Source organism: Silene latifolia, chromosome 8 (genome assembly GCF_048544455.1).
Source record: "Silene latifolia isolate original U9 population chromosome 8, ASM4854445v1, whole genome shotgun sequence".
NCBI lineage: Eukaryota > Viridiplantae > Streptophyta > Magnoliopsida > Caryophyllales > Caryophyllaceae > Silene > Silene latifolia.
Genome location: NC_133533.1, coordinates 80064631 through 80136719, shown reverse-complemented (window position 1 = coordinate 80136719; position 72089 = coordinate 80064631). Strand labels below are relative to the sequence as shown.

At 40.5% G+C, this 72089-nt stretch overlaps 2 protein-coding genes across 2 annotated transcripts; one reads left to right on the top strand and one right to left on the bottom strand.

Annotated features, from left to right (window-relative positions):
* Positions 1 to 55093: 55093 nt before the first annotated feature.
* On the top strand, positions 55094 to 58645 carry LOC141596994 (pentatricopeptide repeat-containing protein At4g14850-like). Its single transcript, XM_074417278.1, has 2 exons — positions 55094 to 55318; positions 56289 to 58645. The coding sequence occupies exons 1-2, from the start codon at positions 55238 to 55240 to the stop codon at positions 58485 to 58487; spliced, it is 2280 nt and encodes a 759-aa protein (XP_074273379.1). The 5' UTR covers positions 55094 to 55237; the 3' UTR covers positions 58488 to 58645.
* A 620-nt stretch (positions 58646 to 59265) lies between these two features.
* LOC141596993 (bZIP transcription factor 29-like) lies at positions 59266 to 63327 on the bottom strand. The gene is made up of 4 exons (XM_074417277.1): positions 61932 to 63327; positions 61577 to 61709; positions 61379 to 61463; positions 59266 to 59798 (listed from the first exon to the last, which is right to left on the bottom strand). Exons 1-4 carry the CDS (start codon positions 62897 to 62899, stop codon positions 59617 to 59619), a joined length of 1368 nt encoding a protein of 455 aa, XP_074273378.1. The 5' UTR covers positions 62900 to 63327; the 3' UTR covers positions 59266 to 59616.
* Between the last annotated feature and the right edge of the window lie 8762 nt (positions 63328 to 72089).

Genomic DNA, 72089 nt, shown 5'->3' with positions numbered 1-72089 from the left:
AGCGTAAATAAATGAAGAAAATGGTAAATAAAAGAAATGGATAGTCAAATACCCACTAATTTGTAATTAACCAACAATATCATCGTCACAGGGGATAAACCCGTCATGGTATAAGTAACCAAGGATAATTTTGGCAATGGTAAAAAATATTTATCATAAACACGAATTAAAGTGGTAAAAACCAAAAGAAGAAAGAAAGAAAATAAAAGGAAATTGTTGAGGAGTGATGAACTCAAACACGTTTGAGTTCTGACCTGAGTAGCCCATTCGGGCGCGGTCTCCCTACGTGACAAAGAGCCTATGTCTAAGGCCAAAACTCGGTTTTGGCTAGAAGATGGGGAGGGGGAGTGAATAGAGTATGTAACATTTTAAAATTTTATGCAACTCGTTATACGCTTTTATTTTCATGACTTATAAATTAATTTCGAATATATGAAGTGTATGATGAACTTTATAAACAAATGAGATATAAAACAAAGGTACAAAAAACAACAATGAACTCACGAGATTTTTAACGTGGTTCGGCCTAATTGAAAAGCCTGCGTCCACCCTTTTTATTAAATGTTTATCACGAGCACCTAATTCGGACTAGCGTACAACTGTAGACACGGGTCCACCCACCCGTCATCCTGCGGACGTGCGGCGGTCGAAGAGCCACATTCGGTGACGTATGAAAAATGCTTTCGGCCAGATCGTTTCAGATCGGTCGATTTCGTCTCGATGAAGGTCTCGAAACGATGAAGAGATGTTCGCAGTTGCCACCAAGCAATTACGAACCATTAAGCGGTGCTTGACATAGATACTAAAGATAGGGACTCGTCCATCTTTACCATCCTATGGTAGAATGGCTCCCTTATTGCCCTGGACAAGGCCATCCACTATGAAGAAATTCGAGTAAGGGGCGAGAGTACGTATTGGGAAGCTCTTTAATCAAACACTCGATCCCGCCCACATAGTGGCCTCTATTGATCGATCGTTGTTGTTAAGTGCAAGAGTTGATAAAACGGGTGAAATGCATGAATGCGCATCCAATATTTTAACCTAACATGTTAATTTTGCTAAGTCGGTTGTTTATGCAATTACCAACAAATTGGAGTCAAAGTTACATTTAAATTGATTTGCATGCGAGACCGAAATTAAATATCCTTTACCGAGTTAGGTTTACGGTGCTTCATACGACAATTTTTTTGAAAAAGGAGTGTAAAATGATATAGTGCAAAATGTAAATCCGTCAATCTGATCTGTATGCATTTCGTATGCATGGCGTTAACCGTAATCGGGATCGTATTAGACATGTGCTAAAAGGAAGCAGATCAGTACGAGGTAGGCCAGTTGGGGCGCGAGCCATATGGCGTGACAATGGGCTTTCCCCAGATTTGTGAAAATTGGAAAACAGATGGTATATGGGGGCGCGAGTTAAGCTCTGGACCAAGTGAGCCTTATGGGTTTTCAAGAGTTTGTCAAAACTGTCTTAAAATGTTATTAAAAGCCGCTTTTGTTGAAAAGGTTGTTAAAACCGCTTTTGTGCTAACATTTTGAATATGATTTGCATGAGTCAGGATATTTACCGTTATGTTGGTGATATTCTGTGTCGAGGGCTCGGGTTTGCAAGCTAGACATGAATAGTTTGTAAATAAAATGCGTAAAATGTGTGCTTAACCGTTTTGTCATCAAATTTGAGTTAAATCTACATGGCATGTATTTTTACCAAGGATGACATGAAATATGGTCAAGATAAGAATAAAATGAAAAATGAAACAAAAAATAGTAAAATTAAAAAAAAAAAAAAAAAAAAAACAGGCTTGATATGAACTAGTTATATTAAGTTCATTGTTGGGTAATTAGTCAACACTTATCATCATACTCAGGATTAAACCGACATGGTATGTATAAACCAAGGATGATTATTGAGAAAATATGAAGACGTATGTTTTAGGTTAAAGGATATTTCTCATACATCCATCAATGATAATTACAAGTATATATATAGCTACAAGAATTAATAAACCTCCTAACTTTCCTAAGCTAGACCTAATATTTAGGTAACTAAATATCTACTTTACATATAATAATTATCTTCCATATTACAATATTTACCAAATCATAACTGATATCTTCTGGAACCGTCTAGCTAATTCTAACACTCCCCCTCAAGTTGGATCACTTGGTAGTCCGAGTCCCAACTTGAACTGCAGATGATCAAATGTCTCTCCTCCTAATGCCTTCGTAAAAAGGTCAGCGATTTGTTCTTTACTCCTCACATGAAACATATTGATATTACTCGTGACCAAATGTTGTCGCACAAAATGACAATCCACTTCTATATGCTTAGTGCGATCATGAAACACGGGATTCTTTGCTATATGGATAGCGGCTTGATTGTCACAATACAAATGCATAGGCCTTTCATGAAATACACCTAACGACGCAAGGAATGCTTTCACCCATATCAATTCACTTGTCACCACGCTCATAGCCCGGTATTCGGCCTCCGTCGTAGACTTGGCCACCGTCACCTGCTTTTTCGCCCTCCACGATATAGGCGACGTTCCCAAAGATACATAATATCCACTCAAGGACCTTCTCGTTATCGGACAGCTAGCATAATCCGAATCACAAAATCCCTTCCGCTGAAATGTCGAGTTCCTCTTGTATGATATTCCTTTACTCGGATTTCGCTTAATGTAACGCACAACTCGAAGCCTTGCCTCCCAATGCTCTTTCCTCGGTTCGCTCACAAATTGCGAAAGTATGTGTACTGCATACACAAGGTCTGGCCGTGTTATCATCAAATATACCAACCTGCCAACCAAGCGCCTGTACTTCATAATATCCTTCAAGACGTAACCCTTCGCTAAAGCCAAATTATGGCGCTGTTGGATCGGTGTGTATGCTGTCTTTGCTCCACTCATTCCCGACTCCTCAATGATGCTCAATGCATATTTTCTTTGATTCAAAAATAAACCATCTTTGCAATGTTCCACTTCTATCCCAAGAAAATACTTAAGCTTACCCAAGTCTTTAATGCCAAAGCTATTATCAAGAAATCGCTTAAATTGTGCACAAGCCTTTTTATCGTTACTCACCAAGACCATATCATCGACATAGACTAATACTCCAATAAAAACACCATCTCGGTTCAAAGTGAATAATGAATAATCCGCAAGTGATTGAATAAAGCCATAACTCTTCAATGAATCATTCAATTTTGCAAACCAATTTCTCGACGCTTGCTTTAAACCATAAATCGATTTAATTAACTTACATACCTTATTGACGCCACTCTTATCAAATCCTTGCGGTATTTTCACAAACACCTCTTCACTCAAATCTCCATGTAAGAAAGCATTGTTGACATCTAACTGCTCAATGTGCCAACCTATAATTACAGCTACTGCCAACATACAACGAACGCTAGTCATTTTTGCCACCGGGGCATACGTCTCATGAAAATCAACGCCTTCTACTTGAGTGAAACCTTGTGCTACAAGCCTTGCCTTGTACCGTTCCACCGTCCCATCTGCTTTGTACTTAACTTTGTATACCCGCTTGCATCCTATAGTTTTCTTTCCTTGTGGCAAAACAACTAGTTTCCAAGTACCATTCTTCTCCAAGGCCTCAATTTCTTTCGCCATTGCTTCTTGCCATTTCAAACCTTTAGTTGCTTCATAATAATTACGTGGCTCATGATTGTCATCAATGCTTGCTTGAAATGCCCTGTGTGCCTTGGAAAAACAATTGGTAATAACATAATTAACTAATGGATATCGAGTACCTGAATTTGAAGACGGTGCTTGTACGCGATGAGCTTCACTTTGGGAGTCTATTATCTTTGTTGATGTGCAATAATAATCTTTTTTCCAAGCAGGTTCAAATTTCTCCCTTGCACCTCTTCCATAATCTCTCCCCGACATCAATAGCTTCCTCATTTCGTGCTGGGCTACTGGCAGCAGCCTCTTCACCATTCCCGTTCTCCTCTCTCTGTTCTCTCATCGCATCAGAGGCGTTTTCTGCCTCTGTTTCATCATGCCGATCAACTTCTCCAAACTCATCACTCCCCCTCACAACTTGGGGTTTGTCATCTACCATTGTGGAGTCGAATAACTGCTGGGAATCGATTGGATCCCCATGGTATGAAGGCTCTTTGGTATTTGATGTCAAATAAGGATATACATGCTCATAAAAAATTACATCTCGAGAAACAAAAACTCGTCTTTCCTTTAAGTCATACATTTTCCATCCTTTCTTACTATGAGGATAACCAATGAATATACATCGTTTACCCCGTTAGCCAAATTTATCTCGAGTTTTATCTTTATTATGAGCATAACATAAACAACCAAAAATTTTCAAATTATCAAAATTGGGTTTCTTCCGATACAAAATTTCATAAGGTGTTTTACCATCCAATAAAGGTGTTGGATTTCGATTTATTAAATACGCAGCGGTCATAATACACTCCCCCCAAAATTGCAATGGTAAATTCCCTTGAAAACGCAGAGCTCTCGCTTTTTCCAAAATATGACGGTGTTTTCTCTCAACTAGACCATTTTGTTGCGGTGTGTCGACATTACTTGTTTGAAATAAAATACCATTCACTTTATAATAATCAATCATAACTCCAGATAATAATTTCGTCCCATTGTCACTCTGAATTATCTTAACACATTTATCAAATTGCGTTTTAACCATTTGACAAAAGGTCTTGAGATAATCTCCAGCCTCACTTTTTTCTTTCATAAGATATACCCACACCCCTCGACTATGGTCATCTACTATAGTTAGAAAATAGCGTGCGCGTGTTAAACTTGCAATTCGATAAGGCCCCCAAATATCACAATGTATCAAACCAAATAATTCAACACACCTCTTATTATTAAGCTTAAATAAAGTGCGAGATTGTTTTGCCCTACAACACGAATCATAAACCTCATCGGAAGTCCAATGTAAATTGCAACAAATTAAATCCGAAAAACGAGAAAAAATACTCTTGGAAGGATGTCCTAATCGCCTATGCCACAACCTTGACTCCTTCGAAACCGTGACATGCTCGGCTAAAACCTGACCCGAACTTTGAAGATAATAGACTCCTTCCCGATGCTCACCTCGTCCAATCATCGTCCTCATATTCCGGTCCTGCAATTCACAATAGTCATTAAAAAATGTTACTACACAATTGTTTTCATAGATTAATTGCTTGACGGAGATCAAATCGCAAGTAAGAGAAGGAACAAACAACACGTCTTTCAAAATAAAATCTTTATTTAATTTTACTTCCCCATGAATACTTGCTGCAACCTGTCTCCCGTCTGCCATGGTGACCGTGGACACACCTCCTGTCCACGTTTTGTCTAATAATTCCCTCCGTCCAGTCATATGATGGGATGTGCCGCTGTCTATCAACCATTCTATATTAATATTAACATTCATACCTTTCAATTTCTCAGCCCCATCGGGACTAGCCATGATCAGACTTCTAATTCTTTCAATTTCTTCTGTCGAGAACGGCAGATTCTGCTTTGCTGCTTCTCCTTCCTTTGCTCCCGAGCTGGTTCCTACAGCGTTGGCCTGGTAATTATTTCTGCCACGACTTCTACCACATCCAGCCGTGCCTCGACCTTGGCTTCCTCCACGCCTTCCTCGTCCTCTATTTCGAGCCCGTACCTCTTCATAGCCATGTTTTCCGTAGCAATCTTCCTCCTTGTGATAGTAACGTCCACAATATGTGCATTGTGGTGACTTTTCATCACCACCTTCAGCCTTGGAATAGCTGTTGGGAAATGTGTCCTCAACAATAGTGCGATCATATGATTTAAAATCATTATTAAATCTCATTTTAAAGAATACAATTAGGAAGTAATATTGTTACTGTCAACTGGTCAACATATATCGGTAATGATTGGCTGACTAGAGTTTGACATTACTGTCGTGTGACGATGGTGATCAGTTGACCCCCTAGGTCATACCTAAAGGGCAATACTCTTAATTGATTATTTAATTAATCGTATAATGTTGCGAGTTAATTAAATTACTTGAAAATTGACGGACGATTTTGGAAGTAAAATTTACGTATCAAATTGAAATGTGATTAAATGAGATACGGTCTGAGTAATTGAATTGTATCATTACTCGGATGAAATTATTGTTTAAAGAAACAATCGGATTTGAATGAATTGTTATAAATACAATCTGTTGTGATTTATAATTGGTAAAAATTTTGGTACAAGTAATTATGAAATTACTAAGTCGATTTTTGTACATGGCGTATTTTTATTAATACGTTGAATTTTAATATGTTAAAATTACATAACAAATATATGTGACATGTGACATGTAACATATAGACAATTGACAAAAATAATATGGACTCCATATTAAGTAAAAGTGCCGAAATAATGGAGGAGGATTAGGCTTAAATTATGTTTGTATTTTAAATAGAAAACATAATGATTAAAAGCCATTAGTAGCCATGCAACCCTATTATCTTGTGAAGACAAATATGGGCATGCATTGGCTCCCTAAAAGTCCCTCCCACCACCGGTTTTCCTAGAGCTTTTTAGAGAGTTTTCTCCTCTAAAATTATTCATTCATTCACTTATTATTTTCTAGTGTAAGAAACAAATACATTACTCTCTACTTTCAATGCTAAATTAGAGAGATAAAATACTCCCAAAATTCCTTCTCCTCTACACGGTTTTAGGAGCTTAAAACCAAAATATTTTTGGTTCAATTTTCACTACATTAATATTATACTAGTATTTATAATATTAATTAGATTAAGTGTTAAGCCTTGGGTATAAAGCTTGGGGAGAGATCTTATTCTTAGATCTTGTTCATCCATTGGAATAGCTCAAGAACAAGAAGAGAAAGGTGATCTCTCTTGTGCCCAATATAGCCGAAATATTGAATGTAAGGACATTATTTCTCTTATTTTATATTATTGTTTGCATGCATAAAATCCGTTTTAATTTTATGACAAATTATTTTAGACATATATGAGTATGTTATAGTGTATATGAATCTACATTTCCTTCAATCGGTATCAAGAGCCACGGTTGTTTGCATGCAAATTGGTTAAAAGTTTTTCCGAGTTATAAGAATAACAAAATAAAACTTGTAAATTTTGTGTTATTATGATATATCACGAAATCATTACATGCATGTTAATATTTCTGGTCCTAAAATGTTTTAGGATATTTTGGTTAATTTTTCGGATTTTTATTGTTCATAATTTACAATAATGGCATTTAAATGTGATTTTATGAGTAAAAATGTCATTTTTGGTCTAAAAATAGCTATACTTCGAATTTTCACTTGGTTTTTGGATATGTTGTCACATATATTATTTTGAGATAACCTGTAAATTTTCATAATTTTTGGACTTGTTATGCTCGAAAAATGAATTTATCATTATTAAATTCGGATTTAAGTGAAAAATAGGTTAATATGAGTTAAATTTCGAATCTGGTCATAGAAAATTAATATGTTGTCACATGTAATTTTACAAGATGTGTGTAAAATAATTGGCTATAAAGAAGTCTTTTTGCATGATTTATGAATTTTTGAAGAAAAATGGCATAAATAGTGACATTATTAGTGAAAATTAATAAAAACATAATCTATGACTTAGGAAAAACGTCTAATGTTGCATTTTATTATCTTTTTCAGATCTAAAATTGAAAAGTTAATGAAAATAATTTTTCCATGTTTTTATGATTATTTTATTAAAATCGATAAACCGAACATTGTTTTTCCTAAAAATTTCAAATTTTTAACCTAAGATTTTGAACATTATGAGTGTCATGGAATTTTTCCAGAATGTTCATGAGTTTAAATTTCAAATTTTGAATTTATTTGAAATTTTGTGGTTTATTTGAAGTTTAATAGCTTATTTTTGAAATTTTGGACCATTTATGAACAATTTTATAAAATATGGGTTAATTATGGTCAAATTATTATTGAAGACTAAATTTTGAGTCCTAAGAGGTTAGGGTAATTAACTTATGCATAAATATGAGTTTATGTATTTTTGTGATTATAAAATGTTGAAATCACGCAAATCCGTAAAAACCGAGTAATATACGATATTGGCTAATTAAAAGGCGATTTAGCATAAAAAATTGAGCATGTTCATACATATTATAATGCTGCATTTTCTTTATGATTGTCATAATTTTAATTTATGTAATTTTGAATTATGTAAGTTTACTTAGTATGGCCTTAGATTTAATTGGTATTTCCCGAAATGTATGGGAATATCGATTCGGTTGTAATTTTATTGTGATCTCGTATCACCGTTTTGTAATTTAATAGATTTATTTTATTTTAGTTACAAATGTATAATAGGAAATTATGTAATTTATTATGTAATTTAAATTCATTCCGGAGTTTCCAAAAGACGGATTTCTTCAAGAATGGCGATACATAAAGACGGTGTTACCTCGAGATGCGTGCCACAACCGAAGTTCAAGGGACCAATAGAGTTGGTTTCCGAATATGTAATAGTTAAATAGTTTTTCTATTTTAGGAAAGGCCATACTAGGATTTATTTATTTATTTTTATGCTTGCATTTTATTTTATGTCACATGCATCGCTAAATCGCCATAACTAAACATGCATTGTCTCATCGAGTTTATCGACCGTGTCAAATATAATTATCGTAGTTCACCGCTTTAGTTCACTTAAAACGTGATAGATAATAATTTGACATGACCTCTCGCTAAAATAATTAATTGAGACATAGCCTTACCAAAGAGTAGAAACCATGAAAACCTATTTCGTGAGGAGTGCACTGCACACCACACCGGTACAAACCTTGTTACGTAGGGGAAGTGGGTGATAAATGTCTATCCACCGAATTCATATTGATAAGGGTTTCATCGGCCACACCGTGCCCAAGTTAATGTGGGTTTGGATCATGGACACATTTATTCGAAATTTGGATTGAACTCAACAAAAGTTTTTCGATAAGGGTTTTATCGGCCACACCGTCCCCTTGTTGAATGTGTTTTGGGCTAAAGATATATGTTAATGTAATATTATCGACCAAGAGTTCTAAAAGTAGAATCGATTAAAGCGTTAATCCACCGAGTTATATTGATAAGGGTTTCATCGGCCACACCGTGCCCAAGTTAATATGAATTTGGGTCTTGGAATCATTTATCATAGTTGGGTAGAGGTCACTATGTAAATGCCTTACTTGTTATTTACAAGCATTAATAAAACGATGAATGTTAAGTTTTCCACTATTCCGTTATTATTGTTCTATTTCTTTACCACAATTCATATACGATATCATTTCGATTTTGATACAAATCTCCATTAAAACATCGTAACTAAAGACAAAATTTGAATTTTCTTCTAAAACCTCAAATGAACCATTGTTAAGGATCTCTTGTAAAGAGTATAGATTAAAAGTTGTTCATTATCAAACAGGTTTTTGATACTTGACTAACACATCTACTTACAATGGATTATTATTCATATACTTAATTGAATTAAGTACCTTGAAGCGATTTGGTAATTAGTTTTGTCAAGAATTCATAATTGACCAAAATAACGCAACCACCTCAATGAAAGTTTTATGATTAAAACGAACAAATGAAGAGTGATCTTCGTGAATTCATTTTTGCTTCTCAAAGCAAAGACTCATTGAATTAAGTGGGAGCGTTCTCTTAAACTATAAGATGAGGAAGAGGTTCAAGAAGTAAATGGAATTGATACAAGGTAATGTTAAAAGTAAAGTCATTGAGGAATGACGATACTAAACCTATCAATCCCGACCGATAAAGTTTCCATTGTCTTAAATGTTGGACACGAGAATGGAAACTACCCCAAATTTTTGAAGAATTATCAAGTTAGTTGTGGGACATCTAATGGGACCTTCTTCTTTAAATTGTTTATTTGATTAAACATGAAATTTTGCTAGTACTACTTCGTCAATATTAGAAACCAAGGGAGGTTTTCATCATTGTACTTGATACATAGGATGATTAGAATATGACGACTAGCAACAATAATATCGAGAGATAGAGTAATTGTGTACTCAATCTAGTTTTTGGATTTAAAGTTGTACTTAATTATGACTATTAAGTGCATAAAATCTAAATAAGAATATAAACTTGTTAAGATACAAAAGAGGTTTTCACCTTTGTGACCCTTTACACCATGATTTGATGTATGGCTAGCCCATCATCAAGGTGATTATATTCTAAACCAAACTAGGATGATATATCATGAAGATGATGTAAGACTCAAATTGGTAACCCAAGATTAAACCTTAAATTTTGGAATGATGAACGCAAAGAGTTATCAAGTACTCTTGAAACCATTAGATTATTAATGGTATATGCGTATCTTGTATTCAAAGCAAGATGTCTCGTGCCTTTTGGTTAAAAAGGAGATCGAGGTTGTAAATCATCGATCCAAAATAGGTTGATCATTTTCTTTTACCAACGATTTAAGTTGACGCTAATATGTTCACTTAATAAGGTAAATAGAGAAATCTTTGAAGAATTTCAAAGAGTTCAAGGAATCACGACTTCTCTTTGAAGAATTTCAAAGAGTTCAAGGAATCACGATTTAAGTCGTGATGGGATTATCAAAGTGAAGACTTTGATATAAGCCAAAGGAAATGTGATATAGTATCACAAGTTAATCTCTCTTAGCATGCATTATGGAATAATGTGTGATTAGATAAGAAATCAAACGCTATTCGATATGGTTTGGATTTCAATCAAGTTACTTTGAGTTACTTGATCCTTTTGGGGATTTTGTCATTTTTGTCTAAATTATTTTTCCACTAAATCGAATCATATGAGATATGAAATGGTAAAAGTACCATGTTTGTAAGTTTTCACAAGAAACAAATGCTCATTTTTCCTTTTCCATAATCACGAGTACACCGGGTTTGTGGCTCGTGAAGCTGTCTTTCTGAAATACAAGTTTATTTCTAGAAGACAGAGTGGGAAAAAATTATACAAGAGCCACAAAGAATGTTATGTCGCAAGAAACTGGTCTTTCTTGGCTACATAAAACGTTTTGTGTAAGACGTTGTTTCTTTAAAACCTAGGAGGTTAAATTTGTCACTTGTTAAAGATGATGAATTCATGCTACTTTTAAGAAAGTAAAGAGCTTATAACTTACAAAAGAAATTGTTTGATTCAAGTTGATTACTTCTAGAAAGTAATAAACAAGTGACTTACATAAGAGTGTTTAAGTCACAACTCAATAACAAGGCTTAGAGCCATGAGAATCCGAATAAAAGGCTTGATTAGTGACAAAGGGTTTTGCACTAATAAAGACAAATTTCAAAGCAAGATTGGTTGCAAAGGGTTTTGCACTAATTGAAATACTTAAGTCTACTTGGATCTTCTTAGTGATTGTGTTTCATTATGAAATACATAGCAAGTGAATCTAAAACCCACTTCTTCAAAAGAAGGAATGTATTCAATACATGTCATGAGTTTTGTAGATTCTTGCAATCCTAAGATAGTGTGAAACTTAAGAGAGAGTCTTAAGTAGGACATCAATGAGTTAGAATCAACATTTTGATCATGTGGTAAAACATTTCTCGATAAGTCGAGAAGTTGTGTTTACACATGGAGTTTAGTGGGAGTTACGGAAGTTTTAATTAGTCTTATATGTGGATGACATATTGATCATTGCGAATGATTTAAGACTTTTGGAGTATTATAATACATCTTTAATATACGGATTTATGAAGATAAATCCACGTGATATTAGCGTCAATAAGAAGTCTTATGTTGATAAGATTCATGACCAGTTCAATTAAATTGAACATATTTGATTGGTTTCATTTACTTCATTGCCGAATCAATTAAAAGGAAATGATGTATAACACTTCATATGCTTTGAGCATGATGAGTTGTTTTCAAAAATCGAATTTAAGTAATCTTTACCAAGTAAGCTATAAAGATTACCCTTAAGTGCTTGCAGAAGCATTAAGGAAGTAAAGCAAAGTGTTTATGATGCAATTTTGTGTAAAGGGTGTTACACAAGTGACAATTGACAATTGAGATTGCGCATGGTTTCCGACAAAACCATAATCAAAACACATTAGGATGGTTAAGATACCATTGTGGCTATGATAATTAAGAAGTAGATTTTCTAGAATCGTTCTAGGCAATAAAGAACAATGAGAGATTTTTATAAAGGAAATTGAGTACACTTGCAATCATGAGATGTGCAAGAATGATGAGTCTCGCACACTGTGAAAACAGTGGGAGCTATTCTAAGGCTAGAGGGCCTATGTCTTGATTAGATCTCGACACGTACTCAGAAAGTTTTGTAATGCAAATGTATACATTACAAAGGAAAACGAGTATGTAGTAAGGTTGAGTAAGGTACAAGAAGTTGATAAAACCTACTAACCAAAGCCTTCTCAAAGGCTAAACATGATGAGTCATGTCATTTCAATTGAGTTGAAATGAACAAACTAAATACAAAGATCAAATTAGATTATAGAATATGAAATAGTAATCAGGCATTGACTATTCATATGTGATAATCGCATTTGTCGTTTGAGTTTTACTTTAAAACTCTTATATTATACTTTGTTACATCCAAACGGGTTGTAAAGACAATTGAACCCCGTTAAAGTGAACGCGGATTAGCATTGTATTCGCCCATAGTCACTTGTATGAGGTGACGTCTCGAAGTGACTAGAGTGTGATGCGATTGATGGCAAGTTCAAGTGCCATACAGTCATGTGAGATGACTAGTCGATCACATAGGCAGATTGTTAGGAACATTTTGTCGGGCCTTATGACCGCTTATAGAGTTCTGGCAAATTTATATAGCCTGGTCGTGGCGAGAGCTGCTATAGTATTCTAATGGGTCGATTCTTTTGACTAAAGACTATTCACCTAAGATGGCACAGTTTCAGATTAACTTTGATTTGTGTTACTACGACCTTCGTAAATGGGGTCAAATGGGCATATTTTGGGTTATGATGGCTGTGGCTAGTCGAAGGGAATGAGTGCGATAGAATCGGCTCCATCCCCTTGTCGGGGTTAAAACAATATCTCAGGGCCACTCGAGGAGTAATGAACTGTAAATGCGTGGCCACGCTCGGAAGGTATCCAGAGTGGATAAATCCGGTCAATCAGTTATTCTCCAGATCCAGGAAACCACTCTCGATATGATCACTTGCTAGTACGACCCGAAAGACACCTTGCATTGAGTGGGAGATAGTAATAGGACAAGAGAATTGGTGACGCACACTTGTCGAGGACAAGTGGGAGATTGTTGGGAAATGTGTCCTCAACAATAGTGCGATCATATGATTTAAAATCATTATTAAATCTCATTTTAAAGAATACAATTGGGAAGTAATATTATTATCACAACTGGTCAACATATATCGGTAATGATTGGTGACTAGAGTTTGACATTACTTGTCGTGTGACGGTGGTGATCGATTGACCCCTAGGTTATACCTAAAGGGCAATACTCTTAATTGATTATTTAATTAATCGTATAATGTTGCGAGTTAATTAAATTACTTGAAAATTGACGGACGATTTTGGAAGTAAAATTTACGTATCAAATTGAAATGTGATTAAATGAGATACGGTCTGAGTAATTGAATTGTATCATTACTCGGATGAAATTATTGTTTAAAGAAACAATCGGATTTGAATGAATTGTTATAAATACAATCTGTTGTGATTTATAATTGGTAAAAATTTTGGTACAAGTAATTATGAAATTACTAAGTCGATTTTTGTACATGGCGTATTTTTATTAATACGTTGAATTTTAATATGTTAAAATTACATAACAAATATATGTGACATGTGACATGTAACATATAGACAATTGACAAAAATAATATGGACTCCATATTAAGTAAAAGTGCCGAAATAATGGAGGAGGATTAGGCTTAAATTATGTTTGTATTTTAAATAGAAAACATAATGATTAAAAGCCATTAGTAGCCATGCAACCCTATTATCTTGTGAAGACAAATATGGGCATGCATTGGCTCCCTAAAAGTCCCTCCCACCACCGGTTTTCCTAGAGCTTTTTAGAGAGTTTTCTCCTCTAAAATTATTCATTCATTAACTTATTATTTTCTAGTGTAAGAAACAAATACATTACTCTCTACTTTCAATGCTAAATTAGAGAGATAAAATACTCCCAAAATTCCTTCTCCTCTACACGGTTTTAGGAGCTTAAAACCAAAATATTTTTGGTTCAATTTTCACTACATTAATATTATACTAGTATTTATAATATTAATTAGATTAAGTGTTAAGCCTTGGGTATAAAGCTTGGGGAGAGATCTTATTCTTAGATCTTGTTCATCCATTGGAATAGCTCAAGAAAAAGAAGAGAAAGGTGATCTCTCTTGTGCCCAATATAGCCGAAATATTGAATGTAAGGACATTATTTCTCTTATTTTATATTATTGTTTGCATGCATAAAATCCGTTTTAATTTTATGACAAATTATTTTAGACATATATGAGTATGTTATAGTGTATATGAATCTACATTTCCTTCAATAGCCTCCTCTACCACCGAATTCTTTCACCACCATGGCCGCATCATTCCTCTCTTCTTTAACTAAAAGTTAAAGAAGCATGTCTTTCTTCTCTTAAAATCAAAGCGTATGCACGAGTAAGCGTAGTGATCGGATCTTCCATGAGGAGATTACACCGATTGTTTCCATAAAGTCTCGAGTCTAACTCTATCAAAAATTGATGGACTTTTTCTTCCTCCTTTTCTTTTAGCAATGAAGCCGCCGCTCCACAAGTGCATTCTTTAACTTTGCTATATTTGCCTAATTCATCCCATATCGTCTTTAGACGAGTATAGTATTCCACAACAGTGTCTCCTCCTTGCTTGCATTCATTCAACTCGTTTTTGAGTTGATGAACATGTGGCGCGTTTCCCGCTGAATATCTAGTTGGAAGTTCTTTCCAAATCTCATCAATGGTATGAGAAAAGGAAATACTAGGGTGTAACTTCGGATCGATCACATTCTGAAGCCATGCTATTAACATTGCGTTGCATTGCCTCCATGCCACGACTTCAATCGTGTCTTCTTCACTGTTGATCTCTGGCTTCTCGACCTTACCTTCAAGAAAAGCTAATTTGTTCTTGGCATCAAATCCGTTTTTGACGGCCTCTGCCCATATATCATAATTGCTTCCATCAAAATTTATTTGTGTGAGGTTTAAACTGGGACTGTCAGAAGGATGATGGTAAAGAGGGGAAGACATGAGTATGGTCTTTGGTCTGGTGCCCTTTTGGTTGTTATCTACTGTCATCGCTCAAAGAGAAAAGAAAATTCTGATTTCGAAAAAACATTGGATCGTTAATGCTCACGATACCATGAGAAAATATGAAGACGTATGTTTTAGGTTAAAGGTTATTTCTCATACATCCATCAATGATAATTACAAGTATATATATAGCTACAAGAATTAACAAACCTCCTAACTTTCCTAAGCTAGACCCAATATTTAGGTATAATATCTACTTTACCTATAATAATTATCTTCCATATTACAATATTTACCAAATCATAACTAATATCTTCGGAACCGTCTAGCTAATTCTAACAATTATGTATATGACTAAAATGCTTGCAAGCGTAAATAAGTGAAGAAAATGGTAAATAAAATAAATGGATAGTCAAATACCCATTAATTTGTAATTAACCAAAAATATCATCGTCACAGGGGATAAACCTGTCATGGTATAAGTAACCAAGGATAATTTTGGCAATGGTAAAAAATATTTATCATAAAATGAATTAAAGTGGTAAAAACCGTAAGAAGAAAGAAATAAAATAAAAGGAAATTGTTGAGGAGTGATGAACTCAAACACGTTTGAGTTCTGACATGAGTAGCCTATTGGGGCGCGGGTTTCCCTGCGTGACAAAGAGCCTCTGTCTATGGCCAAAACTTAGTTTTGGCTCAACTATCCCATATTTTGAATCATGTTATGCATGGTTTATGTATATAAAGTCATGAAAATATAAAAAACATGAACTGGAAGAGATTGTTGCACCCTCATACTTACATGTTCGGTTGCTTGACGAGAATCGATAGTGTTAAACTCATGAGTCGGAAAACTCGATTTAAAACCAAATTGTAAGAAAGAGTGTTGCTATTAGTAGTTGGTTAGGTGTAGTTGGTCGAAGTGTTCAGTCAAGTGTTTTTGATGCACGATGACGGTACCAAAAAAATTGTGTAAGGCTCCTATTTTGGATCAGTAGGTCCAAAACACGTGTCGGTTTTTGACTTATGAAGTTGAGTCAAGAATTTTAAGGGAGAAGAGAAGGGGCGGACTCTCGCGTGAATGTAAAATGGTGGTGCAAGGGGGTTATTTATAGTCGATTGTGTGGTGTTGGTTGTTATAGTTGACATGGTCTGGGAGATGCTGGAAGAGACGCGAGCCTTGCTTCCTTTTCGCAACTTGGATTTTCTTCTTTGTTCCTTCTTTTATTTTGGTAGCTTGTGACTTGTGGTCTATACTAATGTACGTTGTAAATTAGTATGTGGGTGTTATCTGAGGTGGGTTTTTGTGTGCTTGACTCAGGTTTAACCGTGTTGAGTCGGGATTTGAATTTTGAGTCGATTTTGACTCTAATTAGTGTCGTTTCGACGCCGCCGACGTGCTTAAAACATTCTAGGTATTTTCAAAATGTTTTAAAATGTTTTTCATTTTTAAAATCGGTTTTTTGAGCTTTTCGACGCACTGTCATACAAACTGTCAATTAAACGCAATGATTTCCGACACATGTTATAGTCCGATAATCATCGGGTGTTTGATGGAATTTCGCAGAGAGTGGTATCTATAAAGCTCCTAATTTGACCAAGGCTTAGACAAGGCGAAAGTCAAAGTATAAGCCTACAGTTCAATCGAAGATTACAACTGTGACACCCCCATACTCCAAGTGCCTTACCAGGACCACCCAGGTATAGGAACATCACCATCTCGGTTACCCGAGGCAATAAAAATCATAAGACAATAAAGAAACGTACTTTAAAAGTAAATATAATTTAAATGTTTACATGTTCAAAGCCAAACTGATAAATCAAATACAATTTCCAAAACCAAATGTCTACTAGCCGAAACTGAATACTAATGACATCGTCTGACACAGCGGAAGACTCTTCCAATCCAAGTGATAACTCCTCCCAGCTAGCCCAAAAGCGTCATATCAAACCTGCTCAACAACTGTTCACCATCCCCGAATGGATCACCACAGTTTTACAAAACAAACAATGGGGTCAGTACTAATTACACGATATAAATCAAACACGAAGCAACTGCTAAACAACTCAATCAACACATCAAACCCCAATCTCCAATATCAATCTCCACACAACTGACTACACACTAAAGTGTGTAGTCCTGCCAGAGTACCCATCGCCACAGATACTCCACACCGCCAGTGGGGGACCGCAGCCGTTCCCACCTAAGCCCCGCTCATCTCATCGAGCGATAAACCCATGGTCCTTAATGTGCACATCCCTTCTATGGCGGGTTCCACAGAAGGCGAATCAAGGGCGTGAAGACACTCCCGCAAGTGACTCCACTCAGCCAGGGACGCACCCCGAAGAACACAGACAGTTAAAAAGTAACCACAATACAACATCAACAACCGTCTGAAACAATCAACAATATGAAATCATAACCGTCTGAATCAATCAACAATCACTAACTACAGCACAATCACCACAAATCATGTAACTAATACTGAGTAGGGAAACCCTACTTGGAATGCAATCACAAATCAGACGATCAAGCAGCTGTCTTAAAATCTCTCCTCCACGAACCCTCCTCCTATACACATATTCATACAATTACTACCACAACAAAACAATCATAAAAACCCCCAATTCCCAAATTAGGGTTTAACTAACATTAACCAATTGCTATAAAAATGGTACGTAGAACTTAGCCTTGACGCAAAGATCACAATGATATCAAGAACAAATAAAACCGACTCCTCTAGCTCCGGGATTTGCCAATAATGCAAATGAATCGAACAACGTAGTTTGCAATCTCTCTTTTTGTGTATTAGGTTTGTAAAAGTGTTTAAGGAAGATGAAGAAAAGTATTACATATTAATCCGCATTATTAACAAAACCCGTCAAATATCACCCGATAACCGACTTACTCGATCGAGTAACTCACGTACTGGATCGAGTGCCACTTACTCGATCGAGTGCCAAGGCTACTCGATCGAGTACCCTACATGAAGACTACTGTTTCGTATACCAAAACATACTTACTCGACAGAGTAAGCCCCACTCGATACAGTACCCAGAGACTCATAAAACCGTAGTGTTACAATAACCTAAAGACTATTGCGACATCAAGGCGACAAAAAGGGTTTGAGTCAAGGACCTGCCACCGGGAATGGCGATGCCAAGGCGAATTAAAAGGGTTTGAGTCAAGACCTGTTGTCGGGAACAGTTAAGAGTCTGTCGACTGTCGATGTGGGTAGTTTAAAGTCCATTAGATCACGTATAAAGGCTCGCCAGCCTTAAGAGGAGCCATACTTGAGGTGTCGTCGGGATTCGTCCTTCGAAGGGGATTGAGTTGCTTGGTTATTGTTGCTCATGCATATGGACTCGCCAGCTGTTAAAGGTGTAACACCCCAACTATCCGGCCAAGATAATTGGAGCGTTACCATCTCGGTTTCACGAGGTAGTGTTTCAAATCTTCGATAAAAGAACATTTTATAAATAAACATATTGTTTAGTGAATTACATAAACGTAAACAAATGAATAAATAAAATACAACTCGTGACATCTATACTCTTTTAGCCAACTAGACTCGTCTCGTGATATCATCAAGCTCGTCCCGTCTCCCGCGTACTATCCAAACAACCTGAACATAATCTACTCCCCATATGACCAAAGGATATCATATGGATCGATAGAGGCCACCCCAAATGAGATAGGTGACAAACACAGACTCAAAAACGTCAGTAACGATAAAAGAAGGTGTGACACGACTCAAGTGCGTGAGTAAACAATATGACCATGATATGAATGACATACAATTATCCAACCGTCACGCCGATATCGGGACACGCCCAGACGTACCCACAACCATTGGTGCCAGGAACACGTCCACGACACCATACTCACACAAGGTACTCCGAACACGTCAGTGGTACCGGGCCCAAGAGCGACTCGGGTCCCCTGCCAGACGTCATGCCTCACCCACATGCGTTCCTCCAAGACTCAAGTCATTAATGTGCACATTCCGATTGGGGTGGGAAACCCCAATAGGCGACTCAAGCGGAAGACGGTCTCCCAACCGCCTTCCGTCTCCATAGAACAAGTAACCAAACAACACCGCAATATCCTCCAATATACATGACAAACACAATAAATGCAAGATACAGTATAACATGACAAATTCCGACTCATTAAATGCAATTAACGACAAACAACTCATTTAACAAATGGACACATTATTGAAACTGAGTAGAATAAACCTACCTTTTCGCAAGCTCCATAAGCAAACCCGATCCAATAATAACTCCACTTCATAAAACCGTCACCTAATTAAAGTAATTAAATATATTTAATTACTAACTGATCTAATTAAATTAAATACGAATTAATTAAGTAAATATAAACCTGTCTTAATTAAGCTATTCAAATCCCGACTTATAACCCATAATTTAATTATTAAATCCCGTCTTAACTCTAGCTAAATTAAGTATATAATTAATTAAACAAAACAACATCTTAAAGCTATACAAAAACCCTTCTTAAGACTCGGTCAACACCCAATCACCACCAAAACAGCCACCACTGGCCGCCGCCTCCGTGGGCCACCATCATCAGCCATGGTGGTCCACGGCCAACACCCAAAACCGCAGCAACAGCCGCCACAACTAAACACAGCCGCCACGACACACATACACATTCACACAATCAACAACCTCACCAAATGCAACCATAATCGCCAACGGTCACCACCATTGTCAGCGCCGGCCACCACCGTGGCCTCCCCTGACCACGGTAAACCTAGCTTCCACCCTTTGCTCTCACCACAGAAACCACAACTCCAAACACGACAACAACAACAACAACAACAACAACAACAACAACAACAACAACAACAACAACCACAAAACAGCCCGTACAACCCTCCTTTACCACCCGTTTTCGACACCTACAGCCACCCAATCCACCACCTAAGACCACCACTAGCTTTTCCTCACTACCCTCGACAAAACCCACCAAATACCACCCCAAGTCAGTTACGGTTTATGGGTCAAAAACCCGTCTTAAGGCGGTCACACAAAACGGCTATAAACATGTGTATATACTCGGTCAAACCTCTAATTGGGTGGTCAACGGGGTCAATGGGTGGTCAACGGTAGTTTGTGGCGGGTCAAGGTCGAGTCGGGTTAAATAAAATAATATAAAAACTAGTGTAAGACGGTTTTACCTTACGATCCTGAGGCGGAGGGAAAAATCTCCACTTTCTCTTCCTTTTTCTCTCTTCCTCTCATCTCTCATGTTTGAGGATTTTGTGGGATTACAATAGGATAGGGTGGGATGGATAAGGTAGGATGGAGTATATATATGGTGAGTGCGGTATACGTATACATGTATCGTATCTCGTATCTCTCTTATTATTATTATTATTATTATTACAAATTATTATTATTGTTATTATTATTATTATTATTATTATTATTATTATTATTATTATTATTATTATTATTATTATTATTATTATTATTATTATTATTATTATTATTATTATTATTATTATTATTATTATTATTATTATTATTATTCTGTCTCATACATAATTCGTATAAAATACAATATAATATTATTTATATAATTGTAAAATACGGAGTATTACAATCTTCCCTCCTTAAAAATAACTTCGTCCCCGAAGTTCACCTCACTCTCTCCTTTTCACAAATCTCATGCATTCTCTCGCACGTCACATGTGTATCAACCGTATACGCTCTTTCTAAACATCACACTCATCCCAAAGTTCTTCACTCAATTCTCACTACTTTCTCACATTCTGTACTTTCTCTTTTCTTAATTTCCGAATTGTTACATTCACTCCCTCTAAAAGAGAACTTCGTCCCGAAGTTCAACTGTCAAACAGCATAATGTGTTCTCATACGCTCATTACTAAATTCCACAATTGCTTATGTTTCAGGTTCAACACTCTCTCTTACCTATTGCAAATCCATAATCAGATCTCGTATAGTTATAATTCCATCGATATAAACCCCCCATCTACAAGCCTCCCAAAAGCCAAGCGTCAGATCAAACCACAATCTAAGTCCTATAAACAACTCCCAATTCATGTTGGTTATATCTAAGCATATCTATCACGGGTATAATTGATTATTACTATATATCTATATCCCGTCAATCCTCATACATAAACATGTACGCACATCAAAACACCAATACGCGGACTCTAGGAAACAATAAATTGACCATGTTCAACCTTCCCATTTCCGGACATCAAGCCACGCATATACCGTGTCAAATCTACCACATGATCACACATGTGTTTCTATATTCGTTCTCATTCATTGACAACACTTCTGCTCATATGAAAGGCCACAATCACTATCATGCAATGACCACTATGTGACACATAATTTGCTTGTTTCATCTTACTTTCACACAACCAAAACAAAACCACGTCAACTAACACACATCAAAAAAAACCATCACATCATTATTGTCGTCCAATTACACATGTCAATTGACAACTTTCATTTAAATTTCACTCAAAAGTCACATAATATAAACAATTCACAAGGTCTCATCTATATGGGATCAACATGTTCATCCGACATAAACCAACCATTATACATTGTGAAAATAAGGGTATACACTCAATATTAGGTCGAGTATCGACCAAACAGGGGTCAAAGTAGACCACTCGGTCGAGTGTAGGAGGCCACTCGTCCGAGTAGGAGACCACTCGGTCGAGTACATGGTGCACTCGGCCGAGTGTCACCTGGGCATGAGGTTTTCATTCTCAAACTCGATTCCAAACTTTCTTATTTCATCACACCAATGCTAATAAACTCCGATGGTGATTAATACACCGTCAAATAACTAAATTCAAACACAAACTCTTGGTCTTATAACCGTCATTATTACACAACTAAGATGAAATATCCGAGACATACTACCAACACAATACACTATTTCATGGATACAGCCTAACCACTCAAATGGACATTACAACAAGATCACGATGCATACCCCTGACGCTTTACTTGATGATTGGGAGGTAACTTTGCAAACAACATCTATACTATCACCGCTAGGCCAAAATCTCACTAACTACTTTCACTCGTCGTGCATGCATACTTAAATTTATCGGTTACCCTATATATCATCAAGGATCAACTAGCTAACATCCCCATTTAACCCACATGCTCGCTCTCAAACTTATACCCATAATCAACTTGGTGATGCTACATCTACAACTTCACTCTCACATGTCCTTTAATTTCCGTTTGCTAATTATGAGCCACAAACAATCGCTAAATATCCACCCTTGGTCGCATCCCACTTATCATTTATAGGTTGTCTCTCATAATCAACTCACTTACTCAAAACGTTGCATAGGCTAGTATACCTTCCTATGTTTCCCAAACTCTTAAACTGGATGACTATACATAATTCCGCACTTCAAACCTTCACCTAAATCCTTTAAATGTATCAATACCTCTAGGAAACGAGACATACACTCACATGTGACTCACTTCCATTCAATGTTCTTTTACCCATAATACTTACAATACTACTTAACCATCATTCAAGATTTAAACCAATAGTATTTATTCCATGACTTACCACTCATAACCTTATACATGTACCTCTCTACTTGACTCAAATCCACATTACTTACTCAATTTTACCTCAATTCAAATAAAACAATTGTTTTCCATTCATAACCCTCAAGATGCCACAGTCACTCATCGCACATTATTACCATTTTGCTCCTTATCCTAATGAGCTTGCTGATTCACTCCCGCCTCACATCCCATCAATCACAAGTCTATACGTCTTCACTCATCAAAATCATATAATCCGCAAGGTAAGCTAACATTAAGACCCATATCTGAGCAAAGCACTACATTATTAACAAAGAAACAACACTATGAAGCAAAGGAACTATGTTTTAAATACAAACTTTCAAATTTAACCATATACACTATGGTATTTGGGCAAAATTCTTAGGTAGATTCTCGATTTAGGGCAATACATAGTATTATTAACAAAATTGAAGTCTTATTATTACTCAATTAAATCAAGAAAAGCTTTGACAAATTTTTCAAATTTTAAAATCATGCCTAACATCATTTAGATAAGATTTGCAGTTTTATGACACAATTAGATAAGAATGGAATATAAAATCAATAATTTTGGTATAAATAACATACTTGTCAAAATTTAAGGCAATTTGCAAGGTAAGGCTCCTAGGTTAATGTAATACATTGCAACATCAATAAGGACTATGGGATTTCAAAAATTTTGAGTGCCAAAAATCAAAAATCATTCATATGTACTATGGGAATTCAAAAATTTTGGGCAACGTTCTAAGATGGAATTTTGATTCAAAGCAATAAATGCCATTACTAGAAAATGAAATAGAAAATCTACTCTTAAGTATGAACATCAAAGTTTTAAAATTTCGTAGTCAAGTTTTCAAGACAAAATTTCAAATGTGCGACAAAATTAGCAATAACAACTAAACCTTGGTCCTTGTTAGACAATTAACCAAGTAACAAAATACAAAATCAAATTATTGACTCCGAAACATATATTTTCGAGATCATAAAAATAAATTTGGGTAAAATTCAACATGAAATTTCATATTTGACATCATAATTGACGTAAAAATAAGATCGATATTATAAATCAAACAAAACATGCCATTAATTGACATAATTTGAAGTAATTAGCGTAGATTTAAGTACAATCAAATTGTAAAGATAATGGGAAAGAAAACGTCACTTGCATGGTGAAACTCGTCAAATTAAGGGACTAAAAATAGAGTAAAAGCTTTAGTTCGAGCAACAAATAATCAACAATGATGTTTACAAGCAATATGATTTTAAATGAATGAATAAACTGATAAAATAAAGCAATAATGCAAAAAAAAAATTATTATTATTTTTTTGCGAAATTTACAACCCAGACAGTGGCACTCGGTCAAGTGCTGAGTCCACTCGGTGGAGTGACAGTCTACTCGGTTGAGTGCCTTCTCCACTCGGTCGAGTGACCCACTTCCAGAAATTTCTAAGTTTTTCGAAATTGGTCCACTTGGTCGAGTGGTACGGTTCACTCGGTCGAGTGACTGGTACTCGGTCGAGTGACTGGTACTCGGTCGAGTGACTGGTACTCGGTCGAGTACTAGCTCGTACTCCGCTGGGTGCCTCTCTTATGGTTTGCAATTCCCGACTCACAAACATTACTTTTATACTAACGACTAATCTACTAATCAATCATTACTAATCACATTCTAACACGTAATAATCATTCATTAAGGCCCTTTATACATATAAATATTCACATCCAACTTTCACACGATAGATGCACCACATCATAAATAACGATAGCATGCAAAACTTTTCGACTTCTTATAGCAAACATGTAATCACGCCAACTTTCACATATCATCATGCATCAAATAAGCCCATATAAAAGGCAAGGAACTAAACTATGATCACAACTATATGTAATCAAGCAACATTTCATTTCAGTAAATAAATCATGTCAGATGCTAAGCAAAATTCATATCACGCATACAATCATGCAACATATCACGTTACGTTTCCCGACTCGTAACCACCCACGTAGTGACCAGCCGAAACAATCGGATCTAGTTTTGAAATGAGGGTTCCTTCTCACCCAAAACTGACCTCCTATTGCATTCAAGTCGGGTTCATTTTATTAGACACTCCTAGATTCGATTTATTTCATTAGTTTAGGTTCCAAAATCGTTGCTTTGATACCACTTTGTAACACCCCAACTATCCGGCCAAGATAATTGGAGCGTTACCATCTCGGTTTCCCGAGGTAGTGTTTCAAATCTTCGATAAAGAACATTTTATAAATAAACATAATGTTTAGTGAATTACATAAACGTAAACAAATGAATAAATAAAATACAACTCGTGACATCTATACTCTTCTAGCCAACTAGACTTGTCTCGTGATATCATCAAGCTCGTCCCGTCTCCCGCGTACTATCCAAACAACCTGAACATAATCTGCTCTCCATATGACCAAAGGATATCATATGGATCGACACAGGCCACCCCAAAAGAGATAGGTGACAAACACAGACACACAAACGTCAGTATCGATTAAAGAAGGTGTGACACGACTCAAGTGCGTGAGTCAACAATATGACCATGATATGAATGACACATAATTATCCAACCGTCACACCAGTACCGGGACACGCCTAGATGTACGCACAACCACTGGTGCCAGGAAAACGTCCACGACACCATACTCACACAAGATACGCCGAACACGTCGGTGGTACCGGGCCCAAGAGCGACTCGGGTACCCTGCCAGACGTCGTGCCTCACCCACACGCGTCCCTCCAAGACTCAAGTCATTAATGTGCACATTTTTATTAGGGTGGGAAACCCCAATAGGCGACTCAAGCGGAAGACGGTCTCCCAACCGCCTTCCGTCTCCATAGAACAAGTAACCAACCAACACCGCAATATTCTCCAATATACATGACAAACAGAATAAATGCAAGATACCGTATAACATGCCAAATTTCGACTCATTAAATGCAATTAATGACAAACAACTCATTTAACAAATGGACACATTATCGAAACTGAGTAGGATAAACCTAACTTTTCGCAAGCTCTATAAGCAAACCCGATCCAATAATAACTCCACTTCATAAAACCGTCATCTAATTAAAGTAATTAAATATATTAATTAATTACTAACTAATCTAATTAAATTAAATACGAATTAATTAATTAAAAATAAACCCGTCTTAATTAAGCTATTCAAATCCCGACTTATAACCCATTATTTAATTATTAAATCCCGTCTTAACTCTAATTAAATTAAGTATATAATTAATTAAACAAAACATCGTCTTAAAGCTATAAAAAAACCCGTCTTAAGACTCGGTCAACACCCAACCACCACCAAAACAACCACCACTGGCCGCCGCCTCCGTGGGCCACCACCACCACCCATGGTGGTCCACGGCCAGCACCCAAAACCGCAGCAACAGCCGCCACAACCAAACACAACCGCCACAACACACACACTCACACACATTTACACAACCAACAACCTCACCAAATACAACCATAATCGCCACCGGTCACCACCATTGTTGGCGCCGGCCACCACCATGGCCTCCCCTGACCCCGGTGGACCCAACCGCCACCCTTGTCTCCCACCATGGCCACTACAACTCCAAACGCGACAAAAACAACAATGACAACAACCACAAAACAGTCCGTACAACCCTCTTTTACCACCCATTTCCGACACCTACACCCACCCAAGACCACCACTAGCTTCTCTCACTACCCTCGACAAAACCCACTTAATACTACCCTAAGTCAGTCACGGTTTATGGGTCAAAAACCCGTCTTAAGACGGTCACACAAAACAGCTATAAATATGTATATATATACTCAGTCAAACCTCTAATTGGGTGATTAATGGGGTCAGTGGGTGGTCGACGGTGGTCTGTGGCGGGTCAAGGTCGAGTCAGGTTAAATAAAATAATATAAAAACTGGTGTGAGACGGTTTTACCTTACGATCCGAGGCGGAGGGCAAAATCTTCACTTTCTCTTACGTTTTCTCTCCTCCTCTCTTCACTCATGTTTGAGGATTTTATGGGATTACAATAGGATAGGGTGGGATGGATAAGGTAGGGTGGAGTATATATATGGTGAGTGCGGTATACGTATACATGTATCGTATCTCGTATCTAATATTACTATTATTATTATTATTATTATTATTATTACAACTTATTATTATTATTATTATCATCATCATCATTATTATTATTATTATTATTATTATTATTATTATTATTATTATTATTATTATTATTATTATTATTCTGTCTCATACATAATTCGTATAAAATACAATATAATATTATTTATATAATTATAAAATACGGAGTATTACAAAAGTTCAAAGCGGGAAATGACCTAATTGTCGGGCCCATTTCAAGAGAGTGCCTGGTAATGACTTCTACCCAGGTTCATTGACTGCGGAAATGGTCGAACTATCGAGCCCATTTCAGGAGATTGCCAGGTCTAATGACTTCCACCCAGGTTAATTTACTGCGGTAATGGTCGAATTATCGAGCCCATTTCAAGAGATTGTCAGGTCAACTGACTTGCTGGGGATAGGGGTGTAAACGAGCCGAGCTGAGCTCGAGCTTGGGTGGGCTCGGGCTCGGCTCGAATTTTTTAGCTCGAGCTCGGGCTCGGCTCGAAGCTCGTCGAGCTTAAAAAATTGAGGCTCGAGCTCGGCTCGGGAAATGCTCGAGCTCGGCTCGAGTTCGAATCGAGCTCGTCTTGTCATTATATACTTCCACTTTCTCACCTTTTAAATCTAATTAAATATAAATATTTTTGAAAAACAACTAAATTATAATATACTAAAAAATATTATATCATAATATACTTATATAAATGTCTAAATAACATATAATTTGAAATAAATATAATATTAGAACATAAAGATTATATAAAAATTTATAAACGAGCCCAAATGAGCTTCCGAGCCGAGCCTTGCTGAGCACGAGCTTTGACCGAGCCAAGCTCGGCTCAAGCTCGAGCTCAAGCTCTTTTTGACCGAGCACGAGCCGAGCTTTGACCGAGCCGATTCCGAGGGCTCAACGAGCCGGCTCATATCATTAACAGCCCTAGCTGGGGAGTGATATTGGTTCTGCCAGGGAAGGAGGTTCTATTTTTTTCTTTGTTTGACGCTAGGTTGCTTTTGCTTATGCGTGTAGACTTGTCACTCACGGGTAAATGACTCGGTGGGGAACTTTACAAAGTGTTGGCCATTCATGGACCAAAGGTTACACTGGGGAATTTGTGCTGTAGGAAATGCCTATAGGTAACTGTACCGGGGAAGTCAGCAGTTGGGAGCCCTTTGGATGTATGGGTCCGCTGGGGGTGTTCGTAAGGTTTGGGAGAGTAGACCCGTTGTGACTCGAGCCCGTCCCTCGAATTGGTTAAAATGTGTGTTTTTGGTGCTTGTTAATTGCGATTCGCGTTTTGGGAGATAGAGGTTCGAATAGTGAGTTTGAATTTCACTATCTGAATTTTGGAAAATAGTGATTTTGAATTTTACTATTTGGGATTTGAATAGTGAGTTTGAATTTCACTATTTGTGATTTATATTGGAAAAATAACGGTTTATAATTTCGTTACTTGCAATTTTGAATTTTGAAAAATAGTGAGTTTTAATTTCTTTATTTGTGATCTGAATTTTGAAAAATAGCGATTTTGAATCTCACTATTTGTGATTTGAATTTTTGAAAAATAGTGAGTTTTAATTTCACTATTTGCAATTTTGAAATTTTGACGATTTACGTGCTGTGATTTCGTAATTCGTGATATGGTGAAACGTGTATTTGTTAAGGGGTTTGGGCTAAAAAAAAGCCCAAAAATCTGTGAAAAGGAAAGGGAAGGCCACAAGGGACGTGTTCTCCTGCATGACAAGCAGGTTTCTTTGTTTTTCCTCAAAAAAGACGCGGGGAGGTTTGCTCCCTATTCTTCCTTCTTCTTCTTCTTCTTCAATTCAGCCCGTATTTGCTATGTCATCTCGAGGTACTTAAACCCTATCTATTCCTTTTGCTTTTGTTCTTATTTTCATCAATTGAACTAGGATAGAGAAACACTAATCCGTCACACATTGAATTGGGCCTTTTTTCTTCTTCCTAGGTTTGTTGTAATTGATGATTGAATTAGGTTAGAAACCCGTCTAGGAGTATATGGATGCTTTTAGTTTGCATTTTGATTCCCGTTCCCGCTCCCTTTGCTCGAAAAAATACGATTAGGGCGCGAAAATCATCTTGATTTGTGAAACCATGTTGGTTTGCTCGGGTCATGGGTCTAACTAGGTTGCATTGTAATCGGAGAAAGTTGCTCTTGCTAGGTTGCGTTTTGACAAAATAAGCACTTGTTTTGGGCTCGAACTGAGCTGTCTAGGTTTGACCTGCTCCCTAAAGATAGTTTAGGTCACATAGAACCCGACTGGGTCGTACTGCTTCGTTATAGATTTATTTTGAAATTTTGGCCTTTATGCGCCTGAATTTGCGTCATTTTTGCCTTGGTTTGTATTTTGCTGGACGTTTTGCTAGGAAGAGCATTTTTGTGGGCTATGTGTTAGTTGGGGGGTTATTTTGTTGTCTTTGACTAATATTTTGCTTGAAAATGGCGAGTCGGAGGCTTTCTTGTGCTAGTTTGTATTTGTTTTTTTGAATGGGATCGGGCGGGATTGCCTTTGTTGGTTTGCGTTTGCTGTTGTTTTTGTTTGCAGGTTATTTTTGTATGCTTTGTGTTTGGGTTTTGTCTATTTCGTGCCGTTATAATGCCAAAATTTCGGTCGACGATTAGCTTTTGCTTGCTTTCAGGTGAGTGTTCTGGGGATTCTGGGCCCACTGGTCCTGAGTTAGGGGCACATGAGGAGCACGATCTAGGAGGAGGAGAGCGGATGTTGTTTGGTCGATTGATACCTCTTTGTGGGTTGTCGATCAAGTACTGATCGTTTAATCTTGTCTGTAGATTATTGGTCGGGCGTTGATCATGGGTCATCATAGGAGATATACACTGTGTCACGATCCCTTGTCTTCATCGCTTCTGAGGTCTGCCAGACACCATTCTCTCCTTTCTTCTCGGAGTACGGAGAAGAGACCACTATCCCTTATTTTATTATTTACGTTAGTGTCAGAATATGTTTTTATGGTCAGTTGTTTGTATCAAATATGTGTCGGTATATTTTGTTTGAGGCAATTATTTGCATATATGGCTTTTTTTGTGGAATTGTATCCATTTTTTTTTATTGTGTTTCATTTTTGTGTTGTGTTTCAGGCAAATGCGGTCGACGGATGACTACCCGCTTGCTTAGGCATACACATAATATTCATATACGTATAAAGCACGTAAAAATAGACGAAATGCTGTCGAAATAACAACTGTCATGACTCGAAAAATTGGTCAAAGTTGATATCTTATTGTTTTTGCGGATTCGAATTTCCATAACAAAATGTCACGTTTGGAGTTTTCAAAAATTATTTTGAATTTTGTTGAAATTGTGATAAATTAATTCGAATTTGTGGGAATTAATTTGAATTTGCACGAATTATGTGAAAATCAAATTGAATTTGCAGAAATTGACCCGAATTTGGAGGAAATTGATTTAAAATTTGTTTTGAACTCAAACCCTCTTTTGAAATAATCAAAATAAATTCCAAGAAATTAGATGTGTAAAAGTGTTGGAGAAATTTGATTTTGAATTTTGCAAAATCGACTTTGCGGGAGTGACTTGCGAAATACGGAATGTCGTGAAAAGTTGGGAAAAAAATTTGCGAAAAATTTCGATTTTGAGAATCCGTCGCGGATCGGGGCGAGTAGCTCTTCCCCCCACCCCCCCCCCCCCCCAAAAAAATAAAATAAAAGGAAACTCGTATGCTTAATGGCGGGTCTTGGACACCGTGTCGTAAAACGTTAACCCAAAGGAATGTGAGGGAGAGAAAACACAAAATTTTCTGGGTAGGCCATAAGAGGCCCGAGAATTATGGCGAGGGAATGCAACGTGTCAGGAGAAAACACAACTAGAAAAGGACAAGTCAAGGGGCGAGTTTTTTGGGGTTGCTGGAAGGGGCGCGAGCCGTGCTGCGAGGGAACCAGGCCTCCCTGTGTTTTCTGAAAAATGCGGTGTTGTTTTCTGCATATATAGCAAATTGTGTTTGTTTGTTTCATCAACCCGAAACATAAAACTCCACAAAAACTCCCCTTCTTCTTCCACTAAATCATGGACACTTTTGAAGGTAGGTTGCGCCATTGGTGTTGGGATTTATCCCCGAACGAGAAGTACCAACTTGATGTCAAGCAAGTTGGCCAATTTCTAGTGATTTGCCAAGTGAAGGTCCAAACCGCTTTTGTTGAAGCTTGTGTCCAATTTTGGGACCCGAAACATCACGTTTTCGTCTTCCCGAAAGGCAAAATTTGTCCTCTTGCCGAGGAGGTGGGTGCTATTAGAGGTTGGGCGAGTCATAATCCGGTTCTTCCTCCTACTCGTTTGTGCTATAAAGAGAAGTTCTACTCTATGCTTGGATTGTCAACGAGCCAATTGGATTTTCTCCTTGCTCCTCACGGTGTTGATATGATGGCCTTTATCAACATATTTTCCAACTGGTTGGATACTAGTGTTTCAGAGGTTGCTAGAAGAAAGGCCCTTGCCTTTTGGTTATTGCATGCCTACCTCTTCGTGGAGGAGTTGAAGGAGGGGCAAAGTTGGTACGGGAGCATGACCCTTATTCACGTTATCGAACAAATGGAGGATTGATATGATCCCTCTTTGTGGATACCCGTATCCGTCGATATTAGAATTTACAGAAATCCCGATGTGGTCATGGGCCACGTCTCGGTCTGTGGATTTGGGCCACCTACCAATCCGTAGTCACGGGCCACCTGCACGCCAAGCCAATCTGTGGACATGCAGCGGTCTTTTGAAAGCCACGCTCGGCGGCGTAAAAATGCCTTCGACCGGATCGTTTTAGATCGGTCGGTTTCGTCTCGGTAAGGGTCTCGAAACGATTAGAGATGTTCGGAGTCGCCACCAAGCATTTGTGGGATGCCTGGAACCCATTCGAATTCCACTTTATACCTCGGTCAAATCGAAGCACAAAGCAGCGTTTGACATAGGTACTAAAGATAAGGAAATCGTCCCTCTTTAGCATCCTATCTCTAGAATGACTCTTGTACGCCCTGGATAAGGTCGTCCACTATCCAAAGTTTCTGAGTAAGAGGTGAAGGTACGTATTGGGAAGCCCTTTATTCAGACACCCAATCCCGCCCGCGTTTAGCGGCCTCTACTGATCGATCTTGGTTGGTTGAATGCAAAAGTTGATAAAACGGTTTAAATGCATGAATGCACATCCAATGATTTAAACCTAACATGTGAGAGCCTTCTAAGTCGGTTGATTTAATCCAAGTATCAAGTATAAGATGTCGAGTTGGATTAATGGTTGATTTGCATGCAAGACGGAAATTAAACATCCATTTACCGTATTAGGTTTAGGGTGCATAACATGATCCATTTGTCTTAGTAAGGCATTTTGCAAATATGGTTTTGAATAATCGAATAGTCGTCTGATCCGTCCTATATCCGGGTTAACCGGAGTCGGGATCGTCTTAGACTAATGCTGGAAGGAAACAAGCCCTGTACCAGACGGCTATAAGAGGCGCGAGCCAGCCGGCGGTGTAAGGGGCCTCCCTCTGGTTTTGAAAATGAGAAAGAAAAGGCCTGCTTGAGGCGCGGGTTAGCCAACGGTTGTATGCCGTGTTCTGACTGTTTAGAAAACGTTATAAAACGTGTTGAAAATGGGGATTTGAACCCGGTTTGATTTTGAAAGGGTCGTTTAGACCGCATTTCTTGATTTGAAGAACTAGACTCGAATAATCATCATTGTTTGATAATATTCGGTGTCGGGTTCGATTTGACAAACTTGACATGAATAGTTTTGAAAAGTGATTATGGACTAGTTGATTTAAGTCCATTTTGAATGTAATTAGTCGGTACTCATCATCGTACCCGGGTTAAAATCCGGCATGGTATTTATAACCAAGAATGATTTCGTGTTGGTGACTAATACGTTTGTTTGAAAATATGAAGAAATGAAATAAAAGGCTTTAAAATACCTTTTAAATGTCATTAACCAAATATTATCACCGAAACACGGATTTAACCGTCATGGTATGAAGAACCAAGGGTAAAAAATGTTTTATGGTTAAAACATGTGAAATGAAAAAAAAAAGGTTTCGAAAATACTTGAAATGGTAAAAATCGATTACAAATATGAAAAATAGATTAAGGGAAATGACGAGAACAAACACGGTTGATCTCTGGTCTGAGTACCCCATTTAGGCGCGAGCCTGTTGGCGACCCAAGGGGCTTCGCCTCAGACCAAAAATCAGTTTTGGCTCGTTTATTCCATGTTTTGGTTCATGTTATGCATGTTTTAGCATGTTAAAGTCATGAAACAAATAAAAACATAATAAAAGAGGATTTTTACACCCTCATACTTACATGTTTGGTTATGGCGAGTGACCGACGTAAGTGTAACAACTCGTTTGATCGGAAAAAACTCGGTTTAAAACCGTTTTGGTAAGTAAAAGAGTGTTTTAAAAGTTTAGTGATGGTGTGGTGGTCAAAGTGGTCGGACAAGTGATTTAATGCACGATGACGGTACCAAACAATGTGTAAGGCTCGTATTTACGATCGGTAGGTCGTAAATACGCGTCGGATTGTGACTTAAGATGTCGAGTCGAGAATTTTAAGGAAGAAAAGAGGGGGCGGACACTCGCGTAAGTCTCAAATGGGTGGCATTTGAGGGGTATTTATAGGAGAATGAGTGGTTGTGTGAGTTTTGAGCGACGTGGCCACACTGGCCGCTCAAAGAGGCGCGAGCCACGTCACGGCACTTCGAGTTGTGTTGTCACTATCACAACAAACGCAATCATGATTTGTTCTATCCTAGGTTTTGTAGTCACATGTTTGGTACTTGACCAACATGAATCCGGGAAAACTTAGCATAGAAGGCTTGAGATATTTTGGTTTTTTTGTTTGACTCGGTTTGACTCGTTGTTGGAGTCGGGATTTGAATTTTTGAGTCGGTTTTTCGCCCGGTGTCGGTTTTGACTCTAGTTAGTGCCCATCGCGACCCCGTCGTCGTGCATTAAACACTCCAGGTATTTTTGAAATGTTTTGAAATGTTTTGTTTTCGAAATCGTTTTAAGTTTTCCAACGTAGAGTTGTACACAAACTGTCGATCAAACGCTGCGATCCCAAAACATGTTGTAGTCCGATAATCATCGGGTGTTTGTTGGAGTCTCAAAGAGACACGGGTATCTCTGAGCCCCCACTTTGACTGAGGCTTGGACAGGGCGAAAGTCAAAGTAGAGTCCCCAGGTCAATCAAAGATTACAACCTGAAGACCCAAGCGACGTCGAGGCGGCTCGAAAGGATTCAGGCCATGGACCTGCCGTCGGGATGGGCGATGCCAAGGCGACTCGAGGGTACGAGTCAAGGACCTGTCGTCGGGAACATTTTAGAGTCTGTCGACTGTCCGTGCGGGTCGTTTAAAGTCAATTAGACTACGTACGAAGGCTCGCCAGCCATAAGAAGGAGTCATACCTGAGGCATCTTCGGATATGTCCTTGCATGGTTGCGGATAAATGCTCTCCAGCTACGGTGCATACGTGAGGAGGGCTCGCCAGCCGCGGCGCGTAGTAAGGCTCGCCAGCCGAGACAAGGAAATGTACGAGGCATCTTCGGGATGTGTCCTTGGAGGGGTGCGGGCAAATGCTCGCCAGCCATGGTGCGTATGTGAGGAGGGCTCGCCAGCCGCGGTGCGTTGTAAGGCTCGCCAGCCGAGACAAGGAAATGTACCCGAGGCATCTTCGGGATGTGTCCTTGGAGGGGTGCAGGCAAAGGCTCGCCAGCCGTGGCGCATATGTGAGGAAGGCTCGCCAGCCGCGGCGCGTTGTAAGGCTCGCCAGCCGAGATAAGGAAATGTACCCGAGGCATCTTCGTGATGTGTCCTTGGAAGGGTGCGGGCAAAGGCTCGCCAGCCATGGTGCGTATGTGAGGAGGGCTCGCCAGCCGCGGTGCGTTGTAAGGCTCGCCAGCCGAGACAAGGAAATGTACCCGAGGCATCTTCGGGATGTGTCCTTGAAAGGTTGCGGACAAAGACTCGCCAGCCATGGTGCGTATGTGAGGAGGGCTCGCCAGCCGCGATGCGTTGGTAAGGCTCGCCAGCCGAGACAAGGAAATGTACCCGAGGCATCTTCGGGATCTGTCCTTGGAAGGTTTCGGATAAAGGCTCGCCAGCCACGGTGCGTATATGAGGAGGGCTCGTAAACCGCGGTGCGTTGTAAGGCTCGCCAGCCATGGTGCGTTTATGAGGAGGGCTCGCCAGCCGCGGTGCGTTGTAAGGCTCGCCAGCCATGGTGCGTATATGAGGAGGGCTCGCCAGCCGCGGTGCGTTGTAAGGCTCGCCAGCCAAGACAAGGGAATGTACCCGAGGCATCTTCGGGATGCGTCCTTGGAAGGGTGCGGACAAAGGCTCGCCAGCCGTTGACATGTGTGGTGGAAATAGTGGAATTCAATTTCCAACTATTATTTTGAAATTGACGGTTTTAACCGCCGTTGCTTGAAATAGCGGTTTTTGAATTTTCGCCTTTATTTTGGAAAATTTGAAGGAAAATGGTGAATTTTGATTTCACCATTATTTTGAAATTGGCGGTTTTGATCGCCGTTTGCTTGAAATAGCGAGTTTTAAATTTTCACTATTTGTTTTGTTTGTTTTCGAGGAAATGACGACATTCAATATCGTCAACGAAAATTTTGGAATTTGTCATGGAAAATTGGGCCAAAGCCCAAATTTCGCTGAAAAAGAAAAGGGGAGGCCTGGTTTAGGCGTGAGCCACCTGGCGATGCAAGTCGGCTTCCCTATTTCTTGTTAAAAAGACGCGAGGTTGAGCTGCGGATGATTATTCATCTTCATCCTCAAAATCCCGCAAAATCGTCATTAAAGGACCTTCATATTTGCTTTCACTTGTGCCGTTGTCAACAAATGTCATCTCAAGGTAAGTATTTCCTCTTGAATCCTTTCAAATTTGTTGATTGTTAGCTTAGTTGAATTAGGGCGGATTTTGCCCTAAAAATTGAATTGAGCGTTTTTGATTGAGCCAATTTCGAGTGAAATTGATGTTTGCATTAGGTTAGAAACCTGTTTAGGAGTATAGGGGTGCTTTTAGTTTGCATTTTGGTCCCCGTTCCCGCTCCCTAGGCTCGAAAAACGTGATTGAGCGAGAAACCGTCTCATTTCACAATGCCAAGTTTATTTGCTTGGGTAGTGGGTCCCACTAGGTTGCATTGTAGTTGGGGAAACCCGTATTTGCCATCTAAGGACCTTCATTGGATGTTTGTGGGCAAAATTGGATTTTTGCCTTTTGCGACGGTCTTACGTCTGAAAAAATAAGCGTCTGTTTGGGCTTGAATTGAGCCAGTTTGCCTTGTAATGGACCTTATTGGTATTTTAGGTCACCCTGAGGCGTGATGAAATCACGTTTGCCTTTTTACGGTCGTTTTTGAATTTTTGACCGGCTTGGGCTCAAATTAGCGTATGAATTGCCTTTTTGAACCGTAGAAAAATCCCCATTGTGTCGGGAATGTATTTTGGGTTGTTGGCGGACCTTGTATGGGTCTTGAAATGCCGTTTTTGTGGTTTTGACTCGTCTTTTGCTTGAAAAGAGGGGCGAGTCGATTTTGTGTGTTGTTTTTTTGTGAGTGGTTTGGGGGCGGGATTGCCCTGTGTTTTTTGTATTGCAGGTTGTTTTTGTTTTTGTTGGGATTTACCCATCTCATGCCGTCGTAATGCCAAAATTTCGGCTGACGTTTTTTTTGTTTGCAGGAGAGTGTTCGGGACAGGCTGGGTCCCTTGCTGCGACTTTTGAGGAGTTGTTCGGGCCGGGCCCGGTTAGCACGCCCGCCGTGGTAGTGGAGGACGTTACTGAGGAGGAGAGACCTCCCGAGCAGACTGCTGAGGCCTCAGGGGCCGTCGGGGAGCGTGCAGAGCCCGTTGTTGGAGCTGTTAGTGCCGGTAGAGCTCAGACTGGGGCTGAGGCGAGTACCTCTGGGAAGAAGGTTTCTTCGAGGGTGCGCCGTCCTCGGGCGACTAGGCGGACGTTGCGGGACGTCAACAGGGTTGTTGACTTGGGCCCTATCCACCACGTTGAGTCTCGCGGTCACAAGAGGCGGAGAGCGGAGACGGCTGAGGACGATGCTGACGTCGCGAGCTTCAGAGCCAGGCGAGTTACGGCCCCGCGGGGGTTGCTTTTACGGGCGGCGCCAGAGTGGGCCGAGGGTTTTGACGGTAGCCAGTTGTTGCTTCGACTGGACCGACACCTTTCCTACCGTGCTCACGAAGGCATGGTGAGTCGCATTCCCCAGTTGAAATTTGTCATTTTTGAAGTGTCGAGCCTAAATAGGCATTCTGATGTTGTCTGCTTTTGATTTCAGGAGATCGACACCATGAGGACTTTCTCTGGCTACTCTACCTGCTTGGGCCTCTACGACGTTCTTCGAGCTGGGTCGAGGGCGTTGATAGAGAGGTCAGCGTTCGGGCCGTTGGTGGCCGCTTGGCGGGACATTCACAGGTCCTCGATCAGGGCGAACCTGTGTTTGATAGAGAGGTTTGATCAGGGCGTTGATAGAGAGGTGTGCTTCCTCTTCTTGCCGACCTTGACGCTTTGGGTCGGTTTGACTGGGTTACGCCGACTTTGGCGAGTTTCACCCGGTACTTGCACGCGGCGGTGCGTCCGGAGACAGTGGGAGCGGGTAGTGCTCCTGCTCTGGTTGGTCCCAGCCTCATCTTTGAGGTACGAGTGTTTTTTTTGTGGTGGTTTTTTTATTTTGATTTTGATTTTGATTTTGGCAATTTTTGAGAAATTGGCTAATTTATGTTTGCTGTGTTTGATTACAGGCTTGGTTGTATGCTTACTTCACTCCTCTCAAGCGTCCCAGGGACTACAAAGGCGGTGCTCCCTCGGCTTACCTGCGTGAGGGGGTTGGACGGTGAGTCGGAAGAGGTCGACTAAGTCGACCTACGAGGACTGCAGGCGTCGCGTGAACAAGCTTCGGATTGCTGATGTAAGTTCTTGCTCTCTTCCCCTTCTCCTTTATAGAGTTAGATAGAGATAGGATGACTAGGTAGCTTATGAAGCCCCCAGTTAGCTGAGTAGCTTGGTTTCGAATGCTGTTTGTTGGGCGGCCTTGGGAGCACTACACGGGTGTGCCGGCTGCCGTCACGGAGCGTTTGCGACCTCGCAGCTCCCTGCGCATGTACTTGGAGACGGCGATTGAGCCGGTTTGGTACTTGGGCGAGCGTCTAGTTTGCCAGTGCTTTACCGAGACTTTCGTCGTGCCGGTTGACCCGCCTGGGGTGTTGTTCAAGGAGTCGACTCCTAATGAGGTTGAGGAGCACCTTCACAGTCGAGGAGGCGAGGAGCTGTTGCTGCGGGACGCCGACTACGACACCTTCCGGTTGTCGAGGCTTGCTTGGTACCCGATCGAGGTATGTTTTCCTCCTTTCTTTGTTTTCATTGCCTCCCTTGACAGGAGGGTTTGTCATTTTTGACGTGGATCCGAATGGCAGGGAGTCGACCCGCTGATGAGGACTCAGCCCCCAGCTTTCCCGACGGAGACCACTTTTCAGGGGCCGGGTGGCGAGGAGCTTCAGTTGCGCTTACCGGAGCCCGCAATGGCCGAGGTGGCCGATGCCGGCATGGAGTGGAGGTTAACTGTTCTGAGGGTGAGTTCCTGACTTTAACACTTTCTCCATTTATACTTTGCCTTGTATTGAAGGACATTTTTGTTTTGTAGGTGACGACTGTTAGTCACCAGAACTTGTGGCGGATGGCTAACCGCTGGAGAGCGTTTGCTGGTGACCTGGCTGCGAGGGAGGCTCGGTTTTCTCATGTACCTTTTGTGTGTTGTATTTCGTGTATTTGGTGTTGTATTTCACGTTTTTAGATCTTGAGGATCTGTTATTGTGTTTGGCAGGCCACAGCGGCTCCGGTGGAACTTGCTCGGGTTCGTGCTGAGTTGGAGGCAGCCAGGTCGACGATCGCAGGCCAGGAGCTGGGGATCATCCGTCGGGACCAAGACTTGAGGCGTCATGAGGACGAGCTATAGAGTCGAGACGCGGAGATTGCCTCTCTGAAGGCTCAGTTGGCTGCAGCGGAGGAGCTTCTCGTCGAGATGGAGCGTGAGACGCTGGAGAGTTCCCCGGAGAGGGAGTCTGAGCTGGTGGTGGTGTTCTGCGTTGGCGACGACTCCTAGTGAGACCCGGGATCGGTCCGACGGGAGACGTCGAGTAGTTGTTGTAGCTTGTCCGTGTCTTGGACTCTTGTTTGTACATATTTACATTTTGCGTGAGGCGGTTTGTATATATGTGTTTTTGGATTGTGGTTTGTTTTGTGATTTTGGCTTTTTTTTGTGTTGTGTTTCGGAGGAGCGCTGTCGGCTGTTGATTCTCCATTTGTTTTGCACCAGTTCCTGCATCGTTAGTTGTAGAAAAAGCAAATGATAAAGATATATACGCATAAACGCAAACACGTAGAAGCATTTGATCACGTAAAGCATTTGTTTGAAAATCAAAATTAACCAAGATGACTTGAAGTTAAAATTGAAATTTTGAAAATTCCGTGACAAAATCGCCACGTTTGGAATTCAAAAGGAATTGTTGAAAATTTGAGCAATTAACTCGTGTCGTGAAATAAATTGCATCGAAATTTTTTGAAAATGACTCGAAAAATATAAAAACTCAAACCGTCAGGAACGAATTTTTAGAAAAGGATTTTTGCGAGTATATTTGGCTTTTGAGGTCAAGACTCGAATTTGTGAGTGCTTGAATTTTTTGAGGAAAATTGATGTAGTGTTATCAATTTTCGATTTTGATTTTTGTTTTGCGAAAAAGCGAAAAAATTTCGGAATTTCGACTGACATGGAAACGATCCGTCGCGGATCGGGGCGACTAGCCCTTCCCCCCTTAAAAAAAGAAAGAAAAATCCGTATGTTTAAAGCTGCGTCATGGAAACCGTGTCGGATTTCGTAAAACGCGAAAACAAGGAAATGTGAGTGTGAAGAAACACAAAATTTTCCTGGATCATCCTGAAGAGGCGCGAGGTTCCTGGCGGGAGGTTTGAGGTGTCAGGAGAAAACACATGTTGAAAGAGACAAGTCAACAGCGGGAATCCTGGAGAAGCCTCAAAGAGGCGCGAGCTATTCGGCGATGGAAGCCGGCTCTCCCCTTTTTCTGAAAAACGCGCTGATCATTTTGTATAAATAGGGACGTTTGCGCTTCATTGTTTCAGCATCCGAAACACAAAAACATCTCCACAAAACCTCTTCTTCTTCCACAAAAATATTTCATGGATGCTTTTGAGAACGCCTTGCGACAATGGTGCCGGGATTTGTCGCCTCCCGAGAAGTATCAACTCGATTGTATGGGAGTTGGTCAATTGTTGGTGCTTCGTCAAGTCAAGGTGCAACCTTCGTTTCTTGAAACATGTTCTCGGTTTTGGGATTCGAAACATCATGTTTTCGTTTTCCCGAAAGGTGAGATTTGTCCTCTTGCCGAAGAAGTTGGAGTCATTGGTGGGTGGTCGGGTTGTGCTCCGGTGCTTCCTCCGACTCGGTTGTGCTACAAGGAGAAATTCCGTTCTATGTTGGGCTTATCAACAAGCCAAGTCAACTTTCTTCTTGCTCCACATGGTGTGGATATGTTGGCTCTTATCAACATCTTCTCGAATCGGTTAGATGCTAATGTCTCGGAGGTTGCTAGGAGAAGGGCTCTTGCATTTTGCCTTGTCCATGTGTACCTCTTTGTTGATGTCTTGAAGAAGGAGGGGCCAAGATGCCATGGTAGCATGACCATTATCCATGTGATTGAGCAAATGGAGCATGGTAGAGATCCATCATGGTTGGTGCTTGGAGAGATTATCCAAGCTTTGGACAAGGAAGGCTCTTGTGGAGAAGCTCCCTCTTTTGGATCGCCAAGGATCCTCCAAGTGTGGCTATTGGAGAGGCTAAGGTATGTAGAGCCTCCGGTTAACCCTTCTTCTTACCCCTTCCGTCACCTTACTATGAGGAAGAAGTTATACCCGGATAGTTTTGCTTCCACCGAGGCCTATTGGGCCGCAAGATTGGCGGAGGAGGGTGGTCCTCGTATCCGTTGGGTGGTGCCGTGGTGGCACTTGAGGTCCTTCACGGGGTTGCCCGCTTCTGGTGCTAGTCCTCGTTCTTTGATGGTGGTGGGCGTGAAGGTTGTTTCCTTCATTTATCCCGAAAGGCTCATGAGGCAAATGGGGCGTCAACAAAAGGTGCCCGCTCAAGATACTCTTGTCTAAGAGAATGTGTTCCGGAACTCCGAGCTTGTGGAATTCTTTGAAAGGTGGTGGGCCACTCGGCCGCTTTGGGAGGTGCCAAACCCCGTTGCCACGACATGGGTGACCCCCGCTTATGTCAAGTGGTCACGAGCTCCGTCCTTGGAAGAGAGATCCAAATTTCGTGAGGACGAGGTCGTCGATTTGAAGTACCGAGAGGTTGGCAAGGCCAACCGTGCCTTCTTTGAGGAGTATGTTGATGGAGCTACTCCCGATGTGATGAGACCACCGAAGAGGAGGAGTTCCGGCCCCAAGAGCATGGTGGGCCGTGCCTTGGCTCGTCTTGGGTCGAACATGAGGTGTTGTGCTAGACCGGAGGCCGTCGCCGTCTTAGATCCGTTGAGGATCCATTCCGAGGAGGTTGTCCATGCTAGGCGGGCCAACAAGAAGAACAAGGGGAAGATGTACCCCGAGGGAAAAGGCAAGGGTAGAATGAAAGAGTGAAGACCTCCATTACCCACTTTATTATTATGTTGTATTATTGTTGTGAGTTTTTATTATGTTGTACTAGCTAGTTGTTGTGTGTTTTGTGCTAGTTTTACTATGTGAGGTGTGTTAGTTGACACCTTAGCTTTGACAAGTTGTTGACTTGTCGAGCTTTATTTGTTGTTGAAATTGTAATCCCTCCCATTATTAATTAAATAAGAGGATTGCTCGTGTCGATAATTGTGAACTCTTGTTTCTTCCATCCATTTTGTGAAGGCAATTCGATTTGAATCGTCCTAAACAATTGCACTTGGGAAAGTGGTATTTTATGGGAAGGGAGAAAGGCTCATTTTTGTATTTTTGTGAGGGAAGGGAATAGTTTTCCCTTTTCTCCTTTTTTGATATGGTTTTTTTGTATGTGGGGATGGTTGTTTTATTTTATTGTGGGAATGGTTGTATCCTTCTTGTGTAAGAGAGGACTGCCTACGTATTCACCTGAAGAGGTGAAATCAAACCATGTTCGTAGTTCGAAATGTTTTGTGAATTTGAATTGGGTTTTGTGGTTGTATCCCTCAAGCATAAGAGGGACTGCCTACGTATCCACCGGAAAAGGTGAAATCAAACCATGCTCGTAGTTCAGGGGGTTTTTTTTGTAGTGCAAATGGACGTTGCCTTTGACGGATCGAAGGACATTTGAAACGGGCAAGGTGCCGCAGCTTAGACTCGATAAAACATGCAATTTCAAATCAGAATGCATTGAGGAACTTGACTTGAAAAGGGTTGAGGTCGATGCTAGTTGCAAAACTAGGCTAGGCTGTTGATTGATAGGGTTCAAGGGTAGTATTTCTTGAGTTGGTCTAGGTTGGTTGGGTTGGTAAAGTCCTCCCCATCTAGGTCACTCGCCTCACCGCGCCCCCGAAAGTATTTTCTTGACCAGGTATGGCCCGGTCCAGTTGGGTTTGAATTTTCCCCTCGGATCGACGGGTAATGGTGCTCGAACTGACTTGAGGACCAAGTCGCCCTCTCGGATGTTTATGGGTTTAACCTTCTTGTTGAATGCCCGTTGTATACGTCGTTGGTATAGCTGGACGTTGTGCAAGGCGTTGAGTCGCCGTTCGTCTAGAAGAGTGAGTTGTTCGTACCTTTGACGGGTCCATTCCGCCTCAGGGACTTGACTCTCCAATAGGATGCGTAGAGATGGAACCTCTAACTCCACTGGTTGGACCGCCTCCATACCGTATGCTAGGTAGAAGGGTGTGGCGCTTGTCGGTGTTCGAAATGAGGTTCGGTATCCCCAGAGTGCGAATGGGAGTTTGTTCGGCCAATCGCGGTAGTTGTCTTGCATTTTCTTGATAATGGTGACAAGAGTTTTGTTCGCTGCCTCCACCGCTCCGTTAGTTTGGGAACGGTAGGGGGATGATCGATGTCGTTTGATCTTGTATTTGTCCAGCAAAGCCTGAGTTTCCGCCCGGAAGTGAGAGCCTTGATCGCTGATGATTTCATGGGGTACCCCATATCGGCAGATGATGTTGTTTTGAATGAACTTAGCCACTTATTTGGCGGCCAAGACTGCATATGACTGTGCTTCCACCCATTTGGTGAAGTAGTCGATGGCGACGAGGACGAAGCAATGCCTCTTGGTACCTATCGGGTTGACTTTCCCGATAATGTCAATGCCCCAGGTTGAGAAAGGCTAGGGTGATGTCATGGTGTATAAAAGGGATGGCGGTACATGTTGTATGTTGGCGAAGATTTGGCAATTGTGGCAATGTTTGACGTAGTTACGGCAATCGGCTTCCATGGTTGTCCAAAGAGTAACCCAAACCGCATGATTTTCCGTGTAAGCATCATTACACTCATGTGAGGGCCACATTCTCCGTCGTGAACCTCTCCCATGACTTTCTTGGCTTTGTGATGGTCAATGCAAAGGAGGAGAATTCCTTCGGGTGTTCTTTTGTAGAGTTGATTTTGGTTTATCACGAATTGTGATGCAAGTAAACGGATGGCTCTTTGTCCTCTTTGATCAGAGTTAGGAGGGAATTCGTTTTTGGTTTTGTAATTGAGGATGGCTTGGTACCAAGGTTCATCATGGCTTTCCTCGTCGTCGATAATGGCACAAAAGTGAGTTGGCTCGCTCCTTCTCTCGACACATAGGGGCATCGATGTCACGTCGTCGGGTATGTTGACGAGCGCGGCAAGTTTTGCCAGGGCATCAGCCAATTGATTTTCCTCTCACGGCAAGTGGAAGTAGTCGACTTGGTCGAAGAACTCGGCCTCTTGATTGATCTTTGCTCGGTAGGGATCTAAGCTGTCAGATCATATTTTCCATGATCCGGATACCTGATTGATGATGAGTGAGGAATCGCCATGGACCCTCAATCTCTTGATGCCAAGTGTGATGGCTGCTTGTAGGCCGATCAGACATGCTTCATATTCAGCGGCATTGTTGGTGACGGCGAAGTCTAGCTTGACCGAGATCGGAATATGTTCTCCCTCTGGTGATATTAGAAGGATTACTACCCTGAAGCCTCTCAGATTAGATGCACCATCAAAGTATAGGTCCCATGCGACGGAGTCGGCACAAAGGATGTCTTCGTCAGGAAGTGACCACGTGTCGGTCATTGGATCCTCATTGACGGGATTTTCTGCTAGGAAATCGGCAACTGCTCTTCCCTTGATAACCTTGAGGGGTACAAACTTGAGATCAAATTCGGACAGCATGAGTGTCCATCTAGACAGCCTTCCGTTTAGTACAGGTTTTTCGAAGATGTATTTGACCAGGTCCATCTTGGAGTAGATATGGACCGAGTAGCTGAGCATGTAATGCCGCAGCTTCTTTGTTGACCATACTAGGGCAAGGCATGTCTTTTCCAGTTGGGTATACCTCGTCTCGTACTCAATGAACTTTTTGCTGATGTAGTAGATGGGTCGCTCTTTGTTGCCAACTGTTTGTGCTAGCATCGCTCCCATGGTCGTGTGTTAGTTACTGATCGAGTACATGGGGATAGAGGAATCCCGGTTGAGGTGGCATGAGGACAGGAGGTTTGGATAGGATTTCCTTTATTCTCGTCGAAGGCTTTACGCGGTCGTCGTCCCCAATCGGTGTGATCGGAGGCGCGAAGCTTCTTGAATATCGGTTCACAGATCATAGTGAGCTTGGCAATGAACCGGCTGATGTATTGGACCTGACCGAGAAATCCCCGAATCTCCTTCTCGTTCTTAGGCCGAGGCATTTGTTGAAGGGCTTTGATTTTGGTTGGATCAATCTCAATGCCTCTTTTGCTGACGACATGTCCCAAGAGTTTTCCGGAGGTGACCCCGAATGCACACTTCTGAGGATTTAGTCTCATGTTATATTTCCGCAGATGAGCGAATAATTTTCGGAGGGCATTGATGTGGCCGTCCTGTTCTTTTGATTTGACAATCATGTCATCGACATATACCTCTACCTCCTTGTGCATCATATCATGTAGGAGAGTGGTAGCGGTTCTCTGATAGGTTGCTCCGGCGTTGATGAGGCCGAAAGGCATGACCGTGTAGCAATATGTACCCTACTGCGTAGTGAACGCAGTCTTGTGCACGTCTTCCTCAGCCATTTTAATCTGGTTGTACCCGGCATACCCGTCCATGAATGATAGGAGAGCATGTTCGGCAGTGTTGTCTACCAGAATGTCAACATGTGGCAAAGGGAAGTCGTCCTTTGGACTCGCCTTGTTCAGATCCCTGAAGTCGACGCAAACCCGAATTCGTCCGTCTTTCTTTGGTACCGGCACAATGTTGGCCACCCAATCCGAGTATTCGGATACTTTGATGAACCCAGCCTTGAACTGTTTGTCCACCTCTTCTTTGATTTTTAAGGCCCACTCAGGACGCATCCGGCGTAGCCATTTTCACGAGTTTAGCCTCGGGTTTGATGGGTATCCTGTGCTCGCAATTTCTCTGTCAATCCCAGGCATGTCTCTGTACGACCAGGCGAATACGTCCTTGTATTCGTGGAGGAGGTCGATGAACTGCTGTCTTTCCGAGGGGTCCAGGGTTGTCCCTATCCTAAGTTCTTGAGGTGTATTGTCGGTTCCTACGTTAATAGGCTCGGTTTCCTCAATGATGGGGGTTCTGGTTTCCCGTTTGTCAAGTTCTTTGGCTAAGTGAGGTGGGTAGTCACTCAAGTCAAATTCCTCATAATCATTCAGAATTGCATTGCAGTTAAATTGAGACGAGTCATAAGCAAACTTAGCGTCATTAAGTTGACACGAGCGAATAGCTCGGAAAGACAGACATCTCGTGGTCATCGAGGCGAGACGACGGAAGAAGTGGCCCCCGGAATGTGGCTCCAGGTTGTCACCTTTCATGGGAGTGGGGGTGACCTTAGTGGACTCGACCTCTAAATCGGCCACGACTTTGTGATAAAACAAAGGGAAGGGGACCTTGACCGGGACTTCCGGAGCGTTAGGAGCTATAATGCACTCGACTCCGACTCGGACTCGACTCGCATCCTTCTTCACTTTCCTCCTTGAACATAGGGTCTTCTCCAGTTGTGATCTTGAGAATGCGGCCTTGGCGATCGGTCCACTTGATGGTCTTCCTCCGCCCCGGGTGGCTTTCTCCGGCCGTCGATCGGAGATCAAGGCGGTTGGATCAAACTGATTGTCTTTCAGAGCGATGTTGATGATGTCCTCATAGTCGAGGTGTTTGACGTTATCTTCCCCAAAGAGTAGTGTGACAGCTTGTCCGTCGAGGCATGGTGACGGTTTGGACTCAATTGATGCGGCTTCGATGTTTTCGGGGATAAAGTAGCAGTCCTAAAAGACTTCCACTCCCGGGTATCTAGCCCTGGCCACAGAGTCATAGATTGGCTCCGGAAAGCCGTGGTAGAGTTCAGACTCTCCCTCGGGGACAAAGTATCCGTTGAGGGTTAGGTGGTAAGGACGGAGGATGACTCCATGCTTCTTGCGTTTTCGGACTAGGAGGTTCATCTCCTGGATATCTTCGTGAGTAGGTTCGTACCCCAGTCCAAAGGGAATGTTGGGGACCTTAGCCTATTTCAAGGGAGGCAAAGGGTCCTTTAGTGGATTGAGCGGCAAACTCGGGAAATAACCCTGACGCATCATGAACGGTTGATCGTGAGGTTGGCGAACGGGTCACACTCAGAGGTTGTCAGTTCATCAGTTATGGCGTTCACGGCTTGGAAACCCCACATTTCGTTGTCGTCCTCCTCAATGGCTTGGGAGGCTAACCCTCTTCTCATAACTGCTTTGATTGGGGAAGCGGGGATCGTGATCGTTTTCCCGTTGAAGGGGACCCTGATCTTTTGGTGGAGCGTTGAGGTGATTGCTTTGACAGCGTGAATCCAGGGACGTCCCAGGAGCATGTTGAAGGACGCGTCGATGTCGACCACTTGAAAACTGGTTTGTCTTTCTAATGGCCCGGTTGCGACGGTCAAAGTGACTAGCCCAGCGACCTTGCGACGAGTGCCGTCGTAGGCGCGTACTCCTTGATTCGTTGAGATTAAATCAGATTCCTTAATACCCAGCCTGTGGGCCGTTTTGAGAGGAATGACATTCACGGCGGAACCGTCATCCACAAGAACCATTGGTATATTCTTTTGGAGGCATTGCACGGTGATGTACAGGGCCAGGTTATGGTTGGCTCCGAACAGGGGGATATCCTCGTCGGAGAAGACGACCGGGTTACTCAGATCAGAGGCGTCTCTCGTCATGTGTGCCACTATTTCTTCTGGAGAAGAGGTGGAGGGCACGGTTGATTTCCCCAAGGCCTGCAGCAAGGCTTGTCGGTGCTCGAAAGACGTTGCGATCAATTGCCAGATAGAGATCTCGGCTTTTGCTTTCTGGAGCTGCTTCAGGATTGAGTTCTCGGGAGCCTTTGGTTGGGTGTCCACTTCTGGGACGACTTGGTCATTCGTTGTTGGAACAACCGCTGGGTTGATTGGATTCTGATAGGGACGTCCGGACCGGGTGAGATGTCCGATTTCCTTCGTCCGCTTTTCCTTCCCTGGAATGACATAGACATCCTCAACATCATCCCGCCATATGCCTTTAATTTCAGGGTCTCGAGGATACCTTGGAGGGGTATTCCTCGGTGGGTAGTTCTTGTGGGGGATATTTTTGTGAGGGCGATTTTTGTGAGGGTAGTTATTTTGAGGGTAATTCTCGTGAAGGTGGTTATTTTGAAGGTGATTTTCGTGGGGTCTATGCCAGAATGGTCGCGGGAGCAATCCATCCTGGGGTGGGTAGTTTTGAATACTTGGGGAATTCTCCCTCGGACGTGGTGCCGGGGGATTGAAGATGAGTCGACGGTAGGCGTCGTCGAGTCGGGTGATTCTCTCAGAAAGGCTGGCAATGGCCTCCTCAACTTGCTTTGAAACATAGTGAGCATAGTGGCGAAAGATCGAACACGAACACTCCGTCTGAAGGGTCCTTTTCCAGAACATTCACCTCGTCGTCAATCGGCAAGATGAAATGAGAGCAGTCTAGGGTCGGCTCATCGTCAGAGATGGCGTGAATTCCCAGAGGATTCGTCTTGTTGTTTGGCTTAGTTGGTGGGGGTATAGGCAAATCTCCCTTCTCAATCATGTCTTGAATAAGGTGCTTGAGCTTGAAGCAGTTTTCGGTATCATGCCCTTTCCCTCGATGATACTGGCAGTAGGCGTTGGGGTTCAAAAATCGGGATTTCTTGGCGTCGGCCAGGTCCGGGTGGGCCCGATCGGTTGTAGTTTCCCTTGGTCCATGAGCCTTTTCAGGGCACTTGCATAAGTTGACTCTGTGTTGGTGAACACTCTTTGGGGGCGTTCAATTTTCTTGGCAGATGGTTCGACGAGGTTAACCTCATCAATCTTGTTTATCTGACCGTAAGGGCGAGATCCGGTTAAGGTGGATCCTTGATAACCCCTGCCAGTGGTCTTTGCTAAGACACCCTTTCGGAGGTCGTCTTCAATACGTGTCCCCAGAATCTGCAGATCTTGAAAAGTTTTGATATTCTGATACCTCAGCAGGTTGACATAAACCGGGCGGAGGTTGTTGACAAATTTTTTCACCGAGAGTTGACTCACTCGCTTCGACCAACCGAGTACTCACCCTCCTCCAACGGGTTAGGAACTCGGTGAATCCCTCCTTGTCGTTTTGGGTTAACACCTCGAGAGTACGGGTGTTGGCCTGGATCTCGACATTGTCGCATATCTTGTTTGGCAAACTCAATTGCGATCTCATCCCGGTGGTAAGGTTTTTCCGGTCCAAGGAGTAGTACCATTGGCGAGGAATCGGCTCCAAAGAGGATGGGAAGATCCTGGTAAAAGTTCTGTTTGACCCCTTAATGGCCATGTAGTCTTTGAAAACACGGATGTGGTTGAGTGGGTCCTCCACTCCCTTGAACTTAGGCACATCATCGGGGTGAAGTTGTCGTGTAACCGGTCCCAACAGTTCGAACCTTCGGTTATTTTCAAGGTGGATGTTGTTACCCCGGCAAGGAGTCGTTCTTCCAAGAGTTTCAAATTTTTTCGGTCTCGATCGAGAGGTGGGGTATTATGTTCCCCAATTTCCTTGTTCTCTAGGGCGTCGATGCGGGTCTCGACGCGATCCAGGGTGACCTTAAGAGCGGTAAACGGTGTCGGCTAGTGATCGTTGTGACATCTCTGTTGTTATCATTGTTGTTGTTGAGCGAAGCTGAAGACGGGGCGGCATGGCTCTGAGGCAGAAAAACGGCTCACATTACAACTCAATCCGACATGGTTCCAAGACTGAACGCAGACAACACAGAGGACGAGACCAAGATCGACTCAACAAGACTGGGTGACCGTGTGTGGTACCTCGGTGCCGACTCGATTTATGACGTGACGGTATTTGACCGAACCTTTGACATGAGTCCAATTATGACGGCGTGACGCCATTGGACGGGTCTCGTGGTGAGACGACTCATAAGTAAAGACCCATAAGTACGTTTGCTTTGACTCGATAGACACGAGGCGGAATTGGAATGGTGGACTGAAGTTTTCGAAAATAGAAATTTTCAAAAAGATTCATTTGTCGCTTTAATGGGCGGCTTCCGAAGATAAAAATCTCCGCAAGTCGATCAGTTGAAAGGGTTGTCTTAAGTTTATTTGCAAAAGACGGTTTGAGTTTGAGTCGGCTCGGAAAACAGTGTATTGTTTCCCAAGACGGTTTTGAAATTCAAAATTGTATGTTTTGAAAATCGAGTTTGAAATGTTTGAAGAGGTCTCGGGGATGGTGTATGGTCCTCGGGATCCCGAAAGTGTCTCGAGAAAAGGGTGTGTGCTTTTCTCGGGTTTTCAAAGAGAGCCATTGTCGATGCGAAACGGGTTAAAATCCGTGTCTAGACGCGGCGATTATAACGGCGTAAAAAGGTGATTTTGAAATGGTTATACAAAACCGGGTTTGAAAATCGTCATTACGACGGCCTAGAAAGGCGTGTTGAAATGGTTATACAAAACCGAGTTTGAAAATCGTCATTACGACGGCCTAGAAAGGCGTGTTGAAATGGTTATACAAAACCGGGTTTGAAAATCGTCATTACGACGGCCTAGAAAGGCGTGTTGAAATGGTTATACAAAACCGAGTTTGAAAATCGTCATTACGACGGCCTAGAAAGGCGTGCAACGGTCGGCGAAAGACCGAGGTTTGAAATAGCCATTATAACGGCGCAAAAAGGTGTTTTGAAAGTTTGAAATGACACAGAAGGACTTATGATCAAGTAGCACATAACCACTCACAGTGATGAAGGATACCAATCCAAACAAAATGTGTAAGGAGGGTGCCCTAGCCTCGTGCTCGAAAGTGATGAAAGCTCTTTGACGAAACATAAATGTGTAACGTCAATGTTATGCTTGACCTAATCGGGATTCGAAACGCGGGGATGAGAAAACTCACGCCGACGGGACAAGCCAATTGGTCGAAAATGGTTAGGTTGTGGGCCCGGACAAGGAACCCGACCGTGACCGTGATATCAATTAATGCATTCCAACCAAGACCTCGTTCGAGTCTCACCATCTAGGGATCACAAAGACATAAGTGTCCTAGTTCTCCCCAGTGGAGTCGCCAATCAGTGGTCATGGGCCACGTCTCGGTCTGTGGATTTGGGCCACCTACCAATCCGTAGTCACGGGCCACCTGCACGCCAAGCCAATCTGTGGACATGCAGCGGTCTTTTGAAAGCCACGCTCGGCGGCGTAAAAATGCTTTCGACCGGATCGTTTTAGATCGGTCGGTTTCGTCTCGGTAAGGGTCTCGAAACGATTAGAGATGTTCGGAGTCGCCACCTGGAACCCGTTCGAATTCCACTTTATACCTCGGTCAAATCGAAGCACAAAGCAGCGTTTGACATAGGTACTAAAGATAAGGAAATCGTCCCTCTTTAGCATCATATCTCTAGAATGACTCTCGTACGCCCTGGATAAGGTCGTCCACTATCCAAAGTTTCTGAGTAAGAGGTGAAGGTACGTATTGGGAAGCCCTTTAATCAAACACCCAATCCCGCCCGCGTTTAGCGGCCTCTACTGATCGATCTTGGTTGGTTGAATGCAAAAGTTGATAAAACGGTTTAAATGTATGAATGCGCATCCAATGATTTAAACCTAACATGTGAGAGCCTTCTAAGTCGGTTGATTTAATCCAAGTATCAAGTATAAGATGTCGAGTTGGATTAATGGTTGATTTGCATGCAAGACGGAAATTAAACATCCATTTACCGTATTAGGTTTAGGGTGCATAACATGATCCATTTGTCTTAGTAAGGCATTTTGCAAATATGGTTTTGAATAATCGAATAGTCGTCTGATCCGTCCTATATCCGGGTTAACCGGAGTCGGGATCGTCTTAGACTAATCTTTGGAAGGGAACAGCCCTGTACAGCGGCTATAAGAGGCGCGAGCCAGCCGTGGCAAAGCCAAAGGGGCCTCCTCTCGGTTTTGAAAATGAGAAAGAAAAGGCATGCTTGAGGCGCGGGTTAGCCAACGGTCGTATGTCGTGTTCTGACTGTTTAGAAAACGTTATAAAACGTGTTGAAAATGGGTATTTGAACCCGGTTTGATTTTGAAAGGGTCGTTTAGACCGCATTTGTTGATTTGAAGAACTAGACTCGAATAATCATCATTGTTTGATAATATTCGGTGTCGGGTTCGATTTGACAAATTTGACATGAATAGTTTTGAAAAGTGATTATGGACTAGTTGATTTAAGTCCATTTTGAATGTAATTAGTCGGTACTCATCATCGTACCCGGGTTAAAATCCGGCATGGTATGTATAACCAAGGATGATTTCGTGTTGGTGACTAATACGTTTGTTTGAAAATATGAAGAAATGAAATAAAAGGCTTTAAAATACCTTTTAAATGTCATTAACCAAATATTATCACCGAAACACGAATTTAACCGTCATGGTATGAAGAACCAAGGGTAAAAAATGCTTTATGGTTAAAACATGTGAAATGAAACAAAAAGGTTTCGAAAATACTTGAAATGGTAAAAACCGATTACAAATATGAAAAATAGATTAAGGGAAATGACGAGAACAAACACGGTTGATCTCTGGTCTGAGTACCCCATTTAGGCGCGAGCCTGTTGGCGACCCAAGGGGCTTCTGCCTCAGACCAAAATCAGTTTTGGCTCGTTTATTCCATGTTTTGGTTCATGTTATGCATGTTTTAGCATGTTAAAGTCATGAAACAAATAAAAATATAATAAAAGAGGATTTTTACACCCTCATACTTACATGTTTGGTTATGGCGAGTGACCGACGTAAGTGTAACAACTCGTTTGATCGGAAAAAACTCGGTTTAAAACCGTTTTGGTAAGTAAAATAGTGTTTTAAAAGTTTAGTGATGGTGTGGTGGTCAAAGTGGTCGGACAAGTGATTTAATGCACGATGACGGTACCAAACAATGTGTAAGGCTCGTATTTACGATCGGTAGGTCGTAAATACGCGTCGGATTGTGACTTAAGAAGTCGAGTCGAGAATTTTAAGGGAGAAAAGAGGGGGCGGACACTCGCGTAAGTCTCAAATGGGTGGTATTTGAGGGGTATTTATAGGAGAATGAGTGGTTGTGTGAGTTTTGAGCGACGTGGCCACCTGGGATGCTCAAAGAGGCGCGAGCCACGTCGCGGCACTTCGAGTTGTGTTGTCACTATCACAACAAACGCAATCATGATTTGTTCTATCCTAGGTTTTGTAGTCACATGTTTGGTACTTGACCAACATGAATCCGGGAAAACTTAGCATAGAAGGCTTGAGATATTTTGGTTTTTGTGTTTGACTCGGTTTGACTCGTTGTTGGAGTCGGGATTTGAATTTTTGAGTCGGTTTTTGGCCCGGTGTCGGTTTTGACTCTAGTTAGTGTCATCGCGACCCCGTCGTCGTGCATTAAACACTCCAGGAATGTTTTGAAATGTTTTGTTTTCGAAATCGTTTTAAGTTTTCCGACGTAGAGTTGTAGACAAACTGTCGATCAAACGCTGCGATCCCAAAACATGTTGTAGTCCGATAATCATCGGGTGTTTGTTGGAGTCTCAGCAGATACCGGGTATCTACACCCGACAAAACACCCGATGATGATATGACACATGTTTACTTACATCGCGCGTTAGCGGATTTCGTTTTATGATGCGGGACAAGCATTATTTGACGGTCTTATAATTTAAATGAAATTTAAATTATTTTGAAATAAATGATATTTATTTCATCGTTTTTCGAATTTTCGAGTTTATTTAAAATTTAAGCTTTTATAATTTATTTGAAAAATAAATTATCGTTCAAAGTTTTTATTTTGAATTTATTTGAAATGAGATATGTGACGGTTTTTAAACGAGGGTTTTTTTAACGGTTTTTGAGCTTGATTTTAAGACGATTTTAAGCTCGATTTTTGGACAGATTTTGACACGAGTTTCGAGGCTAGCTTTGACACATCCCATTCCCCTTTTGATCCCGGGTTCGAACCCCAATACACTCATCTTTTCTCCTCCCTTTTCACCCAAACCCGCGACACCAACAACACCCCTCCCCTTTTTTTCCCGAGCCCACACCCAACACCAAACACCACCCAAACGCAACAAGGATACTATTGGATCCGCACTTTTTTGCTCTCAACAAAACGACTTTACCATTTTGATCTCTTATAGAATATCCTAAAGCAACTTTATTACCTTCTATTCTCGATCCGTCAAAATTTAACTTTAGGAAACCGCTTCTAGGTTTTTCCCACCAAATTTCTTCCTTACTAGAGTTGTTTCTAGCTGACTCTTCTATCTCGGAATGGTTGAGATCCTTAAATCTAGTCACATTCCAGGTCTTAGTGCTATTATTACATAAAGTAATAAGTTTGCTGATATTTAAATTAACATTATTAAAGATAATATCATTTCTATGAAACCATGCATTCCACCAAATAAAAATAATCTTAATAAAATCATCTTTTTGAATTAAATCTTTGAGATAATTAAGTTTCGTTAGAAAGCTTTGACTTGTAATATTATCATAATTTGACAAAAGCTCGTTGAAACTAATAATGTTCAGGTCTTGGATGACATACCCAATCAAGGGACATTCGTAAAAGAAATGATCTTTGTTTTCAATAGGATTGTTGCACAGAACACAATGAGGTGGAACATCAATATGACTCTTGAGAAGTCTACTTTTTGTTGGAAGGCCGTCAACACATGCTTTTCAAAGAAAAAATTCAATTTTGGAGGAATATTCAATTTCCAAATCCACTGAAATTCACATTTGTCAAGATCTTGATCGAACAAACCTTGCGCTAACCAAGTTGCTGTTTTGGTAGAGAAATTTCCATCTACGGACAACCCCCAAATGAGGGTATCTTGAATATCATTATGTGGCGGTGGAATGTTAGTAATCTGATTAACAATATCGTTATTCACTAAACTGGATAATTTACAAACATCCCATTGTTTGTCAGAGGTTATGAAATCTTTAACTAAAAGATTAAGATCACGGTTACTATCATCATCAACCATACTGCTTGTAAGTGGGTGTGAAAAAACTCAATTATCAGACCAAAACTTAATGTTGCTACCATTACCTACCTGCCATCTCAGTCCTTTTCTAAATAAAGTCCGAAGACTCATAAGTTTACGTCATTGCCAAGAAGAGACTGAATTAGGCTTATGATCAAAGAGTGAACTATTTCACAAGTATTTTTTAGTTACCACTTTGACTCATATACTTTTCTTATCCCTAAGAATTTGCCATAAAAGTTTCATTTGAAGAGCTTTATTAGCTGTTTCAGAAGATTTAATTCCTAAACCACCAACTGACTTTAATAAACAAACTTTATGTCAACCAATCAAATTAGATGGAGAGAAACACTTGGTTTATTTTAATTCTCATTCTCATAAAAATAAAAATAAAAATAAATGAAAAGGATAAGAAGGAAAAAGTGAAAGGCGGAAGAAGAGATAACAAAGAAACGAGGGAAATGAAGTAAATGGTACTCCTACTCCCTCTCCTTTCGAGTCTCCACATGCATAGTATTACTTGAAAACCAATTTATTAATGGCTTCTTTGCCTTCAGTCGCTATTAATGGCAACCTCAAGCTCGAACCTGACATCAACAAGACTCCCTCTTTCGAAAAGGTTACTACTTTCATATTTTTGTCTATTCCTTTTCTTCTAATTATGGTTGCCTCTACATTTAAAATTAAAACTGTCATCTTTATATTTTTATCATTGCCAGTTTTTCAAATTGATATGTAACTTCTCATGCGATTTAATTGTGCGTTTTTAATGAAAATTCTCATCTTTCTACTTTTCGAGTGATTATGAATTAATCTGTGATTGATTTTTGTTTCAGCTATCTGTTTAAAATGTCGAGTTTTTATTATAGGTTTACTAAGAATCACTGATCATGACTCGTGAGATAGTTACTCTTTCCCCCTCAATCATTTGTTTACTCTTTTTCCGTGGGAGATATTTTTATCATAGGTAAACAAATGATTGAGACGGAGGGAATAACTTATAAGTTGCTGGATTGAATGGCATTGTAGAGAAATACCTGTACTTGATTCAAATGATAATCAATTTTACTTGAAGAATCCGAATTATTGGTTACAACTAGAAATATAGGATTGTCTTAGTGACAACAACAGTGCCTCAAAGGCTCCCGCAAATTGCAGGGTATTGGGGTGTGTGTCTGTAGGGCAGGGGGGTCGGGTGTACGCAGCCTTACCCTTGTGTTAGAACACAAAGAGGCTGTTTCCGAATGACCCACGATGAAAGTTGCGTCGAGAAATGCATGGAGGGACCGCTACTTCACAAGAAAAAGAAGCGCAGCCCCTAGCGCAAATTGTCTTAGTGATTAAATTACCTAATTAGATACATTGAAAGGGAAGTCCTCTTACGTGAATATAGGTTTAAATTTTCGCTTGCTCGCTTGTATTTTCATCACAACCATTGGTGTTTGAGCTTTGGCTATTTGATCCGGCTCGTAGCTCTATCGAGCTTAGGCCCTCGATAGACATTGCTTTCTTCAACTAACTCCGCTAATTTAGAAATCTAGTAAATGATGTAACTATCCTCTTATTGTGTCCTACATTCTTGAATTCAGAGTCAAAGTGTTAGCTATCCGAGAACCCAAACCAACGCCCAACGTGATGCCAATTGGGAGACAAATTTCTTCAGTTCCAGAGAGGCATTGTCCACCATAAAGGATGGTACCCAAATTGAATCATTTTTTTATGTTCCATTGTTGCAAGAATGCATTATGAAGCGCTCGTTGTTAGATACTCAAATGGTTCATGCCCACATTGTGAAAACTGGAACCCACGAAGATACGTATGTTATGACTTCACTTGTAAATGTTTATGCCAAATGTGGCCAAATGGAATATGCACAAAGGGTGTTTGATCATTTACCTGGGAGAAATGTTGTGAGTTGGACAGGACTTATGACAGGATATGTACATAACTCGCAGCCTGAAGTAGCCATTAGAGTATTCGTTAAGATGCTGGAAATCGGGGCTTACCCAACGCCTCATACCTTTGGGACCATATTTAGTGCTTGTTCATCTATGCAATTTGTGAAGTTAGGGAAGCAAATCCATGCATATAGTGTAAAATATGGTATAGAAACCGAGACAAGCATTGGCAATGCCCTCGGTAACTTCTACTCGAAATGTGGAAGTATAGATGCTGCCATTCATGTTTTTAGAAGGAATGGGGAAAAGAATGTTATCTCATGGACTGCAATTATTGCAGCTTGTGGTGACAATGGGGATCCTGATACAGGCTTAAGATACTTTGTCGAGATGCTTACAGAGGGTGTGGAACTTAATGAGTACACACTGACAAGCATTTTGAGTTTGTGCTGTGCAATGCATGCCTTGGAGATTGGGGGACAAATACATTCCATGAGCATCAAACTTGGATTCCAAGAAAACCTGCGAGTGAAAAATTCAATCATGTACCTTTACTTGAAATGTGGATTATATAACGAAGCAAATAGATTATTTGATGAGATGGATTCTATCAACTTGGTGACATGGAACGCATTGATAGCAGGCCATGCCCAAATGATGGATGTCGCTGAAGACAGACTTTCTGCCCATCAAAGTGGAAATCGGGCATTAAATCTGTACCTAAAGATGAATCGATCAGACATAAAACCTGATTTGTTTACCTTATCGAGTGTTTTGAGTATCTGTAGTTCTTTAGTGGCTTTGGAGCAAGGGGAACAAGTTCATGCCCAGACCATTAAAAGTGGTTTTTTTGCGGATCTTATTGTCGGAACATCGTTGGTTAACATGTACAGTAAATGTGGCTACATTGAAAGGGCTTGCAAAGCTTTCTCGGAGATGAGTTCTAGGACTTTGATATCTTATACATCTATGATAACATCCTTTGCCCAGCATGGTCAATCTCGAGAAGCATTGCAACTCTTTGAGGAAATGATATCAAATGGTGAGCAACCAAATAAAGTCACGTTCATAGGAGTACTTTCGGCTTGTAGCTATGCTGGTATGGTTGACGAGGCACTAAGATACTTTAAAATGATGAAAACAAGTTACAAGATTAAACCCATAATGGAGCATTATGCTTGCTTGATAGACATGTATGTAAGACTAGGACGGTTACAGGATGCATTCGATTTGACAAAGAATATGGGTTGTGAAACTGATGAATTTATCTGGGCAAACTTGGTTACGGGTTGTAGAAGTCATGGTAACTTGGAATTAGGGTTTTATGCAGCTGAAGAATTGCTTAAATTGAAGCCCAAAGAAACCGAGACCTATGTTTTAATATTAAACATGTACCTTTCTGCTGAAAGATGGCAGGATGTTTCCAGAGTACGGAAGATTATGAAGACTGAAAAAGTGGGAAAGTTGCAGGATTGGAGTTGGTTAAGCATCAAGGATAAAGTTTACTCGTTTACACCTCAAAATCGTTCAGGTCCTCTGAAAATTGAGGTTGAGAATTACTTGGGTAGGTTGATTGAGGAAGTTAAGAATAAAGGATACAAGGTTCAAAACTCGTTGGTATCCAACGGACAAGACGATGAAAATGAAACTCCATCCTCTTCCACACCTTGTCACAGCGAACAATTAGCGGTTGCATTTGGATTGTTAAATACAGGAAAGAATGTGGGGCTACGTGTTGTTAAGAGTATTGGTATGTGCAGAAACTGTCATACATTCATCAAGCTCATCTCCGAAACGACTGGTAGGGAAATTATAATTCAGGATAATAAGCGCCTCCATAGATTTGTTAACGGAAATTGTTCTTGTAAAGATTTTGCCAATCTTTTGTAATTGATTTTGTAGTTTTCATTTTCCTGATTTTTTGGAAAATTGATTGTTTGTTCAATGATCTAACCGATGTAACCTTAGTTCTGTTTCCTTACAGCTTATGCAACTAGGGACGGAAATGATGGTTTAACTAATATTCAAGCAACCCTTATGTACTACAACTTTTATTTTTTTGAGGATGACGTATTACAAGATAATTCTATAATCCAATATTTAGAAGGGTGCTTAAATTATTCGAGATGAGACACAAAAAGTAGAAACATTAATTTGTTACTCTTGACACTTATTTCTCACAAAGAAAATTTACTTTCTTCTACCTTAAAAATTCTTGTTTTACTTGCATTTTATTTAAATTATTCATCATTATTTTACAAATGTTGTACGAACAATTCATTAAGAGTATCATTTCTTTTGAAAATCATTATTTATTCCACAGTGACTGTTACATTTTCAGTTTTGGCAACTATATTTATTCTGTTATTCAACTCTTGTTAGTCTCTTGGATGATCACTGTTGTATGCCTATATAACATTACTCTGTATAATACAGACATTTAACCAATTAATGGGATTTTCTATTTCACATAGAATGGAATTTCAACAAGTCTTACTTCTGACGGTCACAAGCTTATGACCTCTCACAATTGCCTTTCATTTTTAACATTATTTATATTGGGTGTGCAACTTCACAGGCTTGCGAGCGTCATAGGAATTTATGGAATTAGAAAGGCAGCCAAACTACCTCTAAATCCAATGTAAGCCAGTCATTCCTACTTCCACACTTTTATCAACAAATTTTCTAGCATTCGACATAATCATATGTAACCTCCTGATGTTTACAGTGACACTAACCAGCACAGCTACAATTACATAGGTGAACCAAAAGTGACAGATCAACTTTTAAAACTGTTTTACAAGTGCAACTTGATTGCCAAATTGCCAATTGACAAAAAAAAATGGGACTGTAATTGACTAAAGATTGAATGAATAGGAGGTTATAATCACATTTCAAATAAACGGGATATATAGACGTAAATGTGAGCTATGTACGCTTTTAGAGATCCAGCATCCAAAAACTTTCTGACAAGCGGAAAGCACTATCAATTGATGAACGTCTACAAGTCACCGCCTCTTTAAGATTGTCCTGACTGCCTATGCTCAGACTGCGATGAATCTGCCTGTTCCTGAAAGTTTTGTGAGGGCTGCATCTGAAATACACGATTACTGGCCATGGAATCTTGAGCAGAACAAATGCCTTTCATTTGAGCTGCAATCTTCAGACGCTGGAATTCGGCTCCAAGTGCCTCATTCAAAGCTGCCAAGTCAAAAAAAGCTTTAAGCTTCTGCTCATGCATAATGGCTTACAAATAAACATCACAAGCGGATCAGCTGCATACTAGTACAGTCAGTTAGCATCAGTTTATTTGAATAAATTGCACTACCTGTATTTATGCATGTTATTGTCAGGCCAGTTGTGTCCGAGTTGGGGCATGTATTAAAGGGTCCATCATTAGTTGGGTAGATAAACATAATTGCAGTTTCCGATGAGTCATTTAGGGTCAACTCGGATTCAGCCATTTAATGGTGGGGTGGGTAAGGGTCGGGTCCAGTGAAGTTCAGGTTAGCTACAGGTCAGATTGGGTCAGTTTGGCTTTTGGGTTGTCAGGTTCGGGTCTAATTGGGGTTAGGTTATTCGTGTTGACTTTTGCCAGGTCTTCTCACAAAGCTTGAACCAAGTACTCAGCAGACCAATCAACACGCTCCTATCTCTGCCTCAGAAGAGACGGCATGTAACTGCAGCAGCTATCTCAGATTTAGGCCGAAAACAGACTAGACAATCGTTAAACTACTAAGACTGCCAAAACCATAGTAAAGTTGATAAATCATGTAGTTTTTAACATATTTCAAACAAGTCCGTCCTGGACATCAGGAGTCAATAAACTTCAAACAAGAGAAGTCACTGGATATGTTCAAGTAAACAAATGTGACGCAAAGACCTGTATGCAGTTGAACCCAACTAAACAACATACTTGTAAAAGGCACAGCTATGTTGCCCAAACTCTAGTCAGACACATCAGAATTATCCGAACATTTTGGTACCCCATACAGAGCTTTTATATCTCGTTCTAGTGAGGTATGGATCATCACCCAACCAATAAACATTTAAGAAGATCTGGGCAGAAATACAACATGAGCATTGCCCATACACTTTAATTTATTACACTCACCTTCACGGCTTCACCACTAGCAATTTGGATTGGTAAACTAGGTGTGGCACTATCATCTCCCCAAGCTAATTCGATGTGAATATATATCATATGCAGTGAGGTTTAAATCGTGTGTCTGATATATAGAATTTAAGCAAATGTCATGACACAAATATACTTGAACCAATTTGTGATTCGTTGGGGTTCACCAAATCCAGTAACCAAGGTTTTAAGACCTATATTTCATTACTCTCATCCAGACACTCAAAGCACAACAGAGCTCGCATATCTGCACAAGAATTTGTTCTGTTGCTTTAAAGTTTAAACTCTACAATGTCCTACTAGCTGGCGCCTTAGAGTTCAAGATTAAGTAATAACACTATTTAAACTCTAGGTGGCCATTAATAACATTGTCCAGCGGAATTAAGTTAGTAGGCCACCGGGCCACCGAGTTCTGGTTATTAAGACACATCACAACACTTTTTGATCATATGTTGTCTGCTGTCTCACTTAAGAACTCATTTTTTCGCTACTGAGAGACCTACTGTTGCCCTAACATGTACCATCCCAAATCACATGAAGTAAAACCAGTGCATGATTTGAACCTACAGCATGCAAGGCAGTCGGAATTCAATTACTAATCACATATGAGTATATGACAGAAAAAAGACTCATGGAAAACGCATACCATCCCTCAGATGAGCCTGTTGCTCCATCGCTTGAAGACGAAACCTCAATTCGTTGTTCTGAGTGGCAAGACCAACAGAATCCCTCTGGATATGAAAAAAAAAAAAAAAAAAAAAAAGTTTTGATAGGCTGAGACCATTTACGCAAATAAAATTAATAATACAGTAGTCAACCACAAGCAAGTCATTCTCAGTAGCACCTGAAGAATAGTCAATTGAGCTGACAATGAAGTAGCTTCTCTTTGCAGCGTTTGCACCTTGTACTCCAACTCAGAAATGTATCTCACTTTCCTTTCCTTGGAACGAGCAGCGGATACACGATTGGCCAAGATCCTGAAGATCAAGAAACAGGGTTTAGTAAACTAAAGATCAGTGAATCCAGTGATCTCACAAATGCGAACAAAATCACATCTGTATGTATTTCCCGTTTAATTATAGGCAAGAGAGCCTAATATGAGAGGGTCTCGCATTTAATTACAGGGTTTTAGGTTGGTCTCGCATGTAAAACATTCTGATATTAGTCTTTAAGCTCAAATAAAAGTTCCAGTCCAAGACCTTTTTACACGTTTCGGGTCCACCCTTGCAACCTCTGCTAATTTCTGATTGGCCATAATCTTGTTCAATTCTTGAGGACTAAATTCCCCATTGCCAAACTCCAACCTGAACATGCTGGTGCTACCATCCATGGAGTTGTTGCGAGAGTGGTGTGAAGACCGAATACCAGGAGACGGAGGAATCCTAGACAACAACTCATCATTTAAGTTCAAATTCCCCATAAAACTATCCATTGACAGGCTCCTAGAATGTCTGCCTGTGGGAACAGCACTTGTTTTACCCGTCTCCCTCCTTTCAACCGAATTACTCGAAATCCCACTACTTTCAACTTCATTCTCACTACTCTCATTAGTCCTGGTACCACTAGCCCGACTATCCTTATCCTCCATACTAGACGAATTCAACGCATCAATCCCATCAAAATTCATATAAACCGACAACAAATCATCAATCAGTTCACCCTTCCCCATCCCACCACCACCACCAGCATCAGTACCCCAGTCAACCTCGCGTTTTAAAACCAACTGCGCCGGCTTTTCAGGTTGCGAAAATTGAGACTGAGTACAGACATCAAACCCTAATGGTATATCACTACTAGACCTCCTATGTCCTCCTCTCCTAGGTGGCAATGACAAACCCTGTACATTGTTAACCTCATTCAAACCCCTATCAAACGGCGTCGTATTAGACTCCCTAAACATACTAGGACTCAATGGAGGCAACTGATCAAAAGACAAGAATGACGGTTGCGAAAGCGACCGAGAATGCGACGGTTTCTGAGCATCGCCTTCACCACCCAATTTAACCAGCCCACCAAAATGAGAATGTGGGTGAGACGGTGGTATACCAACTGTCCTTCTACCATAATTACCCTCCAACATATTATTATTACCTTGATTAACAACAGGTGATGATGAACAATTCGCAAATGATGAATCAATTCTTCCCTTATCATCACTCCCATCCATTTTTTTACGCAAAACCCCAGTAATTTTCTTATGCAAGAATTAACAAGAAAACAGTAAATGACAAAAAACAAGAGTGAATTTCAACGAGAGTTGAGCAAACAAGGCAGACACTGAGTAAAATTAATAATAATATGTACTCATATAAAAATTCTAAGAAATTCTTGATGTTGATGTGATTTTTGTTTAATCTTGTTTATTTAATTATTATTATTATTAAGAAGTAAAATGCGTGAGGAAGAAGATTGAAATGAAGACAAGCGCCAATTTTTGTCGGGGTTTTGAATTTTGATATTCTTGTTTTATTTGGAGGATGGGGATTGGAGGGAGTGGGTATGGGTGGATAGAATAATTAATGAATTTTAAAAAAACAATGAGGGGGTAACATGTGAGTTTGGCACAAATGTCAAGATTTCATTTTCGACGCGGTTTCAGTTTGACTCTTTTTAATGGAGATATATGTTATCACAAAATCGCAGATATCCATCTATAACTAAAGACGGGCCAAATACAATACCACATTTCTAATAGGACAAGTAACAAGTGGGGTGGTTGAGGTCAAAAATATTACCACTTTCAAACTATTTGACCCGTCTTTAGTTATAGACGGATATATCCGTCTATAGCAAGACTAGCTGATATATTATATAGACTCATACACAAATTCTCATTTGTAACGGATATATTTATCGCAAAATTACACATTTATTATATGGAGTAGATAATACTTGTGTCTAAAAAATAACAATCTATTTGGTCGAGATAATACGTGTACAAATATATCATGAAGGAGACTTGTTAATACTCATATATCTGCCTATGCGAAAATGCGAAATCCCCATGATTTTTGTCCCTTTTTGGTCTAACAATGTCCTTAACAAGTTATGATTTGTTGAATTAGGTTTGATTGCGATGGAATTTTAAGTATTATATTATGAAAATTAAGAAATAGAAGAATAATGAATTTACCAATTTTTGTTTAAAATCTTTAACTTAAGACGACTCTCACACCTGATTAAAATAGAATCCATTTTCTCTCCATTTCTGGCAAGTACTTATTAATGGCCCGAATCGCATATTGACAACATCTAACGGTTCTAAATTTACGCATAAAAATAAAGGAAAATAAGGGTCAAAGAGGAAATTATTATTTAAGGAAATTGTGAGAGGAAATGGAGAGGATCCATTTCCATTAAAATAAAGGTGGAAACAAGAAGAGGTGGTGAAAAATCAGTCCGAATCGTCTGTCCCACAAATATGTCCCTTTTTCTGTCCCATTCACCCAATTGGGTCACGTAGCACAAAAGAAAATCCAGCTCATAATACTTCACAACTGAAAACAATTAAAAGAGGTGAAAGTTACGCGCTATAGTAATGGGTATTGCTCTTTCATGTACATAATTTACTCAATCATGTACATGAATTACTATTTTGCCCTTTCATTTCAATACCTCTCCTTTTCAATTCCCTGTTCAATTCATTTTTTCTCCATTTTCACTTCCTCCCTCCTCCACCTAAACCTGGCAAAAGCAACCCGACCCGATTGACCCGACCCGAAAAAGCTGACCCGAGACCCGAAGTGACCCGAACTACATCACCCGAATGTGACCCGAAAACCCGAATTGACCCGACCCGACCCGAACATGACCCGAGCTTTCTTGACCCGTACTGGCCCGACCCGAAAATGACCCGATCCAGAACCACTAAACCCGAAAATGACCCGACAAAATATAACTCTAATTGAACCGAAAAGACTTGAAATGACTATTTCTCTATTATTCATTGACCCGAAAATGACCCGACCCAAAATGACCCGACCCGCTTGACCCGAAACAGACCCGACAACAAACCCGAAATAGACCCGAAACCCGAAAAGACCCGTCCCGACCCGAATTAACCCGAACTCAACGAGAAACCCGAATTGACCCGACCCGAACCCGACCCGTTGACCCGTTTTGCCAGGTCTACCTCCACCCAACCACTATCCCTGCCGCCAACCACCACCCTGCGTTCCTGACCCACAACGTGCCACTCTTCCGCCCACTCATCCCGCACCATATTTAGCAAATTCCTATGCTGCAATACAGATATCATTGAACAACCAAGGTACATGAAATCTGCAATGTAGTCACGCGAGGGAAAGAAATGAAACTGACTAATGACAAATGAGAATTACCCTGACAAATGAGTAACTTTTGCGTGAAATTGATTGAGTTTAGCAAGGTAACAAATTGCAAGGAAAATAAAATTTACAAGTTGATGATAGACTATGAGAAGTTGAGAACTTCAGTCATGTACACCAAATTTTTCAATTGAATCCAATAAAACTATTAAAACCCTAATTAAAGATAAAATTAATGAACTCGATACATCCACCAAAAATTACTACTGTATAATTTATTGATAGAATGCGTAGTTATTTGTTCGATCATTCATAATTGAAAATTTGAGAGAATTTTGATCAAGTTTGGGGAGAACGAGAGGAGAGAAAAATTTGGTTATTTGGATGGGAGGAACACTGAGGAAGGGCAGTGTTTGGAAACATTATGAAAAAAAGTCCATGAAAGAGTAAATGTTGTCCATGAAAGAGTAACTACGATAGTAATTTGCCCATTACTTTTCAGAGTATTTCTCAAAAACTGGCTTGCTTCACAAAACAGGTACAGTAACAACTTTAAATATACTTTTTCAGTATTAGCCACTTTCTTTGTCGACTGACGACGGCGCCACGGCGGCATACTAACGCCTGAACACCTTAACCACCTTCAAATCCGTTGACCACTGACGAGCTCCTATTTCTACATGCATTTGGCATCATTTGGAGCTCATTTGATAGCATTTGGTAACGGTTTTAGGCAATTCTAGCCTTATTTAACCAATTCCGAGTGCTTTATCATTTAGTAAGGTTTTCTATTGAAGAATGAAGTGCCTAGTGACCAAGAGAACCATCAAAGGAAGGGTGAAGAACAAGCATTGAAGAAACATCACGAGGAAGCTTTCCAAAGATCAAGCAAGGAACGATTTGGAAACACAGTCCAGCAGCTTTCTCGCACGGTGCGAGTTTTCTCTTTCCATTTCTCGCATCGTGCGAGTTTTCTGGGTTTATGCCGTTTTGTATTACGGGCTTCTCCCATCTTAAGCCCATGGATATTAGGTTATATTAGACTATATATAGTGTGTTTTCCTCTAGATTAACACATCTTTGGCATCATTGAACAATTATTTTGTAATTTGGAGAATTATCATCTTTTAATTGGGTTTAGATCTATTATGGAAAAGTAATCTCCTCTTTTTAATCCGACTCAAAGATGTAATCTTTGGTTGTAAGACTCCTTAATCTTTCCTTAATTATCATTATTGTTCTTAATCTTTTGTATTAATTGCTTAATTTTGGTAATTAAGTGTGTTTTCCTTGTTACTTAATCTTGCCAAGTTCCTTAATTTACATGTTGTTAGGTTTATTAAGTGTGATTTCCTTGTAATCCCATATTGCAACAACTTGTTATTAGACTAATGAATGTGATTTCTTCTTGGTTTAATTAATATTTGAGAGATTAAGTTGTGATTGCTCATTAATTGTGATTTCATTGTGAGTAATTGCACCTATTAGATTCCTATTGCTTCATCTTCTTGTTAATTAATCTATGTGTGTGATTTCCACTAGAGGAATTAATAAGTTGGGTCAATTATTAAGTGTGATTTCCTTGTGATTGGCTTCTAATTAAGGGAATTTGGAGATTCAATCTCACTAATAGGGCAATAATATTAATTAGAAGGATTGATTGAGTGGTTTTTCAACTAAAGTGCCTCACTTTATTGAGTCGGATTAAGTCTCTCTTAAACTTGATAAATTTCCATCTTTAAACTCAATTGCTTGATTACTTGTTGTTCACTCTTATTTGAATTTCATTTTGTCTTTGAAAATCAACCAAAACAAACCCCCTTTTTACATACTTCTTGTTAATTTGTCACAATTGTTCTAATTGCTCTCTTGATTTCACCATTGCGAAACCCCCTTTCTCTTGGGTTCGATCCCCTTACATGCTACTTTACTAGTTTATAATTAGTATTAATTAGTACGTAGTATATAAATTGTTAATTTGGCCGTCTTAAATAGCGACTTTTTAGGCGTGTCAAATTTTGGCGCCGTTGCCGGGAAAGGTAACGGTTTTGCTAGTGTTTTTGTTGGTGTTTTTAGAATAGTTGTGTTAGTTAATTTTCATTTCACATTTGTTATTGTCTTTTTCATTACTTGTGTGAACCTTTTTGATTGTGTGCTTTTGTGTAGAATTGTTTATGGTCAATACTAGGAATTCAAGTGAACCCCTTTTTCCACTCAACCCGGAAATTGAAAGATCACTTGCTTGGATAGGAGGAGGTATTAGAAGAGAGATTCTGGTTATTCAAGAAATTAATCCAGAGACTCAACAAGACCAAGAGGAAGATAACATCATCTCCTTTGAAACCGATCCACAACCCATAAGAATCATCATGGGTGATGCCGAGAATCCACCACGCAATGGTGCACAAAGAGAGGATCCACTAAGGCCTAGGATCATCAAAGAACTCACCGCCCCGGACCTTACACAAGTCCCCTTGTGTATCTCCGTTTCGGCCCTAGCGGAAAATGCCACCTTTGAACTCAAGTCCGGGCTCATCCACCAATTGCCCAAATTCCATGGACTTAGTACGGAGGATCCCAATAAGCATTTAAACAAATTCCATGTAGTTTGCTCAAGCATGAAGCCTAATGGGGTTACCGATGAGCAACTTCAATTAAGAGCCTTCCTTTTTTCACTCAAGGACGCGGCAAACGATTGGCTCTACTATCTCCCCACCGGGAGCATTACTACTTGGAATCACATGAAGAAGGCCTTCCTAGAGAAGTATTTTCCCGCTAGTCTCTCCTCTCAATTAAAGAAAGAAATAAGTAATGTTGAACAAATGGATGGAGAGAACTTGTACGAGTATTGGGAAAGGTTTAAACAACTTCTTGCTAGTTGTCCATACCATGGGTATACCGACCACGACCTACTCTTGAACTTTTGTGGTGGTCTCCTTGAGGATGATGCTAGGATGATTAAAGCCGCTACACAAGGAGGATTGAGTAAATGTCGGTTCAAGAGGCAAATAATTTGATTGAAATATTGGTGGGAAGTTCTAGGAATTTCGGGAGGAGAGTTAAGAAGGCAAGTGTGGCATCTTCTTCAAAGCAAAACTTCAACCATATGGAAGACAAAGTCGATTTTCTTACCAACTTGGTTAAGGAACTTGCAAAAGAGAATGGTAGTACATCTCATGTGAAATTTTGTGGACTTTGTAATGATCCAACCCATCCCACCGATGGGTGTCTATCCTTGCAAACGGAGGAAGCAAGTGAAGCGGTGAAGGCTCTTGGGTTTAGAAAATTTGACCCTTATTCCAATACTTACAATGAGGGGTGGAAAGCTCACCAAAATTTTGGGTGGGGTGGCAACCAAAACCAAAACCAAAAGGGACCTTCAAATTCTTCATTTCAAAAACCAAACCAAAATTAAAACCAATCACAAAATTCCTTGGAAGATATGATGAAAACACTTGCCTCCAATCAAGTGGCTTTGCAAGCCAATACCAAGGATTTCCAAATCGCCGTGCTTCAACAAAATCGGCTCACCGACTCTAGGATTGGTAACCTTGAGACCCAAGTTGGTCAAATTCTCAACACACTCACTACACAATCCACTCAAGGAGGGAGCCTCCCTTCTCACACAGTTCCTCCACCCACCAAGGAACAAGCAAAAGCGGTCTCTTTAAGGAATGGTAGAGATTTGGTAGAGGCACCCAAGGCTCCTAAGAAATCAATGCCACTTCCAATTGTTCATGAAGTGGAGGATGTAGTTGAAGATGAAATTGAAGTAGTGGTGGAACATGGGAAAACATCTACACCCGAGCAAGAGAGGGTATATGAACCACTACCAGAATACGAGCCACAAGCTCCATTTCCAAGTGCTTTGAATGACACAAGGATAATTGACAAAAAGACTTCAAGCCTTTACGATATCTTTCGTAAAGTGGAGGTAAATATTCCACTTCTTGACCTACTTAGTATTGTGCCCAAACATGCAAAATTTTTGAAAGAGTTGTGCACTACTAAGAGGGCCAACAAGGGAAAGAGTATGAAGAAAGTGAGGGCTAGTGAACATGTGTCGGCAATGTTTCAAAAACGTTTGCCACAAAAATGCGGAGATCCGGGCATGTTCACCATCCCTTGCAAAATTGGTGACTTGGATTATCAAAGGGCTATGCTTGATTTAGGTGCATATATTAATGTCTTGCCCACTTACCTTTACGAGTCTCTCAAGTTGGGACCTTTAAAACCGACTCGTACGGTCATTTCTTTAGCTGATAGGTCCAACATTTACCCTAAAGGAATTGTTGAAGATGTCTTAGTGAAGGTGGGGGATATGATTTTCCCCGCCGACTTTTATGTAACTGAAATGGAACCCGAGAAAGGCTCAACTCCCATTTTGTTGGGAAGGCCTTTCATGAGAACTTCCAACACCAAGATAGATGTATCTTGTGGGTGCCTTACAATGGAGTTTGAAGGGTTAAAGATTGAATATAGCATACATGAGGCAATGAAATATCCTACCGAGACCTCTTCCTTGTGTTTTTTTGAAGTTTTTGAACCAATTATTCAAACCGTGTATGAATTGTGTAGAAGTGACACCTTGGATGTTGCTTTAACTAATGGAATGGTTGGAGAGGATATGGGGTATGTTTTGTCTTGTAATTTGCAAAAAACTATCCAAGAATTAGAGAAAAATCCGCCAATGGAAAAATGGGAAGAGAAGGAAGCAATCCGGAGGGTAGAGCAGAACTCGCACCGTGCGAAAAATGCAGAAGAGAAACTCGCACCGTGCGAGTTTACTGCTGCCCGTGATTTTTGCTTCGTTTCTTCCAAGTTGTTAGAGGAGCTACCAAAGGATAAACCCATTCCTTCTATTGTCAAGGCCTCTATTGTTGAAATGAAGCCCTTACCAAGCCACTTGAAGTATGTTTTTCTAGGAGATGAAGAAACTTTACCGGTAATTATTTCAAACAAGCTTTCAAGTAAGCAAGAAGAGGCTCTCATTCGAGTTCTAAATCAACACAAGGAAGCAATTGGGTGGACAATGGCCGACATCAAAGGCATTAGTCCCACTTTATGCATGCACCATATTCTTTTGGAGGATGAAGCCAAACCCGTTCGCCAACCGCAACGGCGCTTGAACCCCCCAATGATGGAAGTTGTCAAGAAGGAGGTACTCAAACTCCTTCATGTAGGTATGATCTATCCCATCTCCGATAGTTAATGGGTTAGTCCAACCCAAGTTATACCAAAGAAGTCCGGGCTAACGGTAGTCGAAAATCATGAAGGTGTTTTGATTCCCACTCGAGTTCAAAACGGGTGGCGAGTATGTATCGACTACCGTAGGCTCAATGCCGTGACCCGAAAAGATCACTTCCCGCTTCCCTTCATGGATCAAATTTTGGAAACGTTGGCGGAAAAATCTTTTTATTGCTTTTTGGATGGGTACTCGGGTTATTTTCAAATCCCAATTGCACCCGAGGACCAAACAAAAACCACTTTCACATGTCCCTTTGGAACGTTTGCCTATAGAAAGATGCCTTTCGGTCTTTGTAATGCACCGGGAACGTTCCAAAGGTGCATGATGAGCATCTTTTCGGATCATGTGGAGGACTTTATTGAAGTGTTTATGGACGATTTTACCGTTCATGGTCAATATTTTGAGGATTGTTTGAGTCATCTTACCTGGGTTTTACAAAGATGTATTGATACCAACCTTGTTCTCAACCATGAGAAATGCCATTTCATGGTTGATGAATGAATAGTGTTGGGACATGTGGTCTCCTCTAAGGGGATTGAGGTTGATAAGGCCAAGGTCGATACCATTCGCACCTTGCCTTATCCTACTAATGTGCGTGAAGTGAGATCTTTCTAAGGGCATGCCGGGTTTTACCGGCGCTTCATCAAGGATTTTTTCAAGATCGTCGCTCCTTTATGCAAGCTACTTCAAAAGGATTATGAATTCATCATGAGTGAAGAATACAAGGAAGCTTTTGACATGCTCAAGGAGAAGCTTATTTCGGCACCCATAATTCAACCTCCCAATTGGAGTGAACCATTTGAGATAATGTCGGATGCGAGTAACTATGCCCTTGGCGCGGTACTTGGCCAAAGGGTAGGAAGAGCACCCCATGTTATTCAATATGCGTCGACAATGATGAACGAGGCTCAAAGGAACTATACCACTACCGAGAAAGAATTTCTTGCGGTAGTGTTTGCTTTGGAGAAGTTTCGACCTTATATTCTTGGAGCTAAGGTCATCATCTTCACGAATCATACCGCCTTAAGGCATTTTGTGAACAAGAAGGAATCAAAACCCCGTTTAATGCGATGGGTATTGCTTTTGAGTGAGTTTGATGTTGAGCTCAAAGACAAGAAAGGCTCAACCAACACGGTGGTGGATCACCTAAGTAGGATTGTGCAAGAAAAACCCCAAGAAGTTTTGGAATCACCAATACAAGCCACTTTTCCGGATGACACACTTCTAGCCTTGTCTTCCATTGAGCCATGGTATGCTCATATAGTCAACTTCTTGGTTTTACAAGAATTTTCAAAGGGTCTTTCTCGTTCCTAACGGGATAAGATCAAGAGTGATGCTAAATATTATGTGTGGGATGACCCATACCTTTGGAAATTTTGTGCCGACCAAGTCATTAAGAGACGTGTCCCGGATACCAAAATCATTCCCATTCTTAAATTTTGCCACGAATATGCTTGTGGTGGGCATTTTGGAGCTAAGAAAACGGCTAGGAAAGTCTTGGAAAGCGGTTTATTTTGGCCCACACTATTCCGGGATGCTCATGCTATGGTGAAGGCTTGTGATCGATGCCAAAGAGTTGGCAACATTTTAAGAAGAGGAGAAATGCCACAAACTCCAATGATCTATTGTGAAATATTCGATGTATGGGGCATTGATTTCATGAGACCATTCCCCGTATCTTGTGGTTATATCTACATCCTTTTGGCGGTGGACTACGTCTCCAAGTGGGTGGAGCCTAAGGCCACCAAGACCGATGATGCAAAGGTAGTTGGAGAATTCATCAAAACCAACATCTTCTCTCAATTTGGTTTTCCTAAGGCCTT

What these genes read in the sequence shown, in the direction of transcription:
- LOC141596994 (XM_074417278.1), top strand. Translation starts at nt 55,238, where the DNA reads ATGGCTTCTTTGCCTTCAGTCGCTATTAATGGCAACCTCAAGCTCGAA. An exon ending in AGACTCCCTCTTTCGAAAAG is followed by an intron (nt 55,319 to 56,288) that starts GTTACTACTTTC and finishes TCTTGAATTCAG; the next exon opens with AGTCAAAGTGTTAGCTATCC.
- LOC141596993 (XM_074417277.1), bottom strand. Translation starts at nt 62,899, where the DNA reads ATGGATGGGAGTGATGATAAGGGAAGAATTGATTCATCATTTGCGAAT. An exon ending in GACCCGAAACGTGTAAAAAG is followed by an intron (nt 61,710 to 61,931) that starts GTCTTGGACTGG and finishes CTTGATCTTCAG; the next exon opens with GATCTTGGCCAATCGTGTAT. An exon ending in ACAGGCTCATCTGAGGGATG is followed by an intron (nt 59,799 to 61,378) that starts GTATGCGTTTTC and finishes TTGACTTGGCAG; the next exon opens with CTTTGAATGAGGCACTTGGA.